Source organism: Zootoca vivipara, chromosome 2 (assembly GCF_963506605.1).
Source record: "Zootoca vivipara chromosome 2, rZooViv1.1, whole genome shotgun sequence".
Taxonomy (NCBI): Eukaryota; Metazoa; Chordata; class Lepidosauria; order Squamata; family Lacertidae; genus Zootoca; species Zootoca vivipara.
Window position 1 is genome coordinate 1,445,851 of NC_083277.1, and position 55,244 is coordinate 1,501,094.

Here is a 55,244-nt window from a genome sequence, read left to right on the forward strand (position 1 = left end):
GGTTTACCACTCCCATCAGCCCATCACCCATTCCCACCCACCCCCACCACTCTCTGTATATATATATAAGGGTCTGACACTTCTGTTTCCAGTGTACCTGAAGAAGTGTGCATGCACACGAAAGCTCATACCAAAATAAAAACTTAGTTGGTCTTTAAGGTGCTACTGAAGGAATTTTTTTATTTTGCTTCAACTCAGACCAACACGGCTACCTACCTGTAACATGTTCTCTTTCGTAAGACTCGAACTCGGAAACATCCCATGAAGATTCGGGACAGATGAAAAGGAAGGACTTGCTTTTAAACTATGGAACTCCCTGCCACAGGAGGAAGCGAGGAGGATGAGACAAATTCAGGGAGGAAGAGGCGGCTGTTGATGGCTACTAGGCAGGATGGGCTCTGCTGTGTCTGCAATGAATCCCAGCTGCTGGACCCCATAGGAGGGGAGGGGGCTCGTGTTCGGATCCCGCTTGTGGGGTTTCTAGAACCTCCACGTCCAGAGGCAGTATACCGGGAGTCCTTTGGGCCTTCCCCAGAAGGCACTTCCCAAGTCCTCTGCACATTGGTGTTTAATGCGCACCTCTGGTGGGAGGTTGTGGGCAAGATCCTGCTTTGAAATCGGTTTCCCAGGCATGAGAGGGGTCTGCCCAGCTGCTGGGTCTCCTCCCTATTGTCCGCTGACTCTTCCTTCCCTGGGTCAGGGGGTGCAGACAGGGGCCCCCAACCCGCTCAGCAGCTAATCCTCTTTCTCCCCCAGAGGCTCCTGGGCTGCCTTCCCAGAACACCCCAATAATCCCTTGGTCAAACATTCATTAGTGCAGGCTCACAACTGGGCCAGCCACCCATAACCCCCCAGGGATTAGCAGGCAAAAGGGGACCCAGGCGTCCGGAATCACAACCGCCCCCCCTTGCTGCCCACAAGGGGAAACCCAGATCAAACTATTTTTTAAGAGTCACGTTAAGAGAGGTGTGCGGGGAGAGGACCGTTGCAAGCCAAAGACAGCCGCTGGAGGAAAGGCACTCTGCACATGATAAAGGCACACTTGTCCTCAGGTTCTAAAGCTGAGCCTGGGTGCTTGGAGATGAAGGGTTGCTTACATTTTGGGGTGTGTGGGTGTCGTGGGACCCCAGTGGCTCCACGTGGTACAGATCGTGCTGGACTGTACCACTCCAGGCTGGGGGAGGTGGGTGGGTGTTTGTGATTTACTGGGGCACTTCTTGCACCAACACAAGTCGCAAGCAAAAATCCGAGCAGAGGGTGGTTGTGTAAGAAAGGGCGATGAATTCAACCCCACCACCAAGGTATCCTTTAGTGCAGCAGAAACAGCCGAGGCAGCGGTGGTGCAGTGGTTAGAGCACCAGACTGGAACCTGGGAGAGACCGGGGTTCGAATTCCCGGTCAGTCGGGAAGCTCACTGGGCCAGTCGCTGCTTCTCTTAGCCTAACCTGCCTTGCAGGGTTGGTGTGAGGATTAAATTGGGGGGGGGGAGTGCGTCAGGAGAACTAGATATACTACCCTGAGGCCTGAGCTCCTTGGATTAGAAGCTGATAAACACAATAAATGAATAAGAAAACTGAGCACACTCAATGCATTTATTATCACAGAATCAGACCATCATATTATGGAAGACGTTTTCGTAAATGTAAGATCATATCCGCTGCAGGAAGAGTCACCCTCAGGGATATTTCCTGGTGGGGGACGGACAACATGGCAGAATACATGGGAGAGAGTCGATTGTAAAATATATCTTGCTCCCATTCACATATAGTTGAGGCTATGTAACCGTGCTGGTGTTTGTTCGGGGTGGAAAAGTGTCTCTTCCCGCAGTCCTCAAGCAACAATTTCTGCATTTTCCTTAGATTTCCCTTATTTGTTCCTATTTCGTTTCGCCTTATCTCAAAGCGGCTCACAGCATTAAAGCATTTCTCCGGCTCACAGCATTAAAGCATTTCTCCGAGAGGCACTTAGATCGCCTGCGCATTTGTAGAAGCCGTTAATTTAACTGAGCGATATATCCCAAAACAAGGCACAGAAATCCTCGGAGTCGAATCTGAGCGCTGCCTCCCTCCGGAGTGGAAGTCGGGGGTCTCCGTCCTCGCTCCTTGTGCAAAAGACCCCCTATTCTGGGGGGGGGGAGGTCCCCCTGCCTCTAAGCCCCCTCCACAAATCTTGCAGTCAAAGATGTTAGCTGGGAGCTTCTGCAGTCTCTCCAGGAGGAGGAACCCGCCCCCAAGTCCTTCCTTCGAAAGCGTGGGGGGGGGCAATCAGGGAGTGCGGTTTCCTTGTGGTTGGAGGGGGGGCTGTCTCCGGAGGCAGGAAAAGGCATCAGATGAAAAGACCCCCTGGAGGAAGAGAAAGAAAAGTGGTTAGAAGCTGCCCAGAGTAACCCAGTCAGATAGGCAGGGCATGAAAAAATAAAATAAAAATAAAATTTCAGTTAAATTTGTTCCATAACCTTTATACGCATTCCCAGAGGGGATAAAGCAATCAAACTTTATGTAAAAACATTCGGATGATTAAAAATCGTGAGCTAAAGGGAGATCCAAACAAGCACCAGCAATTCTACGTGTCTGTTTTAGAGGACGCTCCGGGAGAATTGATCTATTTCGTAAAATTTATACACAGTGGAAAACAGCTATGAAAACCCTTTAAAGAACCAACATTCTGTGGTTTTTTTCTTTGGGTGGGTAGGCTTGTCTAAAACGGAAATGTTTTCCGCGGGCGCTGGAAGGAGCGCAGCAAAAGTGCCCGGCCAGTTTCAAGGGGCAGGGAGTTCCGAAGTCGACGTCACAAATACGGGAGACCTTTTGGGGTCCCTTCTCACTGCCCTAGTCTCTGGTAAGGCCAGAGGAGCTCCCCACCACCAGCACTGGCATCCAAGGGGAGCCCCCCACCCCAAAGGCCCCCCCCCAATCTGACCCCCCACCCCGCTTACCAGTCACCTCCAGGCTGGCACCGGTGATGTAGCGGCTGTCGTCAGAGGCCAGGAAAGCACAAACCTCAGCAACTTCTGGCAGGAGATGGAGGAGACTGTGAACGCCTGCAGCTCCCCAGACACTGCCAGCCCCCCTCCCCAGGAAAAGAAACCCGCCCCCCCCTTATGCTATATTATTATTATTTATTAAATTTGCATTCTGCCCTTCATCCACAGACGTCAGGGCGGTTCACAACATACAAATACAGTAAGAAACTCCTGACAGGGCTGAGAGGCATCACTAACCCCCCCCCCCAGATATTTTTCGCATTTTTCGTTGCCTTGGGGTCCCTTCCAACTCCATGATTCCTCTGTTCTATGATGTCTGGACACTCCCTGCTCAGCAGGAGGAGGGAGGGCACTCTGCAGGTGCTCAGAGGCACCCTCCCCACCCTTCAAAGGAAGCACAAATCTATTGGCGGACTGCGTCACCTGACCTTCAGGCTCCCCGAGGCGTCCCAGCGGCACCATTGAGGCAAACTGGGGAGAAAAAGGGACAGGATCAGGGATTCTTCTTCACCCCAGAGAAACTGTGGGGAGCTGACCTCAGGCCCCCCTCTACACCCCAAAAAAGGCCCACCTTGTCCAGCACTTTTTGGGGGACCTTGTCCGTCATGGGGGAGTGGACGAACCCTGGCAGAACCGTGTTGCAGCGGATCCCGTACCTGCAGAGCAGCAAGGAGAGGAAGCGTTGCATAGTGGTTAGACCCAGGACAGGGCAGGGTTCAAATACGCAAGGCTCGCTGGCTGCGGCCTATTCAGCGCAGCCGACCTCGCAGGAATGCAGGAATCTCAGAGGACGGCTGCCCAGGGAAGGAGGGCAGGCGAATGGGGGCTCCTTCCCCAACCCCCCCAAGCTCTCCCTCTGCCCCCCAGCCTGGCTTACCTGGCCAGCTCCTTGGCTACTGTCTTGGAGAGAGCTTCTACCCCAGCCTTGGAGGCTGCATAGTTCACCTGCCCCAGATTCCCCACCTGGGCAGGAAGAAGAGAAGAAGGCGGGAGGCACAGGGACTGAATTATTGGCGGTGGGGAGCAGGCTAGGGGGCAAAGGGCAAGGAGGTCATTAGGAGGGGGGTCACTGCACCTTGCCCACGATGCTCCCCAGGTTGATGATGGAGCCCCCCGAAGCCCCGCTTGCCACCAGCGCCTTCGCCACGGCCTGCGTCACCAGAAAGGTCCCCTGTGGAGAAGGAAGAAACTGAGCTGGGACGGGGTTGAGATGGATGACCACTGGGTTTCTTTATGGTTTTATAAGCAAGATGGTCGAGGGCCTGGAAACCAAGCCCTGTGATTGAGGAACCTCTCCCTTGCCGGCAGAGTACCTTGAGGTTGACCCTGAGGACTGCGTCAAAGGCCTCCTCCGTCTGCTTCAGCAGGAACTCGTCCATGGTGATGCCGGCGCAGTTGACGCAGACATTGGCCGGGCGGGAGAAGCGTGCCTGGAGGCCAGAGGGAGGAAATCAGCACCAAAACCTCCGTCGCGACCCCTTGGGCCTCTGGACTCAGCCCAGCAGGTAAAAAGGATCCGGGCCTCAACATCGCAATGCAGGGGGTTGGGATGGATGACCCACTGGGGTCCCTCCTGACTCTACAATTCTAGCATTCCATGATAAGCTCCCTGAAGGACCGTAGGCTGGCCTACCTCGCAGGGCTCTAGTGAGGATGGAACGGGAGTGGAGGAGAAGGAAGGCGGGAAACGAAGGCAACCAATAAATGGACTGGGTGGGCAGGGTGCAGAGGACGAATGCTGACTAAGGCAAGGCTTGGCAGGGGATTGTGGAGCAGGGACCTCCAGGGCTCATCTAGTCCAACCCCCCCACAGGTGCCCATGCCGGGCCCCACCTGGATCTGGGCCACGAGGTCGGCCACGCTCTTGGAGCACCCCACGTCGACACACAGCACCTGGTGGTCCCCTGCCTGGAGCCCCCGAAGCGTCTGGGCTGCACCAGCCTCATCGCAGTCCGCAATGGCCACCTGAGCCCCTTCGCGGGCAAAGCGGGCGCAGATGGCGCGGCCAATGCCACTGCCGCCCCCTGAGGAAGAAGGAAGAGGAGCCCTGGTCACCCTCCCCAGGTGGGCTTCCCCTCCCCCCCAGCTCCATGTCAGGAGGAAATGGAACGGGTGCAGTTTTTCTGAATAAAAAAAGTTACTTTTTTAAAATTGTAAATGAGCTGACGGCTGTGGAGCGTAAGAAAGGTCAGGGTTCCTGGGAGGCGGAAATCCAACAGGTAGAGCCACCCCCTTTACTCTCCATCACCAACCACGCTCACTTGGCGTGTGGGGCTAGGGCCTGGGATCAAGTCCAGCGCTCGGCCTGGAAACTGGACCGTGGGCGCCGGTCACTCCTCGCAGGTTAGATGAGGGGGGTGGAGAGAAGCCACGTGGGCCACCTCGGAGGAGAGGAAGGTGGGGGAAAGAAGGCAGCCAAGGCATGGGCTCGACCTGTTGAACTGAGGCCTGAAATATGCTGCCTTTTCCCACTGGCAGACCCAATGCCCAAATAACCCCCTCCCGCTGCCCCTATTGAACTCCTGCCTGCCTCCCTCCCCAGGAGAAGGGACCTGTCACCAGGGCCAGGGTCCCTCGCAGGCGCAATTGGGCAGCCATCACTCTCTCTGTAGGGGGAGGACCGGAAGTGAGGCTCGGGGGGGGGAAGTGAGGAGGTTCAGGCCGTGGAGGCCCTTCTGGGCCGCCGTCTCTATGACCGCCGTCCTCCAGAGTGGCGGGAGGAGGAGGGAGGCAGGACTCCTGGGTTCTTGGGGAGGCGCAGCAGGTGGTGTGTGTTGCCCCCTCCATCCTTTGCAGCAGCAGGAGAGGAGGGGAGCCGACAGGTGTTGCTCTCGCAGGGCTGCACCTGTTGAATTTCCACTCAAGCGCTTATTTTTTTAATAGACATATTTAATAATAAGTTTTGTATGTAAAGTAAGCCGCCCATAGTGGCCGGGGAAACCCAAACAGACGGGCAGGATATAAATAATAAAAATTATTATTATACATTATTATTATTATTAGTGCTAGTTATTTACTGCATGTCTATCCCACTGGCTAATGTGGGGCACATGCTTCTCCTTGAACCCCCCACAACCACCCTGAGAAGTGTGTGTGGGGGGGGAATGAGAAGCAGGGGCTAGCTCCCGAGGTCACCCACCCAGTGAGCGTCATGGCCATCAAGAAGGGATTTGAACCTGGGTCCCGCCCAGGTCCGAGTCCTCACTGAGTTCCCACAACAAGCCTGTGAAGGAGGCTAAGCCATGGCTGTCAAATTTTTCCTTTTCTCGCGAGGAAGCCTATTCAGCATAAGGGAATTTCCCTTAAAAAAAGGGAGAACTTGACAGCTATGGGCTGAGAGACGCAGAGACTTGCCCAGGGGAGCTTCACAGCCCAGTATGGGATTTGAACCCTGGTCTCCAAAGTCCTAGTCCGACACTCTAACCACTGCAATCCACTGCCTCTCAGGTGCTCAAGTTGCAGGAGACTCGGCCAGCGTCTTTTGCAAGATTTACCAGGAGTGTGTGTGTGTGTGTGTGTGTCCCTTCCTTCACCTTTTAACAGGCATTTGGCATTCGCACTCGGGACCGAAACCTGCCCCTGTTGAATTTCTGCCTTCTGGGTGGGCAGCTCAAACCTACCGCAGCTCCAGAGGCTTCCTCTCTTATCAGACAGGGAATGCAATTAGGCTGGGTTTCCTGGACTCCTTCAGATCTAAGCTTTTGGGCGGTTTGAGCGACAACAGAAAACACCTGTGATATAGACACACCTGAGACAGGCCATTGCAGCACTGGCTCTGCACCACAAGGACTAGCAGCCTGAGATCTCTGTCCAGCCCTGCCATTGGGGATTCAACCTGGGCCCTTCTGCATGCCAAACAGCTGCTCCCCCAGCGCTGCGGCAATAAGAGACACTTGCAAAGCTAAGCAGGGACTGGGATGGTTTCAAACTGGATAGGGGACAGAGGGGAAAAGGGGGTTGGGCTAGATGACCCTTGCGACCCTTCCAACTCAACTGTTCCGACGCCAGAGCCAGGAGGGCCCTTAAAAATAAAGCCGGATGCTGGTCTTCACAGCAGCGGAGGCTCCCCGGGGTGTCGGACCTGCAGTTCTTACCTGGAAATGCCACCAGAAATCGAACCCGGGACATGGCAAAGCAAGTGATGGACTGCCAACTGGTGACCGCTCTGGTCTCCTGTGTCTTTACTGGGCATGCAAGATGCCCCACTTGCTTAATGGTCAGCCAGCCCCCAACCTTTGGGAATGGTTCATCCTGCTCAGTGGTTAGAGCTCAGTGTTAGCTGCTCGGCGCCATCCCATGCTTACCTCCCCCCAAAATATTCCTTTACCTCTGTTTACTCCGCTGCCAAGGTGGGATCCTGCTTCCCCCTAAAAAGGGCATTTTGGTTTTTTAAATAAATCCCATCTCGACGACTCCCTGGTCAAGAAGTTCAGATGTTGGCGAGGAATCACAGGATGGTGGAAATGAGAGGGACCCTGCGGGTCATCTAGCCCAACCCCCTGCAAAGCAATCGTGTTCTGTCGGCCTGAGCAAGATTAGCTCACAGCAGGAGTTGTAGTTCACAGCGCCTGGGTGTTCCAAGGAGGGCGGCCAAGTCTGACCCAAGTGGCTTTGGGGAACCTCCACCGCCCGCTGATGACAAAGTCCAGGAACTATACACAAAGCCTTTTCCCTTTTTTTTTCCAGGGCAGAAGTCAGTTTTAATTGCAGCCACCACTATTCCTGTCCTTGACACATTTCTCCCTGGTACAACCGTCACCCCCAAAGTAAGACCCTCCACCCTACAAAGAAATTGCAAAAAAAAAGGAGAAAAGAAATATCTATATATATATAAATGACGTGTACACGGAAAGCCTGCTCCTAAACCCCCTACTACCGTTTCCCGGAGTATAAATCTGGATTTCCTCCCCGGCGTCAGCAGCGAGAACAGACTTCCCACTGCCAGGAGTTGTGTTTTACAGTAGCAGAAACACTTGTCTAAAAAAATAAAAACCTTGGAAAACTCTCCTATGAGGCGCAGCTTGGTTCCCTTTGGGGGGGCGGAGGGGGGTCCCCACTGTGACGCCCACACCCTCAGCACCCCCCTTCAGAACTGCGCCCAAATATTCCATTATTGGATGCCAGCAACTATGCTTCTCTCACCAAAAAAAGCATGATTTCTCCTGACCCCCAACCTCCCCAAATCCCTGCTCCCCCCATACCTGCCAAGTTGCTGTCAGAGAAATAAGGGACCGGGGCAGAAATAGCAGACCGGAAGTAGCGCTGCTGCCATTTTGGAACTGGGCAGAGATCAGAAGTGACTTTTGATGCTGCTTTGCCCAGTTCCAAAATGGCCGTCGCGCCAGAATAAACCGAGAAAAAAAAACCACCGTTTTTTCAGCTAGGAACAGCTGGAAAAACGGGGATTTCCCGGGGAAAACGGGAGACTTGGCAGCTATGGCTCCTCCATGTCCCACACCCCATGTTCCTGGTCCTTCGGAGCCTCCAACCCCAACAATTCGGGGCCAAGAGGACAGACACGCAAACACACACACATACGAGAACCCTAAAATTCTCTTGCTCCCCCCCATAGAAAAGGGCATTTTGCTATCTCCAAGCGGAGCAGAAGAGCTGGCCTCCCGGGAAGTCCCAGACTGGTCGTTTTCTCCTCTTCCTCGCGCTGCAACACCAACACAGCGCCCCCTGGAGGAAGGGAGGTGTGCAGCAGTGGCCGGCGGCTGAAATGTCTGGACCCGAGATGGAGTTGGAGAGGGAGTGGGGGGCAGGTCTGTCGTCCGTTTCTCCTTGGTCCCACCTCTGCTGCCCCAAACGGGCGCCTGGGCCCCTCCCCTCCCCGCCCCCCCGCTCTACTCGTACTGGGCGATGAAGACCATCATGGCAACTCCGCCGACCAGTCCCAAGACCTCCAGGAGGGACTGCACGGGCCCCGAGTCCTGCAGCAGTTCGGGGATGACCGAGACGGTGGCCACGTAGATGAAGCCTCCGGCCGTGAAGGGCAGGATCCAGGCCGTGGCCGCCTCGCCCACGCCTTCCGCCAGCAGTGAGCAGATGGTGCCCGCCAGGGCGCCCAGCGCCGTCACGAGCTGAAGCTTCATTGCCTGGCGGAGGGGACAAAAGGAGGACAGTCTCACTCATGGCAGCTGGAAATGACAGTCTGGAACCCCCCCAACCCTCCCAGGCTCTTCCTGCCCAGCACCTAGTGCTCAGAGGTAGACTGCCCCTCTCTAAGGAGGCTCAACCACTCATGGAATAGAGCTGTTGCTGTGTGGGTAGAGGAAAAGCTTGAAATCCTGGGAAGCCGCTGCTATAGGATAAGGTGCCCTCCTGCTTCCTTCCCTATCTTTCTTTTCAATAGATTTTTATTAAAAGTTAGAATGGATATAGAATCATAGAATCAGAGAGTTGGAAGAGACCACGAGGGCCATCCAGTCCAACCCCCTGCCAAGCAGGAAACACCATCAAAGCATTCCTGACAGATGCCTGTCAAACCTTAGCTTAAAGACCTCCAAAGAAGGAAACTCCACCACACTCCTTGGTAGCAAATTCCACTGCCGAACAGCTCTTACTGTCAGGAAGTTATTTCTAATGTTTAGGTGGAATCTTCTTTCTTGAAGTTTGAATCCATTGCTCCGTGTCCGCTTCTCTGGAGCAGTAGAAAACAATCTTTCTCCCTCCTCTATATGGCATCCTTTTATATATTTGAACATGGCTATCATATCACCCCTTAACCTTCTCTTCTCCAGGCTAAACATACCCAGCTCCCTAAGCCTTTCCTCATAAGGCATCATTTCCAGGCCTTTGACCATTTTGGTTGCCCTCTTCTGGACACGTTCCAGCTTGTCAGTATCCTTCTTGAACTGTGGTGCCCAGAACTGGACACAGTACTCCAGGTGAGGTCTGACCAGAGCAGAATACAGTGGTACTATTACTTCCCTTGATCTAGATGCTATACTCCTATTGATGCAGCCCAGAATTGCATTGGCTTTTTGAGCTGCTGCATCACACTGTTGACTCATGTCAAGTTTGTGGTCTACCAAGACTTCTAGATCCTTTTCAGGTTCCAATATCCAATCTCTTTTCATCAAAGATAGGAAGAAAAGGAGGAAATGAAAAAAGAAAGAGGAAGAGGAAAAGGGAAAAGAAAGACGAGAACTTCCGATTCTTCTGTCTGTCCGATATATATAGAAAACTATTCAAAACTTCCGCTCCAAGATAACAGCCATTTACTCACCCAGTCGGCTTTCCCCAGATAAACCCCACTTTAAAGGTGCCACATAATCTCTGCTCCACGTTTGTAAATTTTTATTGCTTAAAACCGTAATAATACTGTAATAATAGTGTAAATGAATTGGTCTTTTTGTGCACTTTGGAACTCCCTGCCTACTGACACCAGGCAGACCCCTTTGCTGGCCTCTTTTCGGCACCTCCTAAAAACGCTTTCTGTTTGGAGAAGCTTGCCGTGACATGCAGAACACCGATGTTTTTCCGTTTGTTTTTATTGCTGATGTCATATTTGGGACATTTTAAAGAGTTGTTTTTACTGCGTCCTATTTGCAAACCATTTTGAGTTTAAAAAAAAGAAAAGAAAAAAGAAGCAAGTGGTATATAAATCTTATGGAATACAATAAATATGTTTTGCCCAGGAGCTGAAGACGTCTGTGAGATTCACCTTGCTGGATCGCCCTGCAGCAGCACCTCGCATGGGGTGGGCCACCTGCGCAATTCCTATAAATCTCCACCCCGTTATTGTTAATTACATCTTTACTTATAGGCTGCTTTGCCTTTGACAAGGTGCCCCATGATATTCTTGTAAAGAAGCTGGTAAAATGTGGGCTAGACAACGCTACCATTCAGTGGATTTGTAACTGGCTGACTGACCGAACCCAAAGGGTGCTCATCAAAGGCTCCTCTTCATCCTGGAGAGTAGTGACTAGTGGGGTGCTACAGGGTTCTGTCTTGGGCCCAGTCTTATTCAACATCTTTATCAATGACTTGGATGGTGGGCTTGAGGGCATCCTGAGCAAGTTTGCAGATGACACCAAATTGGGAGGGATGGCTAATACCCCAGAGGACAAGATCACACTTCAAAATGACCTTAACAGATTAGACAACTGGGCCAAAGCAAACAAGATGAATTTTAACAAGGAGAAATGTAAAGTACTACACTAGGGCAAAAAAAATATGAAAGGCACAAATACAGGATGGGAGACACCTGGCTTGAGAGCAGTACTGTACATGTGAAAAGGACCTAGGAGTCTTGGTAGACCACAGACTTGACATGAGTCAGCAGCTCAAAAAGCCAATGCAATTCTGGGCTGCATGAATAGGAGTATAGCATCTTGATCAAGGGAAGTAATAGTACCACTGTATTCTGCTCTGGTCAGACCTCACCTGGAGTACTGTGTCTAGTTCTGGGCACCACAGTTCAAGAAGGATACTGACAAGCTGGAACGTGTCCAAAGGAGGGCAACCAAAATGGTCAAAGGCCTGGAAACGATGCCTTATGAGGAACGGCTTATGTTTAGCCTGGAGAAGAGAAGGTTAAGGGGTGATATGATATATAAAAGGATGTCATAGAGGAGGGAGAAAGGTTGTTTTCTGCTGCTCCAGAGAAGCGGACACGAAGCAATGGATTCAAGCTACAAGAAAGAAGATTCCACCTAAACATTAGGAAGAACTTCCTGACAGTAAGAGCTGTTCAACAGTGGAATTTGCTGCCAAGAAGTGTAGTGGAGTCTCCTTCTTTGGAGGTCTTTAAGCGGAGTCTTGACAGGCATATATCAAGAATGCTTTGATGGTGTTTTCTGCTTGGCAGGGGGTTGGACTGGATGGCCCTTGTGGTCTCTTCCAACGGGGTCTGCAAAGATTGTTTGTACTGTCAAGGGTCATCTAGTCCAACCCACTGCCATTTGCCCAACACAGCACTCAAACCCACAACCCTGATATTAGGAGTCTCTTGCTCTACCCACCGAGTTGTCCCAGGTCCACAAAAAGTGATAGCCATGTTCAAATATATAAAAGGATGTCATATAGAGGAGGGAGAAAGGTTGTTTTCTGCTGCTCCAGAGAAGCGGACACGGAGCAATGGATTCAAACTACAAGAAAGAAGATTCCACCTAAACATTAGGAAGAACTTCCTGACAGTAAGAGCTGTTTGGCAGTGAAATTTGCTACCAAGAAGTGTGGTGGAGTCTCCTTCTTTGGAGGTCTTTAAGCAGAGGCTTGACAGGCATATGTCAAGAATGCTTTGATGGTCTTTCCTGCTTGGCAGGGGGTTGGACTGGATGGCCCTTGTGGTCTCTTGATTCTATGCTTTTTGCCCTGACAGGGACTCAAGGCGGATACAGAGAAAACAAGAGCAGCTCAAAAGCCGCCGCCCACAACAAGGACTGACGCGTCCCATGAGGAGCTCCCCAAGGATTTATAACAAAAAAGCACTTTGTCCATGCTCAGAGCCGTCAGTACAGAGCAGGCAAGAAACCCAGAGCTATTGCATTTGTACAGAAAGCAGAGGCAAACTTTAAGCTGGGTTGTTTTGTGTTAGGCTGTTGCTTTTTAAGCTTTTCAAAAGTCGGAACTGATTGATCATAATCACTGGCAATTTTACTGTTTCTCCCTTTCTCGCAAACTGCTTGGAGGGCCTTTCTGTTGCAACCCAGCAGCCTATCAAATTCATGAAATGAATATACGTATTTTAACCCGGCCCCGCCAGGGAGGTCCGTTACCTTCTTCTTGCTGCAGCCAGACTGGACGAGGATGGCGAAGTCGCCCACCTCATGGGGCACCTCGTGGAGTAGGACCGTCAGGGTGGTGACGGCTCCGACGGTGCCCCCCGCCAGGAAGGAGGCCCCCAGCGCCAGCCCGTCTGTGAAGTTGTGGGCAAAGTCGGCGGCCAGGTTCAGGTAGCCAGACACACGCATGGCTGGGGGGGGGGAAGCAGAGGAGAGAGAAGAGAAAGTGAGTCGGGGGGGCTGTGTCCCTGAACCCCATATTTGAGAAAAGCCCAACTGCTCCCCCCAAAAAATCCAGGGCTTGCCCAAATGCACCACCTCACCAGAGTCGGGGGGCTTCTGGTTCCCCTGGGAGGGGGCTATTTTTTTCTCCGACGTCTTTCCCCGCAAAGGCTCCGTCTCTGCCTCATCGTCGCTGCTCTTGGCTTTGGGAAGTGGGGAGGGGGAGAGGAAAGATTCAGGAGGGGGCAGGAGACATCCCCCTGCTCCCCCAACAGATAAACCCATGGCGACAGGTTTATCTCCCCCACCTCAGTTGTAACTCTCCATTGATAATGCAGATAAACAAAGCAGAACAGAAAAGCTGGAAATATGTTACAATTGTTCCCATATTGAGACTTCCCTCCTCCCCAACCTGGGCCCTCTACGCTTCTATAACGACTGCATATTAAACATAATCGATTTTAGAATTATCCTACGCATCCAAGGATTATGACACGCTGCAGGAATCATTCAAAGCCCGCCAAGGATTTTACACGTTCACAGTGATCTTTTAGATATATTTGTCCTATTCTCTGTTGAATTTTTGATCTACATGGTTCCATCTCGGCGTATTCAAAATAGTTTCTTCTGCCATTCCAATTTTGCCGCTATGTTCTCTCCTTTCCAATATTGGGCTAACAACATTCTCGCTGCTGTGACTGCATACATAAATAATATCCTTAAACCAGGGGTCAGAAAACTTTTTCAGTCCAGTGTCCCTCAAACCTTGGGGGGGGGCGGACTATATTTTGAACAAATATATGAATGAATTCCTATACCCCACAAATAACCCCGAGATGCATTTTAAATAAAAGGACACATTCTACTTATGTAAAAACATGCTGATTCCCGGACCGTCCGCAGGCGGGATTTAGAAGGCAGTTGGGCCGCATCCGGCCCCCGGGCCTTAGTTTGGGAACCCCTGCCTTAAACCTTTCAGTATCTCTACATCCATAATCCCCAGGAGAAAGGTTGTCGGTTTTTTTGGGAAAGGTTAAAATGTAAACATTTTTTTTTAGCTCGTTGTAGATCGTTTCCCCAAATTCCTTCATCCTTTTGCAAGTTTATCTTGCCCGTCGCCCTGAGATCCTTGGACAAAGGGCAGTGTATAAATCGAACAAAGAACCGAATAAATGAGGAACTTGCGCAGGGAGGAGATGGCTGCACCCACCGTGGCTGTGGCCGTGGTGTCCATGGCCTCCCTTGACGTGCCGGACGAACTTCTCCACCACCAGGAAGGCCACAATGCCCCCCAGCACCCAGAGGCCCACCGACATCATGTGCTGGTGCTCAGAACCTGGAAGGAGGCCGGAAAGGGGGGGGGGGAGGAGAGATGAGCAGAAAATGATGACAAAGAAGAGCCTGCAGAAGGATCAGGCCTTTGCCCCTGGGCACCATGGTGGTTTCAATTTTAATAATAATGATAATTTTATTACTTATATCCCACCCATATGAATGGGCTGCCCAAGCTGATAAAAACACCATGAAACCTCAAACCTTAAAAACCTCCATAGATAACGCTGCCTTCAAAAAGTATTTTATTTTTCTTCCTTTTTTACTTTTCTCTTGTTTTGTTTCTGATCTCTCTTCTCCAGTTTTTATTGGTATAAATAACTACACAACCTTCAGAAGACATCCCAAGGGATGTTTTTTCATGTCTTAAGTTTTATTATGTTCTTATATGTACTGGAAGTTGCTGCTGTTGTTACTGAAACATCGTCATAAAAATACAGTTGAAAAGGAAAGTTGATTTCCTGAATATCTGATGGGAGGGCGTTCCACAGGGCAGGTGCCACTACCGAGAAGGCCCTCTGCCTAGTTCCCTGTAACTTGGCTTCTCGTAGTGAGGGAACCGCCAGAAGGCCCTCGGAGCTGGACCTCAGTGTCCGGGAGGAACGATGGGGGTGGAGACGCTCCTTCAGGTATACTGGGCCGAGGCTGTTTAGGGCTGTAAAGGTCAGCACCAACACTTTGAATTTTGCTCGGAAACGTACTGGGAGCCAATGTAGGTGTTTCAAGACTGGTGTTATGTGGTCTCGGCGGCCGCTCCCAGTCACCGCATTCTGGATTAGTTGTAGTTTCCGGGTCACCTTCAAAGGTAGCCCCATGTAGAGCGCATTGCAGTAGTCCAAGCGAGAGATAACCAGAGCATGCACCACTCTGGCCAGACAGTCTGTGGGCAGGTAGGGTCTCAGCCTGCGTACCAGGTGAAGCTGGTAGACAGTTGCCCTGGACACAGAATTGACCTGCGCCTCCATGGACAGCGGTGAGTCCAAAATGACTCCCAGGCTGCGCACCTGGTCCTTCAGGGGCACAGTTACCCCATTCAGGACCAGGGAGTCCCCCACAACTGCTCACCCCTTGACCCCCAGAAACAGTACTTCCGTCTTGTCAGGATTCAACCTTAATCCTTTAAATTGTAAACCTGTGCGGGCAGAGACCGTCTTGTTTTGATTGAGCTCAGGTGTGCTACGTTTTCGCTCACGAGTGGAGTGCAAATTTTCCAGGTAAACTACTAAATCATCATCACCATCATTCTTTATTCAACCGTCAGTCAGAAAAGAACTAAATCAATAAATGTTTGCCCTCTCCTGGGAAGACTCGGCCGTTCTCCACTTCAGCTCCCCAGATGTCATTGGCTACAAAACCCATCATCCATGGCTGCTGCTTTGGCTCCCTAGGGATGCTGGGAATTGTAGTGCACAAACCTCTCCCCCACAGCGCTGAGCTCTTACCCTGGTGAGAATGCCCGTGGGATGCCGGCTTCGCGTGGCTGTGTCCTGCGCCTTCCCCGTGGTGGGAGTGCGGCTCTGGAGGGGAGAAGAAACGGGTGACAGAGTCACAGGGCTGAAAGGGACCCCCGAGGGCCATGTAGCCCAACCCCCGGAATCGCAGCTCACTCGGATGAGAGGTGGGGAGGGAAGAGGCAGGGTGGAGGGGCCAGGGCCAGGGGGCTGTTCTTCTTCAACTCACCCAGCGCGTGAGGGATGAGGTGCAGGAAGGCGTCTCCCAGAAGCCCCCCAGAGGCGAAGCTGAGCAGCAGTTTTAGGAGGGCCTGGTGCTGGGATGTGTTGGACTCCACCGGGATGAGGAAGAGGATAAAGTAAGGGGCAGCGCTGATGAGGAGAGTGGCACCAATGGCCTACGGGGGGGGGGGAGGGACACACAGAGAGAAAGAGAGGGTCAGACCCACGGCCAGCAGGGGCCCCTTGGCCCAACCCCAGAGTTGCTGAGCCATCCAGCCCAAGCCGATGCAATGCAGGACTCGCGAGGGCCCCCCGCCAAAGCTGCGGGGTCTCTTTTGTAGACTGAAAACAGATAATGTTGGATAATAAAATATGGGCAAGAGGGGTGGCATTGAATTCACCATCAACACGATGGCGGCTCTCTGTACGGCCGCCCTGCTAAAGGCACTTACTAGGAAAGAAACCCCACTGGGTATGTGGAACCATAGCTGCCAAGTACCCCGTTTTCCCCGGGAAACCCCCGTTTTTACTTACCTTTTCCTGGTGGTCCCCCGTATCACTTCGTCTCCCGTTTTTCTCCGTTATTTTCTCCTGCCGGCGGCCATTTTTTTTCTTTCCCATTTGCCCTTCTATGGGCACCAAAAATGGCCGCTGCCGGCTTCAAAAATCGCACCTACGCATGTCCGGAAGCGCATAGACGCAACTTCCAGTGTCGGCAGCGGCCATTTTTGGTGCCCATAGATGGGCGGAGCGACACCGGAAGTTGCGTCGACGCACTTCCTGACATGCGTACAAGCGACTTTTGAAGCCGGCGGTGGCCATTTTTGGTGCCCATAGAAGGGCAAAGCGACACCGAAAGTTACGTCAACGCAACTTGCGGTGTCACACGGCTGCCGGTCCCGGATTCTGCAGTCCGGGACTTGAAAGGTAAGTGTGAAACTTTGTTGCTTCTAAGACAACACGGAGAGGAAATCGCTGCCGGCCTCTCCCATCCCCAGGCAGAGCAAAAGACGCCCACCCCACCCAGAGCCCGGGGAAAGCAATCCAGGAAGACCCTGGCTTGTCTGTTGCTGGAAGCCGCGGAGGCCGTCACTCACGTAAGTCCACAACTGCAGCGGCTCCAATTTCTCCCTCCTCGGCAGAGGCTTCTCGTTCCTAGGGAAGGATTGGGCCTCACTGGGGCCGCCAGCAGGAGACTCGTGCGAGTGGCTGTGGTGGAGAGGACCCTCGTGGAAATGGCCATGACCATGGTGGGGGTCCTCGTGCCCATGGCTGTGCCCATGGTGAAAATCCTCGTGCGAGTGCCCATGGTGCAAGCCTTCGTGCGAGTGGCCCCCGTGCGAGTGGCTGTGTCCGTGGTGGTCCTCGTGAGCGTGGCCGTGCCAGATACCCTCGTGCGTGTGCCCGTCGTCATGTGCGTGGCCGTGCCAGATACCCTCGTGCGTGTGCCCGTCGTCATGTGCGTGGCCGTGCCAGATATCCTCGTGCGTGTGGCCGTGGCCGTGAGCGTGGCTGTGGCCGTGGTGGAAGTCCTCATGAGCGTGGCCATGAAAGCCCTCATGCTGCGCGGAGGCGCCCCACAGCAGCGCCAAGCACAGCACCACGGCGGTGGCCACGTCCGTGGGCTGGGGCCTCGCGAGCAACCTGCTAGCAGCCATGGCTCCGGATCTGTGGGGAGAAGAAAGGTCAAGGGCTGCATAAACACACCAGCCTTCGAAATTAGCCAGACCGCCTGCGACCAAGTGATGATGCCCAGGTGCCAGGATGGCACCTGACATCTCTACCATTTGGAGATCCTTGGATCTGGTCTGCTTTCACACACTCAGACCCCTTCCTGTCAAATTCTACCCATTATATTGTATCTCCACAATCGGAATGGATTTCTGGAACAAAATGGCTTTTCCCGTGCAGCCTGAGCAGGAGGTGCAAACGACGCCATAGCTAATTGTTGTCGTTTCCTTCCCTTACCCCCCCTCCCCCCCCCGTGCTCACTGTTGGGAAGAATAGTCCTTTGTTGTGAATGATCCGTGTCACCATTAAGAAAAAAGAGGCCGGAATTGGCCAGTATCTATGTGGAGTGGACTGTCCCTGGATCAAGGGACTTTCCTCCTTTAAGTTCTCAAAGGTCTTCAGGTTGTCCTCTAAACTAGCCAGATACTTAACTGAGACTCAATCACAGCCCCTCATTTGGAAAACAAGACATGCCCCCAAAACGGCAACTAGACTTTCTGTTTGGGCGACAGCAACCTGGTTTTAAGGAATGACTCTGACCCACACAGGTGGGCCTTAAGCAAGCCAGTCAACCCGCATCTCTCTGCCCCACCCCATGTCAGAAACTCAGATCTATCAGCTAGGCCCCTTTTCAAGATGCTTTGCAGGATCAGACCCAGGCGCAGGCGAGGCCCATCCCTGGGGCAGCGGAGCCTGCGAAGGATGATTGTCCTGCTGCTCCGCCCGGGCTTGGGACCCCCAGCCCAGCCCCTCCTTCCTGCCCCCCCGTGGGGGGGTGCGTTTTCTGCCCCAGGGCTGGCTTTTCAGGAAGGAAGGCGAGGGGGAAACACGTGTTGGGAGACGGAAGGCAGGCGAGGGAGGGGGAGCAAAGAAAAGGGAGACTGGGGGGGTGGTCCTCGTTCAGGAAGGGGGGGGTAAGGCTGGCGAGCCAAGGGCGAGTGGGGAGGGACCCCGTGGGGCATCTAGTCCACCCCTCGCGATGAAAGGAGGGGGGCAGCAAGCGGCCCTCGCGGGGGTCCATGGAGGGGGGGTCCTTCTGCAGCGACGGAGGCTGCCCCGCCCGCTGAGCTGCAGCCCTTCACCCAAACGGGGGAGGGAAGGTTCCCCCCCCCAGCCCTATGAGCCACAAGGAACCCCCCCGCCCCCCGGTAATCCCTACCGCTCCCCCCCCCCCGCGAGCAGGATTCTCACCCGGCTCTCTCCAGATCCGCTATCTTCTGCCTGAAGCCTGACGTGGCAGCAGAGCCCCGCCCACCAGCCCCAAACATCGCGGGAACTCTACCCTCCCCCGCCTCTTTCCTCCATTCAAAAAAAAAAGTGGTAATAATCCCCCTTTGCCCATCCCTGTGATGGCGCCCACGGAGCGTTTCTGCCCGCAATAAAAATGGCAACCGCGCACCTTTCTTTCCTCCCTCCCGCGATACTGTAGGGACGGGAAAAATGGCGGCCGCCGGTGGCAACGGACGTTGCCCTCAACAACGATGGCGACCGCTTAGGGTTTAACGGCCGTTTCCGCGGACGAGCGGCGCCATGATTGTTAAGGGCAGAGAGAGGCCTCGCCGTTCTGAGAAATCGGCTTCGAATAGATTACAGTATATACGTGCCTGTGTACAGTGTTTATGATGCTATATACGTATTATATTACACTTTTGCATGTGTTATTATATATATGAGTGCATTATATAATATGCATACATATGCGTACACATTAAAAAAATGACATAATATAACTCAAATGTTTCTATAGGATATTTGATGAGATTGTATTATAGATGTGAGAGGCCGCGCCCCCTTCTCCCCTCCCGCCCCGCCCCCTTTCGGTGAGCGCCTGGGGGCCGCGGCGCCTGCCGGGAAATGCCTTGCATCCGGGAGGCCCCGGTGCATTCTGGGAGGCTGGCCCGGCGCCTGTCGGGCGGGCGGAGCGCGGAGAGCAGCCCCCCCTCACGCGGTGCCTGTCGGGTAACCCCCGCGCCCTCGTCCAATCGGCGGCCTGCTCTCCTGGCCTCGCGCGGTGGCTGCTGGGAGTCTGGCCCTGTCCCCGAGGCCCCTTCGCCGAGGAGGAAGAGGCGGCGGCGGCCCCGCGGTGCATGGTGGGTGAGGAGGAGGCTGCGGGGAGGGCAGCGCCCGGCGGAGAGGCCCAGCGGAGGCCGAGGCAGGGGCGGCGGGGGGCGCCTGGGCCTGCGCGCGAGGGGCATTGTGGGTAGGCCGAGGGAGGGAGGGAGGGAGGCCGCGTCGTCGGCGTCGTCGGGACGAGGCCCGGCAGCCCCTGGCGGCGGGGTCGGGGTCGCGGCCTCCCTCGGGATCCGCCCGCTGAGCAGCCATGGCAGACCCGGGACGGGCCGGAGCAGGTAAAGGGGGGCCCGCCCCGCCCCACGACGCCTCCTACCCCACCCACGAACACGCGATTAGCCCCCCAAAAAACAGAAGGGGGGCTAATCCGACTTCCATTCCTTACCCCCCCACCCCCACTTCGCACCCCAAAAGGAGATTCGGGATGGGGGTGCAGCTGCCTGGTGATGTTGTTGTTGTTGTGTAGGGAGGGACGCTCTCCCAGGGATGCTGCTGTGATTTGGGGCGCTGGGTTCGAGTGTGCGGAGGGGTTGGCTTTGCTTCTGCTTCCCCTACATTATTGTGCATTTTGCGTTCCCTGTGATCTCCGGATGAAGCGCAACATTTAATTAATAACGATAATAATAGCAATGACTTGGGAAGTCCTCCTGCTGCTGCTGCTGCTGCTGCTGCTGCTCCTCCTCCTCCTCCACCGTTTGCACCAGGGTTGCAAGCAAGAGAACCACCAGCAGCAGCAGGCAGAGGCCCAAGTGGTGCAGCTTTCCTCCTCCTCGCTTCCCTTGCTTAAAAAGAAGAATCCTAGAATTGAAGTGTTGGGAGGGACCTTTAAGCTTAGGGCTGCCACACGAGGAATTGTCTAGGTGCCCCCTCCCCGAAATGTATTCATTCATTTCATTTCTTTGTTGTTGTTGTTTAGTCGTTTAGTCGTGTCCGACTCTTCGTGACCCCATGGACCATAGCACGCCAGGCACTCCTGTCTTGCACTGCCTCCCGCAGTTTGGTCAAACTCATGTTCGTAGCTTCGAGAACACTGTCCAACCATCTTGTCCTCTGTCGTCCCCTTCTCCTAGTGCCCTCAATCTTTCCCAACATCAGGGTCTTTTCCAAGGATTCTTCTCTTCTCATGAGGTGGCCAAAGTATTGGAGCCTCAGCTTCACGATCTGTCCTTCCAGGGAGCACTCAGGGCTGATTTCCTTAAGAATGGATAGGTTTGATCTTCTAGCAGTCCATGGGACTCTCAAGAGTCTCCTCCAGCACCATAATTCAAAAGCATCAATTCTTCGGCGATCAGCCTTCTTTATGGTCCAGCTCTCACTTCCATACATCACTACTGGGAAAACCATAGCTTTAACTATACGGACCTTTGTCGGCAAGGTGATGTCTCTGCTTTTTAAGATGCTGTCTAGGTTTGTCATTGCTTTTCTCCCAAGAAGCAGGCGTCTTTTAATTTCGGGACTGCTGTCACCATCTGCAGTGATCAAGGAGCCCAAGAAAGTAAAATCTCTCACTGCCTCCATTTCTTCCCCTTCTATTTGCCAGGAGGTGATGGGACCGGTGGCCATGATCTTGGTTTTTTTGATGTTGAGCTTCAGACCATATTTTGCGCTCTCCTCTTTCACCCTCATTAAAAGGTTCTTTAATTCCTCCTCGCTTTCTGCCATCAAGGTTGTGTCATCTGCATATCTGAGGTTGTTGATATTTCTTCCGGCGATCTTAATTCCGGCTTGGGATTCATCTAGTCCAGCCTTTCGCATGATGAATTCTGCATATAAGTTAAATAAGCAGGGAGACAATATACAACCTTGTCGTACTCCTTTCCCAATTTTGAACCAATCAGTTGTTCCATATCCAGTTCTAACTGTAGCTTCTTGTCCCACATAGAGATTTCTCAGGAGACATATCAGTTTATATTTTAAAGTATTCTTGGAAGACAGTGTGGTGTAGTTACCACATTTATATCCCACCCTTTAGTCCACGGAGTACAGTTATTCCCTACAATGATCCTGCAAGGTAGGAGAAGAGGCTGTGACTGGCCCAAGTTCACCCCGCTCGTCTGACACTCTCACCGTTACCCCCCGCTGGCTTCCTAGAGTCCTTCTGTTGTGGGGCAGCTATGTAAATTAAGTAGGTAAATAAATAAATACGAAGAAAGCCAAATATCACTTAGAGAAGGATCTGAAATATTCAGAAGATTGAATTAGTTTTTATCCTTGAATTAGTTTTGTTTGATGTGTGAACATGCTGCAAGCCGCTTTCAGATTTGTTCTTTAGAATGTAAAGCGGTAAAGAAATGAAATGAATAATAAAAACAACAAACCTGTTCGGTTTCTGTTAATTGGTTCTCATGGGAAACTTACAGATTCTTGCTTCACACAATTAACTCAAGGCAGTGTCAATTCACTCTTGGCAGAAAGCCAAGGTCTGCCTGACCTGGAAACTACTCTCTGATTGGTTAACGGCCAGCACTGAACTCTGTTATCTAGGAATGCTAGCACAGTTGTTTTTTGTTGGGTGTTAGGAGTAGGAGTTCCTGTGTATGGTTGGAAAGAGAGAGAGACAGAGAGGATTTATTTTGCTTTGCTTTGTATGCAGAAACTCTGCTGGTTTTATTTTCTTTTAATAAATCCTGTAAATAGTTATTCTGCGTCTAGCCAACTAGTCATTTCCACCTCAGCTAGCTTCTGTGCTGTGCAGGAAAACTCTGCTACGTTTGGGCTAAAGCCACTAGAACTATGCTTGGACATTCCATTGTGGCAGCCATATTTTGAGTTTTGAACACTGTGATCCAGTACAGTACTGGTTTCTGGAAACCTCAGGAGGGGAGAGGTGCTCTTGTGCTCGGATCTTGCTTGCTGGTTCCCCATTGGGGCATCTGATCAACCACTGTGAGAGCAGGAGGCTGGGCAAGATAGATGGCCCACCTTTGGCCTGGGCTAGCAGCCAGTCTCTGCTGATGTCCTTCTGGTCTGAGGGGCCTCAAGAGATGGTCCCAAGGGCTGCTCTGCCCAGCCAGACCCCATTTCCCCGTCTCAGGACCTGGGCTGCCACAAAGCAGCCCAGCCCAGCCACATTTCCTCATGCCCATGCTCCCCAAAGCATGGAGGGCTTTCAAAAGAGGAACACACACCTTGCTCTGAATAACTTTGTCCCGATCCCTGTGAGGGGCAGGAGATCCTGGGCGCCCTGGAACTCACCACCGGAGGACGCTTGGAGGCTTTCTGCTGGGCAGGGGGCTCCTGGCAGAAGGGCTGGGGTTTGTGTGTGCTTCCGGCAGGAACAAGAAGGGGGCAGAGCCCAGGGTAGGCCGGCCCTGCCGTGGGGAGGAAGCTGTGTGGGGGTGCAGAGGTTGTGTGGGGACGATCCCGAAGTCGCAGCTTGTTTTGGAGGAAGGAGGAAGTGGCAGTTGCTCAATCCACCAGCTCCCTCTCCTCTCTCACCGAGCTTCTGCGGTTACTCAGAGCACGCCACGTGAAGAAGCATACAACAATAGAATTGTGGAGTGGAAAGGGACCCCGGGGGGTCATTTAGTCCAACCTGCTGCAATGCAGGGAGTCTTGTGCCCAATGTGGGGGCTTTTATCCCCGCAGGATTTGCTCACCTCTCGCTCGATGGTTGGGAAGCTGTTTGTGAAGAGAGTAGAACGTAAGAATGTAAGAGGAGCCTACTGCAGGATCAGGCCAAGGGGGGCATTGAGAAACTAGGAATCAAGATAGGCTGCCTTTGGGACTGGAGGTTCCATAAAAAGAATCATAAGAGCCCTGCTGGATGAGGCCAAAGGGACCCATCCTGGCCAGCAGCCTTTCCTCACAGGGGCCAACGTGATGCCCCCAAGGGAAACTCAAGACAAGAGCAACTTTTCCTTCCTGTGACTTCGAGCAGCTGGCATCCAGAACCATTTCTGCCTCTGACTGTGGAGGGCAGAGCATAGTCTCCATCATGGCTAGTAGCCATGGGTCACCTCCATCTCCTCCCCAAATTCCTCCAATCCTCTCTGAAATGCATCCTAGTTGGAGGCTGTCCCTGCCCCCCCCCCCCGCGAGAGGGATTTCCGCAGTGTGCTGCGCGAAGGACTTTCTCTTATCTGTTCTAAACTTCCCAGCGTTTGGCTTCCTTGGCTCTCTCTGAGCTCCAGTGTTACAAGAGAGGCAGAGGAGCCCTTCCTCTCCCCGCTTTCTCCACCCCATGTGCAATTCTGACTGCGCATGGGAGGGAGGGAAGGCGGCTGGGCACCGGTCTCCTGGGTTCCTTCCCCACCAGAGGCGGGCGGGCCAGGAAGCCCTTGAGTCTCGTGGCGCCTCTTGCGGAGTTGCAAAATATCCGGAGTGAGCAGTTCTGGGGAAACGCCAAAAGGGGTGGAGGCTGCGGCAGTTCATTTCAGACTTGGGTCTCTCTCCGGTGTGTGTCTTCACAAGCACAGAGGGGTGAGAGTCACCTTTAATGCTTCCTCCCCTCTCTCTCCCCCCTCCTTCCAGGCTGCCGGAGTCCGGATAGCTCTTCCCTCAGTTCTTCCCCACCGCTGCGAGGCACCGGAGCGTCCCCTCTGCCAGAGCCCTCGGCTCCCCTTCACCCTTCCATGATCGGCTCTGCCATGACCACCTCCATCAGCGGCCTGGGGTCTCCCTTCCCCGTCATCAGCTCCTCCATGGGGTCCCCGGGACTCCCAGCAACACCCTCCATCGGCTACGGACCTGTCAGCAGCCCCCAGGTAAGACTCCTCCCCTCCCACGGCAGCTGGGTGAAGGGGAGCAAATGGGCCGGGAGCCAAGATCTGTGCCTTCTGCACCACGATGGAGCAGAAGTAGTTGGGTGTGAGAGCAGGTCCGCCTGCGTAGGTTGATCAGGCTTTATGAACCCCCCGGGACCCAACTCTGAGGTCTTTCTCCGTGTGTCTCTTCCATGAGAGGTCCAGGTGGCAGCAACACAAGAATGGGCCTTTTCTGCAGTGGCTCCTCATTTGCGGGATGCTCTCCCCACCCAGGGAGGTTCAGCTGACGCCTTCATTAGACAACTTCAGGCGCCAGGCAAAAAAGTTCCTTTTTTCACCAGGCCTTTGGCTGATTGACATCCGTTGCCCTTTTAAAGCAGTTTGTTTTTATTATTCCTTCCAGTAGCACCTTAGAGACCAACTAAGTTTGTCATTGGTATGAGCTTTCGTGTGCATACACAAAAGTGCTACTGGAAGGAATTTTTAAATTTTGCTTCGACTACGGCAGAGCAACACGGCTACCTACCTGTTTTTATTATGTTTTGTGTGTGTTTTATATTGCAATTGTTGTGGGCTGCCCTGAGAGCTACAGATGGAGCGCAGCATACAAATTCTAATGGGAAATAAATAAACAGAAGAACAAGTAAATAGACTTGGTGACCGCTTAGTTCCCAGGCCCAAGTCAAAGTGCTGTTTTTGATCTACAAAGCTTTGCTGTTGTTATTAGAATATTTATTTAAACCCTGCCTTTTCCCCTGACTGGAATCAAGGCAGCTTACAGATAAAGTAGGAACAGCTAACAACCTAGGAAAAAGGAAAAGCGTTGTTAAAAAACCAATGTTAATAGAATTAAATGCAGACAGATGGATAGGTAGGAGGGTGGTAGTGTGAGAACGGAGCCTTTTCAGTGGTGGCTTCCCATTTGCAGAACACTCTTCCCAAGGAGGCTCACCTGGCACTTTTCGTTACACGTTTTCAGGCTCCTTCGGGGGGGGGGAATGGACATTCCTTTCCAAACAGGCCTTTGGCTTTTGTTTTTGTATTGGTATTATGTTTTAATGTACTGTGGGGTTGTAAGTTGCTTTGGGTTGCCATGGCAGAGAATGCATCCAAGGAATTGAATTATGTTAGTAATAAGATGAAAAATTATTTCATTTCCTCTCCTTCATATACACTGCTTGATTGTAAGAAAGAAACCAAGCGACCCTCAAAGCAACTTACAGGAAAGACATAACAACAAAATTATCACTAAGAGAAGTTGACAGCAATATTTTCAGACTTTCAAAAAACTGGCATAACAGTAGACTAAGATGCTAAGGTGCTTTTTTTAAATATATAGTAGACTTAAGAACCAAGGTGCATTGGGGGGAGGCGATTCGGCAGGTAAAGTGCATGTTAAGCACTTTACATCCCCATCACCACTCCTTGAGTGAATGGTCAGGCAGAGGCGCTCTGTGCAGACCAGGCTGCGTGACTGAGCCCTACCTGAAGGAGCGTCTCCACCCCCATCGTTCTGCCCGGACACTGAGGTCCACTGCCGAGGGCCTTCTGGCGGTTCCCTCGTTGCGAGAAGCCAAGTTGCAGGGAACCAGGCAGAGAGCCTTCTCGGTGGTGGCGCCCACCCTGTGGAACATCCTCCTACCAGATGTCAAAGAGAAAAACAACTACCAGACTTTTAGAAGACCAATAATAAATTATTATTGTTATTATTCTGCAGATCAACTCCACAGTGAACCTGTCGGGACTCCACTCAGTCAGCAGCTCGGACGATGTGAAGCCCCCGCTGGGCATGCGGGTGGTGGCTGGCCACCCCCACGGAGCCATGATGCCCGGGAAGCGGCTCTGCGCCATCTGCGGCGACCGGTCGTCAGGTGTGCGTGCGGACCTCGCGGGAGCCCCAGTCGGCGGAGTCGGTGTCTCTGGGGGGGGGGCGGGCGCTTGGGGCAGGGCGGTCAGTTCTGGTGTGGGTGGGGGCAGGGCTCGAGGCAGCTGGGTAGCGGGGGAGGTCTCAAGCTTGTTTGGAGGGGGCAGGGGAAGTGGGGAGTCGAGAGAGGGAGCAGAGGCAGCCCCTGCCTTCTAATAATAATACAGTGGTGCCTCGCTAGACGAATGCCCTGTAAGACGAATTTTTCACTTAACGAAGAGATTTTTCGAGCGGAGGTTGCCTTGCAAGATGAATTTGTTTTACGAAAAATTCGTCTAGCGAATCACAGTTTCCCATAGGAATGCATTGAAATTTAATTAATGCGTTCCTATGGGCAAATAAATAAATAAAAATTCAATGCATTCCTATGGGATTCGCTAGACAAATTTTTCATTATACGAATTGACCCGTGGAATGAATTAAATTCGTCTAGCGAGGCACCACTGCATTGGGAGAAAAAATTCGTAAGTCGAAGCAACCCTATCTAAAAATTCGTAAGTAGAAAAAATCCTATCTAAACCGCATCCAAGATGGCGGACGGAGCTCCGTTCGTAAGTAGAAACATTCGTAAGTAGAAGCAATATAAAAAAAATCCTTCAGTAGCACCTTAGAGACCAACTAAGTTTTTATTTTGGTATGAGCTTTCATGTGCATGTATCTGAGGAAGTGTGCATGCACACGAAAGCTCATACCAAAATAAAAACTTAGTTGGTCTTTAAGGTGCTACTGAAGGAATTTTTTATTTTGCTTCGACTCAGACCAACACGGCTACCTACCTGTAACTATTCGTAAGTAGAGTTATTCATAAGTAGAGGTACCACTGTATTGTTATATTATCATCATAGCTGCTTTGTGGGCTAGCAATATAATAATAATAATGCAAAGACTCCTTAGCGGTTGGGGTGGCAAGGAAGGGGCAGGTCTCTCTGTGTCTTCATGATCCGGGAGGGAGATAGTTTGTCACTCTGGGGTCTGCACAGAGACTGGACTGGGGTGAGGTCCTGCCAGAGGAAGACAAGGAGGGTTGGGCATATTTTGGCCCTTGCATGGGATTCCCAGTCTCCAAATTGGGCAAAGCTGGGGGTTTTTTGGGGGGTGGGGTGGGCAATCTAGTCTTGGATTCGTGGCGCATTTAAGGAAGAAGGAAGGGGTTGCCAAGGGCTGCCGGGGAGGGGGGGTGATGCTTTGGGGAACGGGGTGGGGGGGAGACTGTGAGGCCAAGGAAATTCCTGGGTTTTAGGGCGAGGGCCTAGGTGCCTCCCCCTTGAATACAGGCTGAGCCTGGGTTCTGCCTTGGGCGTTGGAGGTGCCCTGGGGGTGGGGAGGGTAGGTGGGTGGGTGAGGAGCTGCCCCTTCCTCCTCCTCCTGCTCCATGCCCCCCCGGCCCCCTTGCTGCCCCTGCTCACCCCGTCCGTCCGGCGCCCTCCCTCCAGGGAAGCACTACGGGGTCTACAGCTGCGAGGGCTGCAAAGGTTTCTTCAAGCGGACCATCCGGAAGGACCTGAGCTACACCTGCCGCGACAACAAGGACTGCATCGTGGACAAGCGCCAGCGCAACCGCTGCCAGTACTGCCGCTACCAGAAATGCCTGGCCACCGGCATGAAGCGCGAAGGTAGCGGGAGGGAGGGAGGGGGAGGCGGGGGAGGGGCTGCAGCAGGGGGAGGGGCCTCCCAAAGACAGGAGGGCGGGGGGGGAGAGAGATGCAGGGCCGCAGGGAGGGAGTCAGCTTCCTCGTAGATTTGTGGAGTAGGGGGAAAGGGACCTCCAGGGGTCATCCAGCCCAACCCCCTGCCTTGCCAGAATCACAACTTGAAAGGTGGCCACTCAACCTCTGCTTAGAAACCCCGTGGGAGGCCGTTCTGCAGTATAGCAGCTCCTTCTCTCAGAAGATCTTCTTCCTGGCCTTTAGTCGGAATCTCCTTGTAGCCGTGGGTTTAATTCCTTCCCTCCAGAGCAGGGGGAAACAAGCACACGCCCTCCTCCGTGTGGCAGCCCTTAAGGCAGGCACCCCCAAACTGCGGCCCTCCAGATGTTTTGGCCTACAACTCCCATGATCCCTAGCTAACAGAACCAGTGGTCAGGGGTGATGGGAATTGTAGTTTGGAGGTGCCTGCCTTAAGATAGTTGAAGATGGCTCTCCCATCTCCTCTCATTCCCTTATTCTCCAGGCTAAACATCCCTAGCTCCTTCACCCGTTCCTCATAAGTCTTAGTTTTCAGGCCCTTGATCCTCCTGGTCACCCTCCTCTGCCCACATTCCAGCTTGTCAATACCCTTTTTGAATTACAGTGGTCCCTCGAGTTACAAACGCTTCAGGTTACAAACTCCGCTAATCCATAAATAGTACCTCGGGTTAAGAACTTTGCTTCAGGATGAGAACAGAAATTGTGCTCCAGCGGTGCGGCAGCAGCAGGAGGCCCCATTAGCTAAAGTGGTGCTTCAGGTTAAGAACAGTTTCAGGTTAAGAACGGACCTCCAGAACGAATGAAGTTCTTAACCCGAGGTACCACTGTATGGTGCCCAGAATTGGACACAGTATTCCAAGTGTGGCCTAAGTAAGGCAGAATAGAGTGGGACTATCATTTCCTTTAATCTGGATCAGGCATCCCCAAACCCGGCCCTCCAGCTGTTTTGGGACTACAATTCTCATCATCCCTGACCACTGGTCCTGTTAGCTAGGGATGATGGGAGTTGTAGTCCTAAAACATCTGGAGGGCCGGGTTGGGGGTGCCTGATCTGGATGCTACACTTCTCTTGCTGCAGCCTAGAATAGCTTAGCTTTTTTTTTTTTTGCTGCTGCTGCTGCTGCATCACCCTGTGGACTCATGTTCAGCTTGTGGTCCACCAAAACCCCTAGATCCTTCTCACATGTCCTGCTAGTAAGCCAGGTGTCCCCCCCCCATCCTCTATGGTTCTTCCTGCCTAAGTGCAGACCCTGACCTTTGTTCCCGTTGAAATGCATTCTGTTATCTTGGGCCCAGTTCTCCAATCGGTTAAGGTCATTTTGGTCCTCTGCAGAATGGATGAGCACCCCCCACCCTCACTTCTTTAACTGGGGTGCCCAGAACTGGACACGGGACTGACCCAAAGTGCCCTGCCCATTCCTGGGGTGGCTCAGCGCCACACACTCCCTTCTGCCGTGTTGTTTTAGCTGTGATTCTGGCATTGCAGAGGGTTGGGCTGGATGACCCCTGGGGGCCCCTGCCAGATCGTAGCCCTTGCTGACGACTCTGAGCAAGAGGGTAGCTTCCTTGAGTGAGGGCTTATGCAGTGAAGCGGTGACCCACCCTCCTTTCTTTTGCTGCTCCTACTCCTGTCTCGCACTGCTTTGACTGCAGAAGGTTAAGGAGAAGGACTTTGGAAGGCAGGTGTGGGAGCCCCCAGGGAGCTGCAGCCCACCTTCTGAGGCAGCGCTGGGCTCCTAGGGCAGAGCGGAATAGCGCAGGTCCCTTCTTCTGAGGTAGCGGGGGAGAGAGCCTTCCGTCCCTCAAATCAGCGGCATCCAGATTTGGTTGGACTCGAACTCTGGCCGGCGCAACCCAGAGGTTGACAGGAGCCGTGGAGCCAAACCCCTGCAGGGTACTGGGTTTGGGGAGGGGGGACTGTGGGGGGAGCGGTCCAGGCAGCCCAGGGGTAGTAGTTCCAACAGCCCACCTCCGGAGGGAGCAGTGGCGGCAGCGGTTGATCTCTGTGTTCGTCCTCCTCCCCTTCCCCCTCGGCAGGGATCCCCGCCCGTGCTCCCTTTGGGTTCGGGGGGAGCAGTGGCGGGGGTCGCGTTGCCTCGCCCCACCGTGGAGCTCCTGCGGGGCCTGTTCGGTGGTGGCCCCGCCCCACCTACCCAGAATCCCCCCTCTCTCTCAGCCTACGTGTTTGAGGCAGAGAGAGAGGGGGGATGGAGTTTGTGCTTGGGGTGATTCCTTGAGGATCCTCGACTTTTCCCTCTCCCTGCCTCCCCCTTCTCTCTCTGCTTTCTGGGGGGGGGGAGTGGGACCTGCCCTCATCTCGTTCCTCACCCCCACCTCTCTCTCTCTCTCTCTCTTTCTCTCCCCCCTCCCCCCGCTCTCCCGGGGTCGTGGCGCCCGCGGTCCCCCACAGCGGTGCAGGAGGAGCGCCAGCGCGGGAAAGACAAGGACGGGGAGGGGGATCTGGCTGGGGGCGGGGCCAACGAGGACATGCCGGTGGAGAAGATTCTGGAGGCGGAGTTGGCCGTGGAGCAGAAGTCCGACCAGGGGGTGGACGGAGCCGGCGCCACGGGGGGCAGCTCGGTGAGTTGGGGTGGTGGTGCTGCGGGATCAGAACGCTCGCCCCAGACGTTTGACGTCAACGAGGTAAATACCCGGCGGGGGGAGAGGGAAATGAGGGGAGGGGGGCTGGGACAGGTGGGGGGCTCACTGCCTCTGCTCTGTTGGTTGTGGGCAGGGGGGGGGGGCGGCAAGGGCTGGGATTGCCTGTGATGCCCCAGGGCAGTGGAGGGGAGCTGGTTTGCCGGGAATAGTTTGGCCGTGCGTAGTTAAGCTGGGGAACTCCTTGCCGCAGGAGGAGTGGGTTGCCTGCTGCAGACTTTGGACAGCTAGGAAAGAGGATTGGGCAGATACACGGAGGGGGCTGTTGCTGCCCTCTAACCCCAGAGGCAGAAAATGCACCCGGAACCCATCTGCTGGAAGCTGCAGGAGAATGTTGGTCTTGGGTTCGAATGCTGCTTTCAGGCTTCCGGCTGGCCTCCGAGAACAGGACTGCCCTGAGCTCTTGTGATGAAGGGCCGTATTTAAATCTAATAATCACAGCAATTGGATGTTGGACTGGGGGGGAGCGGCATCCCATTCCGGGAAGGGTATTGAGTGGCGCCCAGCTGGGTCGGGGATGGGGGTAGGAGGGGCAGAGCAGGGGTGGGTCGGGATTCCTGGTCTCTTGCACAGCAGGGGAGCAGCAAGCAGGGGTGTCTTTTTGGGGGGGGGTGGCGTTTCTGGAAGCTGTCTTTCTCCTGACGGAAACCTGCCCACCCACCGGCCCGGCCTCCTCCCTCCTCCCTCTCTCTGCTCCTGCAGCCCAACGACCCCGTCACCAACATCTGCCAGGCGGCCGACAAGCAGCTTTTCACCCTGGTGGAGTGGGCCAAGCGCATCCCCCACTTCTCGGAGCTGCCCCTCGATGACCAGGTCATCCTGCTTCGGGCGGGTGAGTGAGTGGCGGGGGACCCTCCTAGCCCAGTGTCTTCTGTAGGCGCCCATTCCAAATATCACTGTATTTTATCCAAATAAAGTCTCCCTCCGTAAGCTGCCTGTTCGTATGTTGCCAGACCATCGGTGGAGGGGAATTGCATTCTTATTCTTCCCCTTCATCCCTTTCAGTCTCTCTCTTGCCACAATTAGGGCAGTGTTTCTCAACCTTTTTCCGACTACGTTTCCTTCCTGTTGCCCCCCCCCCCCAATCCTACCGGTAGAAAGGGAGCTATTCTGTTTGTAAATGGAACATGTTTTATTTTTAACTTCTATTATTATTATGGTATATTAATTACATAATTTCACTTGTGGCCCCTGTGGAATATCCTCTGGGGGGGCAGGGGTCCCTATGGCCCCTGGTTGATAAACGCTGCATTAGGGCATGGAGAATCCCTTTTTGCTGTCCCACATTGTCAATTTCCATACAATGGGTATACAGTGGAACCTCGGTTGTCAAACGCTTTGGAAGTCGAACTTTTTGGCCAGCAACCCAGAAGTGAATGCTTCCGTTTTCCGAGTGTGCCTCGGAGATCCGGAGCAGATTAAGTTCAACAAGCAAGGTATATAGTAGTTTGAAAGAATATTGAAAACCTTTTCCCATCTTGTTTATATATTCCAGCACTTGCTCCCCAAACTCACTAAGTGCGGGGCACAGTAAAAGCATCTATTTCCAACAACCATTGTCCATATTAAGTCTCAAGCAAAGAGCTACATTAGATGGGGAGTCCAATAGATTCTAAATAGTATTTTCTGTTGTGTAAGTCTTAACTTATGGCCTCATGGAACTCCCTTCCACTGGAGGCAGGGGTGGCCGCCATCCTGGATTGCTTTGAATTAGGCCAGGGATGTCCAACTCCCAAGAGACTGAGATCTACTCCCAGAAAAAAAGGCAGTGATCTCCCCATTTGGGGGGGGGGAGTTCAGAGTTGTCAAGCGTTTTTTTAGGAGAGCAGGTCAAAGTTGTTGACCTATTCTTAGGAGGGACTTCCCAAAGTTATTGACTTTTTTTGGGGGGGTCCCAAAGTTGTTGAGGTATTTTTAACAGTAAGTGTGAAGAATTGGAATAAATCGCTCAGAAGCAACACAGCCGCTAACAGGCGAACACAGCGCTCCAGAAGACAACAAAGGAACGCCCACGGAAAGACCAAGACATGATTCTAAACAACACAAACGATAAGGATCCCGCGATCAACCATGGTCACCCAGGGATCGACCTGTCGATCGCAGTCAATCAGTTGGACACCCCTGAATTAGGCGAATCTCCCCCCCCCCGCCCTCCTAACACCCCATTCCTTTCTCTCTCCAGGCTGGAACGAGCTGCTCATTGCCTCCTTCTCCCACCGCTCAATTTCCGTGAAAGACGGCATCCTGCTGGCCACCGGCCTCCACGTGCACCGCAACAGCGCCCACAGCGCCGGCGTGGGGGCCATCTTTGACAGGTGGGTGGCTGCCCTCGGTTGGGGCGGGTAGACGGGGCTTTTCTCTCCTGCTGCTGACTCCCCGCCCTCCCCTCCGTCCCGCCAGGGTCCTGACAGAGCTGGTGTCCAAGATGCGAGACATGCGCATGGACAAGACAGAGCTGGGCTGCCTGCGGGCCATCATCCTCTTCAATCCAGGTGAGCGGCAGAGGAGGGGCCTGGGGGGGCCTGGGGCAGCAGGAGGGTGTGTGCGTGGCCCCCTTCCTTCCCCTCGTCCTGGCGGCAGGGTTGCAAGGGTCTTGAGACCCTCCTTTCCTGAGCGCCTCCTTCTCCCTCTCCGGCAGATGCAAAGGGTCTCTCCAACCCCGGAGAGGTGGAGCTGTTGCGAGAGAAGGTCTACGCCTCCCTCGAGTCCTACTGCAAACAGAAGTATCCTGAGCAACAGGGCAGGTACGGGCAGGCAGGGATTTGGGGGTAGGGGGCTGCGCTGGGAAAAGTAATTTCCTCCTGCATAATCCAAATATTTTACATCTCCATTATGTCCAAACTTCACCATTATGCCTCATGTGTTATTCCAGTCCTGCTAACAGTTTTGTTTATAATGGTTTTTTGAGATAAATTATAAATTCCCCCCCATTCCTTATTTGAAATTTTGGCCTTCCTGATTTCTGAGTCTTCCGGCCATTTTTGCCAATTTGGCATAATCCATCAACTTCACTTTCCATTCTTCTCTGGTAGGGACTTTTATCTTCTTTCCATCTCTGGGCCAATGACATCCATGCAGCCGTGGTCACATACATCAATAATCTTTTATGCTCCCTTGTCATTTCGGCACCTAGGATTCCTAAAAGAAAAGCTTTGGGTTTTTTTGAAAAAGTTATATTCATTCATTATATATCATTTCCCAAATTCATTATATAAATTTATATATATATATAAATTTCCCAAATTCATTATATATCATTTCCCAAAATTATTTTACTACCCTGCATGTCCACCACATGTGATAAACGTTGCCTTCTTTTTCCTTACATTTCCAACATACATTTGATTATGCATTTTTGCTAATTGACTGGGAGTTAAATACCAGCGGCGCATCATTTTCACATAGTTTTCTTTCAGCATGTAACATGCTGTAAATTTTAAATCCCAATTCCATAACTTCTCCCACCCCACCCCCCGGGATATTCTCACTCCACAAAAACTGGCCTTTGCGGAGGGCAGGGCAGCTGCCGCCGGGGCTCCCCTTGCGTCCTGTGGCAGGGAGTTCCGCCGTTGCCAGCCGGGGACTTTGACGCCTCTCCCCGCTGTTCCAGGTTTGCCAAGCTGCTCCTGCGTCTTCCTGCGCTGCGTTCCATCGGGCTGAAGTGCCTGGAACACCTCTTCTTCTTCAAGCTGATTGGGGACACCCCCATCGACACCTTCCTGATGGAGATGCTGGAAGCCCCCCACCAGATGTCCTGACCGCCCTCTTCCTCCTCCTCCCCCCAAGTCACTCCTGCTGACGGAAAGAAAGGGGGTGCAGAGCGGGCTCCGCTTTTGTGGGGATCGCGGCAGGGGCTGGACTTGGTGCCCCTCACTCGCCTCTCTCTTCGCCACGACACCGGCCATCCCATCAGATGCCTCTCTTCCCCCCCCCCAACATGCCCGCCCCACGCACCCCCCACCACCACCTCCAGAAGAGCCCCCAAAGTGAGGTGGTGTTGGGCTTCCTCAACGGATGGATTTTTAGGGGTTCAGGACATGGGAGGGGTTGCTTTCTGGCCAGATCTCCCTGACACACTCCAGGGCTGTGGGGGGCAATTTATGTTTGGGGGAGCACATCCTTGCCCCTTCCTCGATGGGGGGAAGGGATGCGGTCAGGAAATCAGGTTTTAAAGGCATGGTACTGTGTTTCGGGGGGGGAGCCCTCTCTTTGCTGTGTGGGTCTCCTGTGCACCCCCACTGCCCACCTTTGAGCTTTGCAGGCTGGGGGGGGAGGTCTCCCCTCTTCCCTCTTCCCTCTGCCCCACGGATACAAACAGCTGGGTTCTGTGCTTGCGAGGGGCCGGGCGGGGGGCTTTTGGGGTGCAGCTCCCAACCCCCAAAGAGGATTCACGCGACAGACTTATTTTAGAGAATGTGGGGAGGGGCACGGTAACCTCCCACCGACAGCCCCGTCACCTTAAAGTAGGGGCACTTTTTTAAAAAAAGAAAAAATGGTTTCTAAGGTATTTGGGGAATGCTAAGCTTGTAGGGGGAAGGGGTCGAGTTTATACCTCAATAATGGTTATCAGAAAATACGGTTTCCTAGATTCTTCCCACCCCCACCCCCCAGGTAGAGGGCTAAGCAAACCCCTTTCCCTCTCCTCTCTTTCTTCCCACCCCCCAAAAATTTCTGGTTTAGCACTTTGGACGTGGCCCTGTTCCTCATCTATGCAAGGAGGTGTGGAGTTTGGGGAGGGAGGGTGGGACAATAGAGAGCTTCCCCCCCCCCTGCATGTGTTTCTTGCCAGGAAACTGCCCCCCCCCAAAAAAACCCACAAAGCTGAGGAGGTTCCCATTTCGCTTCCTCCCTCCCCCAAGAATGTCATGGGCAACCTGCTCAGATGGACGGTATATAAATAATAAAATTATTATTATTGGGGGGGGGGAGAGCTGGGTTGATGCTCTTGATGTCCCCCCCCCCCAGTCATCTGACCTCAAGGTCGGTGGGGAGGAATCAAGTGCTCCCCCCCTAATATCCCTTTGGGTCTTTACTCCTCCTCCATTCTCCTTGGGGTGTCCTGGTCAGGGGGGGGGGCTGGCGGTGACCCACATGCATGGCTCTGCTCTCTATTTGCCCTCCTGCCCCCTCCCTCAGCATGCCCATATTCATTCGCTGCTTCCCCACCCCATTTATTTTATTTCTGTTATTAAACACACACACCCAACTTGAATCTCTGCTTCTGGAACATGTTGATTTTAATAAAAGCTGCTCTTTCCGGAGGGGGGCTCCCCCTCCCCCCTCTCCATGTGTGCGTGTGTGGGCTCCACTAATTTATCAGTCTCTTCTCTCCCCCCCCCCCGACTCTGGCGTAGGAGCCACAAAACTGCTCCCCAGACCCTTACTCCCTGGGCCCCTTTCTTGGGATCGCATGCCAACGAGCAGCAGAGTCTCTGAGCGCGTACAGAGGGTCTGCGAACATGCATGAAAGAGGCAGGGAGTTTAGGAGTGGGGGCCTGTCCCTCTGCATCACGGGCTTCCCTGAAACATTGGGGGGGGGCTGAGTGTGGGGTCCGAACCTGAGGTGGCAGATCAGGAGTGAGGCCTCAGTAAAGGGATCATAAGGAAAAGGCTTGGAAATAAATCTGCCCATCTAATAACGCCATTCCCCAAATCTATGGGGGACCTCATTTGGAATCCTGTGCCGGTTCTGGTTGCCTTGCTTCAAGGAGGATATTGTAGGGTGGGACAAGGGCAACCAAAACGATCGAGGGGGTAGAGACACCCCCTTATGAAGAAAGGAGGCAGAATTTCTAGTTTAGCAAAAAGGCAAGAGTTGACATGGTCATAGTTGATTGGCACCTGTCAATGGAGTGAAGTTCTTCATGGGTGAAGTCAAACGGTTGGGAGGTTGCAGTCCCTGCTGCTGTAGAGACTGAGATGGGAGAGACATGTTTTGTTGCAGCTGGGGCAGATTAACGCACCCGGTTGTGAAGATGCAACCGGGACATTCCTTCTCGTAATTTTAGGTTGCGAACCGCCCTGAGATCTATGGGCATACGGCGGTAAACAAATTCAATTAATATTCACCATCAACCCTGCGCCTCCCAGCGGCCATTCCTCCTCTGGTCACTCCTACGGATGTACTACCTGACCCTGGTGGTCTGCAAGGGATTCCCACCCAGCAGGGTTGCCAACCTTCACGTCCCTTTTGCAGACATCTTTCTAACGCAGAGTGGCAGTATAGGAGGGCAGCCCCAGTGCTAGAGATTATTAGGACTGCAGAGCACGAGACTCTTAATCCCAGGGTTGTGGGGCAAAAAGAAAAAATTGCAGGCGGTTGGACTAAGTTGCCCTCATGGTCCCAACTCTAATTATTCTAAATCGGCCAATATAATGCTGTTCTATAAATCTGTGGGTGTTGTAGAGCTGGGAAAGGTTCAGGAAAGGGCTGCCCTCGGGCGAAGGAGTGGCTCCCCTTGGAAGGAAGATTGCAGCACTGGGGACTTCCAAGTATCCTGAATGTTGGAAGATTCAGATGAAATAAAGCCCTTCGTGCGCAATGAAAGGCACAAATACAGGATGGGTGACACCTGGCTTGAGAGCAGTACATGTGAAAAGGATCTAGGAGTCTTGGTAGACCACAAACTTGACATGAGTCAGCAGTGTGATGCAGCAGCTAAAAAAGCCAATGCAATTCTGGGCTGCATGCAGGCATGTCAAACATGCAGCCCTCCAGATGTTTTGGACTACAATTCCTATCTTCCCCAACCACTGGTCCTGCTAGCTAGGGATCATGGGAGTTGTAGGCCAAAACATCTGGAGGGCCGCATGTTTGACATGCCTGGAGTATAGCATCTAGATCAAAGGAAGTAATAGTACCACTGTATTCTGCTCTGGTCAGACCTCACCTGGAGTACTGTGTCCAGTTCTGGGCACCACAGTTCAAGAAGGATGCAGACAAGCTGGAACGTGTCCAGAGGAGGGCAACCCAAATGGTCAAAGGCCTGGAAACGATGCCTTATGACAGGCTTCCCCAAACTTCGGCCCTCCAGATGTTTTGGACTACAATTCCCATCTTCCCCGACCACTGGTCCTGTTAGCTAGGGAACATGGGAGTTGTAGGCCAAAACATCTGGAGGGCCGCAGTTTGAGGATGCCTGCCTTATGAGGAACGGCTTAGGGAGCTGGGTATGTTTAGCCTGGAGAAGAGAAGGTTAAGGGGTGATATAATAGCCATGTTCAAATATATGAAAGGATGCCATATAGAGGAGGGAGAAAGGTTGTTTTCTGCTGCTCCAGAGAAGCGGACAGGGAGCAATGGATTCAAGCTACAAGAAAGAAGATTCCACCTAAACATTAGAACTTCCTGACAGTAAGAGCTGTTCGGCAGTGGAATTTGCTGCCCAGGAGTGTGGTGGAGTCTCCTTCTTTGGAGGTCTCTAAGCAGAGGCTTGGCAGGGGGTTGGACTGGATGGCCCTTGTGGTCTCTTCCAACTCTAGGATTCTAGGATTCTATGCAGTGCATGGAACTGTGGAACTCCCTCCCACAGGACAGGAACTGCCACCGACAGGAACTGCTTCGAAAGAGATTAGGCAAATTCGGTTTGAAGCCTCTTGTGCCTGAATCCTGCTTGGGGGCTTCACGTGAGGACATCTGCTCGGCCCCTTTGGCCTGATCTCCTTCCCGTCAACGTGAGTCCAGCATAGTCTGGCTTTCTCAGTGCAGTCTCGCCCTCCGCCACTGGAGGGCAGCCGTGCCCCATCAACTGAGCTGTGTAGGAGGTGTATTTTGGTGGGGGGAGGCGTTATCTGGTCTCCCACCTGCCACCCTCATTTCCTCTCCCCACCCTGCAAAGGAGGGTATTCCAGGTGACGCTTCCGTGTCACCAGATCGCCTTCAAGTCCTGCCCCATTCCTGGCTCCTAAACACATTCTGGAGTTTCTTCCTCCTCTTGGCGTCCACTGGGGGGGGGGGCTTGCTTCTCTCCCCTCCTGTCCTTTATTTGGTTGCTTTTTATTCATTCTTCCTGCGTGCCCCACACCTACCCACAACCTTTGACTGGGACGCAACAGGTTCGAAAGAAAGTTTGGCTCGTCTGCGCGGAGCACCCGGATTGCTTCCTCTGAGCGCACGCAGAGCGCAGGAGCATTTTAGTGCCGAATTCACCGCAGTCTATCTCCCGCAGATTTAAGAGACGGGGGGGGGCTCCAACCCCTCCCATGCAGGATGAAGGGTTCCCATTCCCATGGGACATGCACCTCCTTGCCCCCCCCAAACCCCACAATTATGTCTCCTAGTTGGAAGGGAAAATTGCTTTTTCTTTTTTTGCAGAACAGCCTTTCTCCCTCCCCTCGAAATTCTTGACATATTTTAAACCTCCCAAGGATGGATACAACTCCTCCCGCCTCGCCAAAACAGACCTCAACAGGAAGAATCAAGCCTAAATCCGCAGGACCCCCACCTTAAAAAAAAAAATGCAAAATGGTCTTTTGGTGGCTTCCCTTGGCGCAATTTCTCTCCCTCCCCGAAGCTTGGAATCGTGGCCTGGGCTGACCCCCAGCCCCCCCCCCCGCCTCCTTGGTGCTGCCACACACACATCCCGGGCTCCATCCTGGCTCATGAATGGCGCTCAGTCCCTCCCCGAGCTGCTGTTTTCACAGGCCGGCCTGCAAACCGCCGCCCGCCAGGAGGCGGCACAAAGCGGGGCTTGTTCCCCCCCATCAATGGGGGCCTTGTCCTGCCCCCTCTCACCTGGCGGGCCCGGCAGGCCACGCAGACCCTGGCAAGAGGGAGGGGGCGCCGGCGGGTGCAGAGTGACCCCCCCACCTTCCTTTGAAATCCCCCCACCCAGGAAGAAATATAGGCATATATTTCTTTCCAAGGGGAGACACCCAAGGAAACGCACGCAGGAACACCGTTCAAAGTGCAACCACGCAGCAGCAGCTGTTGAGGGGGGGCAAGATAGGGAAGCCCCCCCAATATCCTTATCTCCCCCACTCACCATTCCCACATGACGTTCGGGGCCTCCTCCCTTTCTGCGCAGCAAAAGCCTTGCGCCCCTTCTGACATGGGAGCTTCCATCCAAAATATACACGCGCACCCCTGAACATGTGCAGAGCGTGTCAACGCATTTGCTGGGCCGCTGGCTGGCTTTTGGGTCCGGTGTAGGATGGATAAGAATATATACGCGCGCGCGCGCAATCGGGCTTAGCGCCTCTGCCCTCTGAGCATATGCAGAGCCTGTCCATGCATTCAGGAGACCGCTGGCTTGCTCCCGGGTCCCATTCAGGCTCGAGTTTCCAGCCCTGATATACAGTATATATACGCACGCGCGCAATCTGCCTCTGAACATGTGCAGAGCGCGTCGACACTTTGGGGGGACGGAGGACGGACGGCTGGCTTGGACAGATTTTTGCTCTTTTAAAAATGTAGATGACAGACCCCAATCCCGTCTGCGGGGAGTGTCGGCAGCTCCTTGGGAAGGCTGAGCCCCCTCTCCCGTACACACACAAAAATGCTCTTTTTCAGGCGATCCGCTGAGTCCCACTTGGCTCCGGGCGGCTGTGCGGCCTCTCGCTCCCACCCCGCCCGCTGCCAGGAATAGCCCGGGCGCTTGGCCGCCTCCCGAGAGGACATTCCTGGCCTCCCCATCCTGGGGACTCCACCCCAGAGACATAAAATGGGAGGGGGGCAGGGATACCGAAGTGTCTTGGCTCTTGCAGATGCGCCGAAGGCTCCTCTTCGTGGCCCTCGCTGCTTCCTGTGGCGGGGAGTTCCGCAGTTTCTGTGTGCTTCCTTCCTTCCCATGGACATACTACTGCGCTTGTTGCATTCACATCCCACCGTCCTCCTTCAATCCCCACAACGACCCTGAGAGGTTGGTCACGTCCCATCTCGTGTCCAAGTTCCTCGTGTCCAATTGCAAACTGGAACCCCTGGCCTCTCCCACGTCCTGGTCAGGTACTCTAACCAATGCACCACACTGCCTCTCTAGGTGGCAGAGGAGGAGGAGGAGGAAGTGGCTATTGGCTAGGATAGCTCAGCTCTGCCTCCTGGACGCTCAATTCTTCTGAATCCCGGCTGCTGGAAATCGCAGGAGGAAACGGGGGTTCTTGGGTGTGAATCCTCCTCGAAGGTTTCCCTTGGGGGCCATCTGGTTAGCCACGGTAAGAACAGGAGGCTGGACTACATAGATCGTCAGGGTGGAGTGGGAATTCGAACCCTGCTCTCCCGAGTCCTTATCAAGCACTCTAACCATTGTGCCACACTGCTTCTCACATCATTATAATAATAATTTATTATTTATACCCCGCCCATCTGGCTGGGTTTCCCCAGCCACTCTGGGCGGCTTCCAACCGAATATTAAAAACAATACAGCATCAGACATTAAAAACTTCTCTAAATGCTGGGAATGTGGGCTCGAGGGAGCACAGTTGGCGAGATCGTGGTGCTGCTAATGCCAAGGTTGTGGGTTCAATTCCTGCCTTTCGGGGGGTTGGACTAGATGACCCTTGGGATCCCTTCCAACTCTTATTTATTTTTATTCATTTATTGAATTTATATACCACCCTATACCCGCAGGTCGCAGGGTGGTTTGCAGAATAAAATCAAAATATAAAAACCACAATATCCATAATCAAAATAAAAACAACAACACCCCCCCCAAAAAAAAACCACATTTAAAAAGGGCACTGCAATTCTGTGTGAACAGAAGTCACAGAATTGAAGACACCTTCTCCTCACCAAAGGAACTCCAGCTGACTTTAGCACTGGGCAGAAGGGAGCCCTGTTTTCTTTGAGCAGTTCCCTCCCTCTGGGTGCCTGTGGGGTGGGTGGGGTGCCTTCCCTCTGCCCCTCTCCACCACAGCCCCACCCCATGCTGGCTGGCCCCACAACCAGGCCTTGGGCTGCTTTGAACAGTGATCGGGTGCCCCTCCTTCCCTCTGCATCTCCAGCTCAGAGCTACCCAGGGAGAGAAAATAGGTGGGCCCATATAATAGATATAGATAGATGTCGCTTGGCCGGATCCAGGCAGCTCTCAAGGGCTGCAATTAGGGCCAGGCCAGAGTGGAAATAGCAGGCTGGCTGGCCAGGAGGGAAGGAGCGAAGGGGCCGCGAAATGGCAAAGGCGAGTCACTGTCTACAAGTGCGCAGAGATGCGCGTCGGAAGCAAAAAAGTCTTCCCTTCATGCTCAGGATCCGAATGGGACGTGACAGACCAGAGTGAGACCTCGGCAAAGAGGTTGCCCCAGCAAAGTCCACGCAAGGGATTGTCAGGAAAGGGCGAGGAAATAAACCTGACAGTATCACAAATCAATGGCACATTTGTGTCCAGTCCTGGTTGCCTTGGCTCAAAAAGGATAGCATTGTAAGGTGGGAAACAGGTTCAGCAAAGGGGCACCAAAGGGATCCAGGGGATCTAGTGCCTCCCCTGTGAAGACAGGTGGAAACATTTGGGACTCCTCTAAGTTTAGAGAAGTTTAGATAAGTAAGAGGCGACATGATGGAAGTCTATAAAATTATTGTGGGCCTTTAGCGAAGCTGAATGTTGGAAGATTTAGGACAGATGAAATAAATAATGACAATAATGTCATTCTTTATACCCTTCCCACCTGGCTGGGTTTCCCCAGTCACTCTGGGTGGCTTACAGTCGTGGGACTAGATGGGCCGTGTGGTCCCTTTCAAGTACAAATCCTATGATTCTGCGCGGCACAGTTAAACTGTGGAACTCACTGCCACAGGAGGCAGAGATGGAACCAACAGGGATGGCTTTTAAGAGAGGAATAGACTAATCATGGAGGAGGAGAGGGCCTCTTATCCCAGGCCTAATTAAGCAACCTGCAGCCTTTTAAACTGTGTGTGCAGGGGGTGGCACTGTGTTTGTTATGACTGTATGTATTTTTGTGTTTTTATACAGTGAACCTCCCTTGGAAACAAAAAGGAAGTCCCTACCAATTTGGATTATGCCGAACTGGCAAAAAAAATATTGGGAGAATAAGAAATCAGGAAGGCCAAAACTTCAACAAGGAATTGGGGGGGGGGAATATAATTTATCTCAAAAACCATTGTAAACAGTTAAAACTGTCAGCAGGACTGGAATAACGCTACTGGTTTAATGGTGAAATTTGGACATAACGCAGGTGTAAAAGATTTGGATTATTATAAAAGATGCGGGAGGAAATGATTAATGATAGGACCCACAAAGGGGAGGAAGGAAGTCCAGTAGATTCCTTGGAATCTTGTTTCTATGTTATATACTGGATATGTGATTGTGAACCTGGACTTGAAAACCAAATAAACAATGATTATAGAAATATAAGTAATAATGATGTTTTATTTTTTTATTTTATTTTTTCTTTTTCTTTCATTTTTTATTTTTTTATTTTTTTATTTTTAGGGGGGTCTTTTTCTTTTTGCTCCCCCGCCTTTTTTCCCTTCGTTTCTTTTTCCTTTATTTGGATAATTGGTTGGAGGGATGCCGCCCCCTTCGTTCCCTCTCTTGGAGCCTCTCGGTGGCAAGGGGGGGGCTCCGGGGAGGGGAGGGGGGAGGAATCCAACCATAAAATGAAACACTGCTAGCTGCCTACCTTTCGGGGGTCCCTCTGGGAGGGTGGACGGAAGTCAGTGGAAAATATGTTATGTATTTTTTCTTCTGTATGTTTGTTCTCCTTATAATATAAAATCAATAAAATATAATTTAAAAAAAATGAAAACCAAATAAACAAGTCTAAGACACATGGTGCTGGAGGAGACTCTTGAGAGTCCCATGGACTGCAAGAAGATCAAACCTATCCATTCTTAAGGAAATCAGCCCTGAGTGCTCCCTGGAAGGACAGATCGTGAAGCTGAGGCTCCAATACTTTGGCCACCTCATGAGAAGAGAAGAATCCTTGGAAAAGACCCTGATGTTGGGAAAGATGGAGGGCACTAGGAGAAGGGGACGACAGAGGACGAGATGGTTGGACAGTGTTCTCGAAGCTACGAACATGAGTTTGACCAAACTGCGGGAGGCAGTGCAAGACAGGAGTGCCTGGCGTGCTATGGTCCATGGGGTCACGAAGAGTCGGACACGACTAAACGACTAAACAACAACAACAAAGACACACACACACAGAGTGTTATAGAAATTCAGTCAATGAAACAAAATACACCTCGGCCTGTCTTGCACGCGGCTCAGAGACGGGCTCCAGGGCCCAATATGCAGAACCCCAATTGACCTGCCACCTCAGGGCCCAGCCGCCCCCAAATGTGCCCCATTGGCACCCAGCCCTGCAAAGCAGCCTCCCGTTCGGTTCTTCGCACCCCACACTCTGCCCCCCTCCCAGCTCAGCTGCTCCTTGCGCTTCCCACAGAGAGAGGAGGCCAAGTGGCTAATTACAGGGACCCTGATTATAGTGCCATTTTTAGGAGCTGGCCGGGGAGGCCACCGCGAGGGATCCACGCCCAGCCTGCCCGGAGATGGCATCCCTGGGCAAAAGCGGTGGTCAAGGGCAGGGCAGGGCAGGGCTCCTCTTCCAGGCACCACACCGTACAACCCGGGCGCTCCTGCCTGGCAGATGTGGTGGTATGACCGAGTTGGATGTCTGGGGCAGGGAGAAGGCCCTGGGAGACCATCGGCCCCACATTCCCTGAGACCCATAGGCTCACCTGGGGGAATACGGCCCCTGGCACTGCATAGAGCAGTGACTCCCAAACGGGCACCTTCTGCTCTTGCCCTTGCTCTGCGGAGTTGGAAGGGACCCCCAAGGGTCCTCTAGTCCAACCCCCTGCAACGCAGGAATCACTGCTAACAGCTCAAAGTCAGAGAGCCTGGAGAGGTTGCCCAACTCCAGCTCTTTTGGACTACAACTCCCATCAGGCCCTGCCATTCCGGGGGCTGGTGGAAGTTGTCGTCCAAAAACGCCTGGAAGGGGCTGCCAGGTGGACAGTCCTCCCTGGACACCCAGGCCGGCTTGGTGCATTGCTAGCCCAGCTTCAAGTGAGAGTCCAGAGGCCACACCTCAGTGTCTGGGAACCAGCTGTGCCCACAAGGGGAGGAGGTCCTGTGTTCCAATCCCAGGAAGAGAAAATAGGAGGTTGGGGCTGCCCAGGGCCCTGAGGGAATGCTGCTGGTCTGTAGAGAAAGGCAGGAGCCAGGGGGTGTGGGGCATGAGCAATGAGGAAAGGGCACCCCGAGGCATGTGCAGAGTGCTTTCTCCAAAGCAAAGACAAACACACACAAGCACGCATATGAAAATGACAAGTCTGTGCACAACTGCTGTGGGAGGCAGATTTCATGCTCCCCAGGAAGAATTCGGGGGTCTTTACTGCCTCTGACAGTGGAGGGAGAGCAGACCCATTGCGGCTGCTCTTCATCCTAGAACCACAGAATTGTAGTGCTGGAAGGGAGACACCGACGGTCATCTAGTCCAACCCCCTACAAGGCAGGAATCCTTAATGAATTCTTCTCATCATTGTAATGCTGTTATAAATATATATTTGCTATACTGTCTGAGGCATTTTGATGCCACCCCACGACCCAGGTTTCCTGGGCAGCCACAATAAAGGTAAAAGAATGAAGCGCAAAGTTATTTTAAACCATGTTTAATGATAAACCCAGCCGACGTTTCAAGCTATCAAGATAGACGGGGAGGGGGCGTCGTGACAGAGATTTATAAACTGATGCAGAGGTATTGGGGGGGTGACCCCTGGAAGTCCAGGGGGTCCCAGAGGGGAGGGGACAGGACAGGCTTAGGATTGGTGGGGTTCCTGCTGCTGGCAAACTTTGCCTGCCTTTGATATCCGCAGGCCGAGGAGAAATCCAACCGGTGGAGCTTCATGAAACACCTGGCCGGCTCCAAGAGGTCTGTGGCGGGAGGGAGCGGCCGGGGCGTGTCGGGGGCCGTCCAGGCGGCCCGGAGGCAGGGCTGGAGGGGGAGCCAGGCTGCCTGGGGCTGCGGCGGGGTCGGGTCTGGAGCGAGAGAGCGGCCGCGCCTCCCTTTCCCGCAGCCAGACGGCGCAGAGGACCGACGGAGCGAGCCGCCCGCCACCGGCCTTGCCTGCCTGCCTGCCTGCCGCCTGCCGCCTGCCTTCCTGCCGCGCCCGCCCCGTCCGCATGGGCCGCCGCTGACCGTCGCCCCTCGCTCGCCCGCCCGCTAGCTCGCTCGCCATGGCGGTGGCCCGGCTGCTCCTGCTGCTGCTGCCCTGCCTGGCCGCCCGAGCAGGTAAGAGCGCGCCGGACGCACCGTCCGACTGGCACTTCGGAGCGCGGGAGTGGCGGGTGCGGCGCGCTTTTCAGCCCGCGCCGAGGGTCTTTTGCGCCGGCTGGGGGGCCTGGCTTGGGCGCCCCGTCGAGGAAGGAGTCAGTTTTCTTCTTCCAGAACTGGGGGCGCCCCATTCTTTGGACGGACTGGGGGATCGGTGCTTTGAGTCCAGGGGGTTGCAATTTGGATGTGAATTTTGGGGAGACCGCCCCGTCTAGGATGGAGGTTCGGATTTTGGCACAGCAGAAGACCCCGGCTGGGGGGACTTGGCGCTGACGGTTATTCTGGAGACCCCTCCAGGGTGTATATGTTTGTGTGTGTGTGTGTGTGTGTGTCGATATTTTGGGGTTCCCCACGGGAACAAGGGCGATGGCGGGCAGGTGAGGTTAGTAGCTAGGAGGCCAGGGTGATGGGCGCACGGAGAGCTCATCTTGGAAACGGTGGCTGTGAGAAGGGGCGATATGTTGGGGTCCCCCCGCCAAGGAGGGGGCGATGGCGAGCAGGTGAAGGGCCGCAGCAGGACCAAACTCCCCACTGCCGGATTCAAGAGAGTTTTTGCGCTCGGGGCTCCGTCGCCAAGGACGTGAAGTGCAGGTGTCGCTGCAGCCGCGCACGGCGCACCGAAAGGCTCTTGCGGGGCTGGAAGCTTAACAGGCTGCCAGGACCTGGAAGGGGGCAGTTGGGGGGGGGCTTTAACTGCAGAGGAGGTTGCCCAAGTTTTGGGGAGTTGCAAGATGTTCCTGGGGGGCGCAAGAGGTCTCTTTACCTGACCTACAGCCAGCCTGCTCTAGGAAGCGCTGGTGTGATTGGGGGGACACGCTCCCGGTCTGTCACTCATCCCCTCTCTGCCCCCCCCATTTTATGCAGCTCGCCCCGCGCCCACCAGGTGGCAGTGCCCCCCCCATCGCCACGTGGTGATCTGGCTCCGTTGCTCCGTCTATCCTCCTCCCCCCAAAGGTGGCCCTAGAGATATGGGGCTGGTTGGCATATCCTGCGGGGGGGGGGGTGTCGTCGGGTGTACATTTCATTAACCCCCCCATCTCGCCATAAACAATGACCTTTTAGGAACCGGGGGGGGGTGACCTGCGCCATTTTCACCCCCCCCCAAAAAAACCTGTGGAGTCTATTTAATACGTTTCCTTCTCCCCTTCCCAAAAAAATCCTGCTGGGAAAGAGATTAGGGAAAGTGCATATCCGAAATCTCAGCGCCGGATAAACCCCCCCCAGTTAGTTTGAGGGGGGGTGTTGCTGAAGTGTGCATGTATGGAGAGTGCGGAGGGATAGCCCTTAAACCTTCGGATTTTTTCTGGGGTGTGGGTGGGTGTCAGTTCCTTTTTTTCTAACGCAGCTCTCCCCTCCACCCTTTTTTTGGGGGGGGGGTGTCAGTCCCCTTTCCCTTCTGCAGCGGGCTCCCTTCAGTCTTGACTCTTGAGTTTTGGGAGGCAGTCACCTTTTGCTGTTGCGGGGGGGTGCTTGGGGGGGTCAGTCTCCTTTGGCTACTGCGCAGCGGGATTTATTTTTTTGGGGGGGGTTCCCAAGACCAGTTTGGAGAGGAGGCGAGGGGATCTTTCTGCAGCGGGAGGGGGGGTCTTTACGGACGCCGCTGCCTCGCTCCTGCTGCTCCTCCTCGGCTGCCTGGTCTACCTCGCCCCCCCCCCCCGGCTCTGCCCAGACAGGACGGCCTTTGTGCGCCCGAACAGTGAGCGAGTGTGCGCGCTGCCCGCCCGCCCGGGCGGAGGTTGTTTGTCTTTGGGCGGCGGCCCCCGAAGCAGCTCCTTGGCCGCCGCCGAGACCCCCCCCCGCCGCTGCCCACATCCTCGCAGGGCCAGGAGGCGCTTGCATGCCCCCCCTAAATCGGTGGATTTCTCCCCCGCCTTCTGCACCGGGCGGGTTGCTGCCTGCTTCCTCGGCGTCAGAGCTGCCTTTGAAAGGGACTCTCTCGCTGCAACATGAGAGGAAGGAGAAGGCGAGAGGGGAGGGTCTGGAAGTCTGTGTCCCCCCCCCAAAAAACCCCCACCATAAGTGGGTCCTCACCACTTTTCGAGGAATTTCTCCCTCTCCTGCGCGTCCGTCCCGGCCAGGTTGCGGGGAACAGACAGGCTGGAGAACAACCGGGGCAGTCACAGGTTGGGTGATGCCCGTAGCACCTGCCGGATTTCTGCCTGTTTCTAATGCACAAGAGCTGCCCTTTAAAGCGCACCCCCCCTGCACTAAGGCAGCGACGTTTCCTGCTTTCCCCCACTTAAATGGGGGGGGGGGCAGGCTGCAGTGGGGCTGTGCGAGGCAACCCCTTTCTAAAAGGTGCCCTTCTTCGTCCCTTTCCTCCGCTCCTCCCTCCCTCCTCAATAAGTCTTTTACGGTTTGCCCCGGACCTCCTCCTGAGGAGGGGGGGCAAGGGGGTGTTGCCATCAGGCTTCGTCCCTGGGAGCAAAGGAGAGCTGGGGTGCTGGGTCCCCCTTTCTGGAGGCGGCCCTAGAGAGAGGCTGGCCAGGCCAGGTCCTTCTTTGAGGAGGGTCTTGTGTTGCCGCTTGACCTCCAGGGACCCTTTTGAACTCAGAGGAGCCCAAGGATCATCCTGGAGGTCTCCCCGGCAGCTACCTGCAGGGGGCGAACTAGCTCCGGCTTTCCTGCAACCGGAAGGGTGCGCGCGCGCGCGGGAGCAGCTGGCCAGCAAGGCCCTTCTTGCTCCTGGGATGTCATGAGCAACCTTTGGAACCCATTGGCGCATGATTTCATTACTGTCACCCACCATCACGTAACAGCTGTTCAACGGTGGCTTCTCTTTATGAACGGTGGTTGGGTGGCCGTCCGTCCAGGGTCCGTCAGCTGCGATTGCAGGGGGGTTGGGCTAGATGACCTCTGGTGGTCCCTCCCAACTGTGCAATTCTACGATTGCGTCGTCCTGAACGTATGTGCTGCAATGGGGTCTTCAGGAAATAATAGATCCTGGTCTGGGCGGGTCAGGGGCTCTCAGCCCCCCCCCTTAGCCCAAAGCTCGAGAGTCAATGCCTACATGTCCCAAGGCACTCTACCTTCTCCAAGAACCCGATGTAGGGGAGTGACTCTGCCCTCTTGTCCCTCTGGTGAGCTTGGGGTGGGGGGCGGTGGCGAGGCATTCAGGATGGCTTTGCAAGATGCATGGGGTACAAATTATTATTATCATTATTATTATTTGCCCTTTGACCTACAGCGACCCAGAATGCTGAGTATAATCATGATTATTGGGGGTGGGGATTTGAGGGCCACAAAACTCCTTTTTGTTGAGTTTCAGGAAGGGGAAAGGTTCGGACTCAGCTGGCAAAGAGAAGAGCCTAAGCCGGGTTGTTGATGCCAAAATGCAAATTTGCCCCCCAACGCTTAGCAAAGGATGCATGGAAGAGACAGGCAGGGAGGAAAATATGCCCCTCCCCCCGCCCCGTTAGTTGGACCCCCTCCAGGGTCCGATTCCAAAAAAGAGCTCGGGATGAGTTGTGTCAAGAGAGGGTTGGGTTGCCATGTTTTCTTCCGGGCAGAGCTCCTGTGCATTTAATAGCTGTCACAGTGAAACTTTTCCTCCTGGCCAAGGGGGTGGGTGGGAACTGTGCCTGTTGGTCTCCTGCCTGTCACACATATGTTTTTTCTTGTAAAAAGGCCATTTCCGGGAATGGGGATAAACCAAGTGATAAAATCAGAGTGAGCACTCAGGGCTGATTTCCTTAAGAATGGATAGGTTGGATCTTCTTGCAGTCAATGGGACTCTCAAGAGTCTCCTCCAGCACCATAATTCAAAAGCATCAATTCTTCGGTGATCAGCCTTCTTGATGGTCCAGCTCTCACTTCCATAAATCACTACTGGGAAAACCAGTGAGCTCTGAGTGCTCACTGGAAGGACAGATCGTGAAGCTGAGGCTCCAATACTTTGGCCACCTCATGAGAAGAGAAGAATCCTTGGAAAAGACCCTGATGTTGGGAAAGATTGAGGGCACAAGGAGAAGGGGACGACAGAGGACAAGATGGTTGGACAGTGTTCTCGAAGGTACGAACATGAGTTTGACCAAACTGCGGGAGGCAGTGCAAGACAGGAGTGCCTGGCGTGCTATGGTCCATGGGGCACGAAGAGTCGGACATGACTAAACGACTAAACAACAACAACAACAACAAAATCAGAGTGTAGGGGGGACTCCAGAAATAGCTTGCTCATCTTTCTGTCAAGCCTGTTTGCAAGCAGAAGATCCACTGACCTCCTTTTTGACAGCCACCTGAAAACTCTGCCGTACCCATTTGATGGAATGGCACAATTGAGGCCCTAGATGTCCCGTGTTGAAATCTGGACTGAGTTTCCCCACAGGAGGTCTGAAAACACACCATTTTGGCCCTCTGATGGGGAGCAAAGCAGCATTGAGCCCCCATTCCACCCATATAACCTTGGGGTCCCCTAAACTCCCCCCTCCCCATGCGAAGGAGAAGCAGCTAAATGAGAGGCAAAACTATGAAAGGCTTTCCTGGTTGAATGCCTGCCTGTCATGAGGCTTTTCCCAGTGGGGAGGCTGGCAGGAAAATCTTCATGCATACCTGTGGTTGGACATTAGCACACCCTTACTCCCAGGAAGCTCGCAGCCCAGGCGTCACCAGAGAGTTTAAAAATAGCAAATTTAAAACTAGACAAATTTGCGGAGAAACAAGCCTCATTGCTGAAGGAGGACTTCCTCCACCAGTTCAACCATCTCTCAGTGGGGACATGCAGACTTCAGAGTTGACACAGAGCTCTTTGTCAGGAAGGCTGGGGGAGGCCTTTCCCTCCAGGCCCCAGAGCCAAGCTGCTTGCAAGAGGAAATGCTTGCAGACAGAGACAATGACATCAGGGGAAAAAACACATTTCCACCTCACTGAGCTGTCTTCTGTTGGCTCTACGGTAGGTCTCAGCCGTGTCCCTGACAAAGAGCTCTGTGTGACTCCACAAGCTTGTGCTTGTTGTGAGTCATGAAGGATGCAACGCCCAGTCAGAGCAAGGCCCAGGCCCATTCAAATCACAGAACTGCAGAGTTGGGAGGGGTCCCAAGGGTCATCTAGTCCAACCCGCATCCAATGTGTGTCAGAGGCCAGCTGGGCACAGCAGAACGGTGTTTATAAGTAGGCATCCAAACTCAGTGAGAGGCATGAGCTTGCTTTGGCTGCGCAATCTCATTTATGCCAGGTCTGAGGCAGTAAGGGACGCGGGTGGCGCTGTGGGTTAAACCACAGAGCCTAGGGCTTGCCGATCAGAAGGTCGGCAGTTCAAATCCCCGCGATGGGGTGAGCGCCCATTGCTCGGTCCCAGCTCCTGCCCACCTAGCAGTTCAAAAGCATGTCAAAGTGCAAGGAGATAAATAGGTACCGCTCCTGCGGGAAGGTCAACGGCGTTTCCGTGTGCTGCTCTGGTTCGCCAGAAGTGGCTTTGTCATGCTGGCCACCCCCTTCATGGATCAATGCCTTGTCGTGGCGAAGGGGCTTGAATAACTCAGAGAAGCTATGAGCTATGCCATGCAGGGCCACCCAAGATGGACAGGTCATAGTGGAGAGTTTTGACTAAACGTGATCCACCTGGAGAAGGAACTGGCAAGCCACTCCAGTAACCCTGCCAAGAAAACTCCATGGACAAAGACAACAGGCATATAAAAGTTATGACGCTGGAAGATGAGCCCCTCAGGTCGGAAGGCGTCCAACATGCTACTGAGGAAGAGCGGAGGACAAGTACAAGTAGATTCAGAGCTGATGAAGCGGCTGGGCCAAAGCCGAAAGGACACTCAGTTGCGGATATGCCTGGAAGCGAAAGGAAAGTCCGATGCTGTAAAGAAAAATATTGCATAGGAACCTGGAATGTAAGAACCATGAATGGAGGTAAGCTGGATGTGGTCAAAAATGAGATGACAAGAATAAATATCGACATCCTGGGCATCAGTGAACTAAAATGGAAGGGAATGGGCGAATTCAGTTCGGATGACTATCATATCTACTACTGTGGGCAAGAATCCCGTAGAAGAAATGGAGTGGCCCTCATAGTCAACAAAAGAGTGGCAAAAGCTGTAATGGGATGCAATCTCAAAAATGACAGAATGATCTCGATACGAATCCAAGGCAGACCTTTTAACATCACAGTAATCCAAGTTTATGCACCAACTACCGGTGCTGAAGAAAGTGAAATTGACCAATTCTATGAAGACCTACAACACCTTCTAGAAATGACACCAAAGAAGGATGTTCTTCTCATTACAGGGGATTGGAATGCTAAAGTAGGGAATCAAGAGATAAAAGGAACAACTGGCAAGTTTGGCCTGGGAGTTCAAAATGAAGCAGGGCAAAGGCTAATAGAGTTCTGTCAAGAGAACAAGCTGGTCATCACAAACACTCTCTTCCAACAACACAAGAGACGACTCTACACATGGATATCACCAAATGGGCAGCATCGAAATCAGATTGATTATATTCTCTGCAGCCAAAGATGGAGAAGCTCTATACAGTCAGCAAAAACAAGACCTGGAGCTGACTGTAACTCAGATCATCAGCTTCTTATAGCAAAATTCCAGCTTAAACTGAAGAAAGTAGGAAAAACCACTGGGCCAGTAAGATACAATCTGAATCAAATCCCTTATGAATACACAGTGGAAGTGAGGAACAGTTTTAAGGATTTAGATTTGGTGGACAGAGTGCCTGAAGAACTATGGATGGAGGCTCGTAACATTATACAGGAGGCAGCAACGAAAACCATCCCAAGGAAAAGGAAATGCAAGAAAGCAAAATGGCTGTCCAACGAGGCCTTACAAATAGCGGAGGAGAGGAGGCAAGCAAAATGCAAGGGAGATAGGGAAAGATACAGGAAACTGAATGCAGATTTCCAAAAAACAGCAAGGAGAGACAAGAGGGTCTTCTTAAATGAGCAATGCAAAGAAATAGAGGAAAACAATAGAATGGGGAAAACCAGAGATCTGTTCAAGAAAATTGGAGATATGAAAGGAACATTTCGTACAAAGATTACCATAATCAAGGACAAAAGTGGTAAGGACCTAACAGAAGCAGAAGACATCAAGAAGAGGTGGCAAGAATACACAGAGGAATTATACCAGAAAGATATGGAGGTCTCGTACACCCCAGGTAGTGTGGTTGCTGACCTTGAGCCAGACATCTTGGAGAGTGAAGTCAAATGGGCCTTAGAAAGCACTGCTAATAACAAGGCCAGTGGAAGTGATGATATTCCAGCTGAACTATTTAAAATTTTAAAAGATGATGCTGTTAAGGTGCTACACCCAATATGCCAGCAAGTTTGGAAAACTCAGCAATGGCCAGAGGATTGGAGAAGATCAGTCTACATCCCAATCCCAAAGAAGGGCAGTGCCAAAGAATGCTCCAACTACCGCACAATTGCGCTCATTTCACACGCTAGCAAGGTTATGCTTAAAATTCTACAAGGCAGGCTTAGGCAGTATGTGGACCGAGAACTCCCAGAAGTGCAAGCTGGATTTCGAAAGGGCAGAGGAACCAGAGACCAAATAGCAAACATGCGCTGGATTATGGAGAAAGCTAGAGAGTTCCAGAAAAACGTCTACTTCTGCTTCATTGACTATGCAAAAGCCTTTGACTGTGTCGACCACAGCAAACTATGGCAAGTTCTTAAAGAAATGGGAGTGCCTGATCACCTCATCTGTCTCCTGAGAAATCTCTATGTGGGACAAGAAGCTACAGTTAGAACTGGATATGGAACAACTGAGTGGTTCAAAATTGGGAAAGGAGTACGACAAGGTTGTATATTGTCTCCCTGCTTATTTAACTTATATGCAGAATTCATCATGCGAAAGGCTGGACTAGATGAATCCCAAGCCGGAATTAAGATTGCCGGAAGAAATATCAACAACCTCAGATATGCAGATGACACAACCTTGATGGCAGAAAGCGAGGAGGAATTAAAGAACCTTTTAATGAGGGTGAAAGAGGAGAGCGCAAAATATGGTCTGAAGCTCAACATCAAAAAAACCAAGATCATGGCCACTGGTCCCATCACCTCCTGGCAAATAGAAGGGGAAGAAATGGAGGCAGTGAGAGATTTTACTTTCTTGGGCTCCTTGATCACTGCAGATGGTGACAGCAGTCACGAAATTAAAAGACGCCTGCTTCTTGGGAGAAAAGCAATGGCAAACCTAGATAGCATCTTAAAAAGCAGAGACATCACCTTGCCGACAAAGGTCCGTATAGTTAAAGCTATGGTTTTCCCAGTAGTGATGTATGGAAGTGAGAGCTGGACCATAAAGAAGGCTGATCGCCGAAGAATTGATGCTTTTGAATTATGGTGCTGGAGGAGACTCTTGAGAGTCCCATGGACTGCAAGAAGATCAAACCTATCCATTCTTAAGGAAATCAGCCCTGAGTGCTCCCTGGAAGGACAGATCGTGAAGCTCAGGCTCCAATACTTTGGCCACCTCATGAGAAGAGAAGAATCCTTGGAAAAGACCCTGATGTTGGGAAAGATTGAGGGCACTAGGAGAAGGGGACGACAGAGGACAAGATGGTTGGACAGTGTTCTCGAAGCTACCAACATGAGTTTGACCAAATTGCGGGAGGCAGTGCAAGACAGGAGTGCCTGGCGTGCTATGGTCCATGGGGTCACGAAGAGTCGGACACGACTAAACGACTAAACAACAACAACAACATGCTGGCCACATGACCTGGAAGCTGTACACCGGCTCCCTCGGCCAATAAAGCGAGATGAGCGCCGCAACCCCAGAGTCGGGGTCCCTTTACCTTTTTAGTTTGAGACAAACTCTGAACTCCTCTTCCACACAAAGAAAACCTTACTCTGATCCATAATGTTTGCCAGAGTTGAAAACTCACACAACAATATGTCATGGAGAACTGTAGAATAATAGCCAGTGCTCTTGGTTTGTAAAGATCTATCCATATTCTGCAAATTAAAAAAACAACAACAGTATGATCTGATTCAGTTTAGATGTTCAAATGTTTCTTCGATTGCCCTTAGGTCTCCCTGGCACACTTGCCATCGCCTCTTGCCACACCCTAGCAGAACCACCGGCCTCACCCGTTCCGAAAGCCAGGCCAACTGTCTCTCCAGGAACCAGAGTCACCTCAAGGTTAGAGGAGTGGCCCTGCAGGCCATTTCCATCAAAAAGTGTTGGGTACATCCCTCCTGGCCACTGTTTCTGACCCTCCTTTTTGGGGTTCATGGATGGTGCCCTAGGAGCGGGCAGAGAGACGTTCGCTTCCCTTTCCTCCTATTGCAACTTGGAGGGGAGGGGAGGGGAGGAGGACATCACATTAACACGTCCCCTCTCATGCAGGG

The 55,244-nt window shown here is 53.0% G+C and overlaps 3 protein-coding genes across 10 annotated transcripts; 1 reads left to right on the forward strand and 2 right to left on the reverse strand.

The window, feature by feature from the left end:
- Positions 1–1,547: 1,547 nt before the first annotated feature.
- On the reverse strand, positions 1,548–5,618 carry HSD17B8 (hydroxysteroid 17-beta dehydrogenase 8). 5 transcript variants are annotated; one of them, XM_035107869.2, is made up of 9 exons: positions 5,536–5,618; positions 4,817–5,007; positions 4,297–4,413; positions 4,059–4,154; positions 3,861–3,946; positions 3,555–3,639; positions 3,412–3,454; positions 2,936–3,007; positions 1,548–2,342 (listed from the first exon to the last, which is right to left on the reverse strand). In XM_035107869.2, exons 1-9 carry the CDS (start codon positions 5,579–5,581, stop codon positions 2,326–2,328), a joined length of 753 nt encoding a protein of 250 aa, XP_034963760.1. In that variant the 5' UTR covers positions 5,582–5,618; the 3' UTR covers positions 1,548–2,325. The 5 variants fall into 5 exon arrangements, with proteins under 5 accessions (XP_034963760.1, XP_034963759.1, XP_034963763.1 ...); XM_035107868.2 differs by having other exon boundaries at positions 2,936–3,010; XM_035107872.2 differs by having other exon boundaries at positions 3,407–3,454.
- A 2,031-nt stretch (positions 5,619–7,649) lies between these two features.
- On the reverse strand, positions 7,650–18,968 carry SLC39A7 (solute carrier family 39 member 7). 2 transcript variants are annotated; one of them, XM_035107650.2, is made up of 8 exons: positions 18,864–18,968; positions 17,039–17,609; positions 15,949–16,117; positions 15,711–15,785; positions 14,147–14,272; positions 13,038–13,139; positions 12,709–12,905; positions 7,650–9,081 (listed from the first exon to the last, which is right to left on the reverse strand). In XM_035107650.2, the coding sequence occupies exons 1-8, from the start codon at positions 18,938–18,940 to the stop codon at positions 8,830–8,832; spliced, it is 1,569 nt and encodes a 522-aa protein (XP_034963541.2). In that variant the 5' UTR covers positions 18,941–18,968; the 3' UTR covers positions 7,650–8,829. The 2 variants fall into 2 exon arrangements, with proteins under 2 accessions (XP_034963541.2, XP_034963543.2); XM_035107652.2 differs by having other exon boundaries at positions 13,038–13,148.
- A 595-nt stretch (positions 18,969–19,563) lies between these two features.
- RXRB (retinoid X receptor beta) lies at positions 19,564–36,006 on the forward strand. Of its 3 annotated transcripts, none has more exons than XM_035107733.2 (10): positions 19,564–19,762; positions 24,216–24,448; positions 26,166–26,319; positions 27,806–27,985; positions 30,468–30,700; positions 31,418–31,547; positions 32,898–33,030; positions 33,116–33,207; positions 33,354–33,459; positions 34,326–36,006. In XM_035107733.2, exons 2-10 carry the CDS (start codon positions 24,317–24,319, stop codon positions 34,471–34,473), a joined length of 1,308 nt encoding a protein of 435 aa, XP_034963624.1. In that variant the 5' UTR covers positions 19,564–19,762; positions 24,216–24,316; the 3' UTR covers positions 34,474–36,006. The 3 variants fall into 3 exon arrangements, with proteins under 3 accessions (XP_034963624.1, XP_034963622.1, XP_034963623.1); XM_035107731.2 differs by lacking the exon at positions 19,564–19,762 and adding an exon at positions 19,780–20,020; XM_035107732.2 differs by lacking the exon at positions 19,564–19,762 and adding an exon at positions 19,781–20,020 and having other exon boundaries at positions 30,468–30,637.
- The last annotated feature ends 19,238 nt before the right edge of the window (positions 36,007–55,244 follow it).

Bases quoted from the DNA above. Each gene is read 5' to 3' on its own strand.
- HSD17B8 (XM_035107868.2), bottom strand. From the start codon at position 5,581: ATGGCTGCCCAATTGCGCCTGCGAGGGACCCTGGCCCTGGTGACAG. The intron at 4,414-4,816 runs GTGGGGCCCGGC...TCTGGCCTCCAG, and splicing joins ACCTCGTGGCCCAGATCCAG to GCACGCTTCTCCCGCCCGGC. The intron at 3,455-3,554 runs GTGGGCCTTTTT...TTTTCTCCCCAG, and splicing joins CCCAAAAAGTGCTGGACAAG to TTTGCCTCAATGGTGCCGCT.
- RXRB (XM_035107731.2), top strand. From the start codon at position 19,993: ATGGCAGACCCGGGACGGGCCGGAGCAG. The intron at 20,021-24,215 runs GTAAAGGGGGGC...CCCTCCTTCCAG, and splicing joins CCCGGGACGGGCCGGAGCAG to GCTGCCGGAGTCCGGATAGC. The intron at 24,449-26,165 runs GTAAGACTCCTC...ATTATTCTGCAG, and splicing joins GACCTGTCAGCAGCCCCCAG to ATCAACTCCACAGTGAACCT.
- SLC39A7 (XM_035107652.2), bottom strand. From the start codon at position 18,940: ATGTTTGGGGCTGGTGGGCGGGGCTCTGCTGCCACGTCAGGCTTCAGG. The intron at 14,273-15,710 runs GTAAGAGCTCAG...GCCTCCTTCCAG, and splicing joins CCACGGGCATTCTCACCAGG to GTTCTGAGCACCAGCACATG. The intron at 13,149-14,146 runs GTGGGTGCAGCC...CCCCCTCCCCAC, and splicing joins ACACCACGGCCACAGCCACG to TTCCCAAAGCCAAGAGCAGC.